The sequence below is a fragment of the Cajanus cajan genome, chromosome 10 (assembly GCF_000230855.2).
Source record: "Cajanus cajan strain Asha chromosome 10, NIPB_CcT2T_4, whole genome shotgun sequence".
Classification (NCBI taxonomy): domain Eukaryota; kingdom Viridiplantae; phylum Streptophyta; class Magnoliopsida; order Fabales; family Fabaceae; genus Cajanus; species Cajanus cajan.
Window position 1 is genome coordinate 31361553 of NC_138526.1, and position 72089 is coordinate 31433641.

Below are 72089 nucleotides of genomic sequence, written 5' to 3' on the forward strand. Positions count from 1 at the left end.
GAGTACATCCTTAAAGAACGAAGTTCACAATTGCTTATATTTTTATATTTTTAAAAAATAAAACAGATGAGATGGCAATTAATTACATTTTTTAATCTAAAAAGTGACTATTTTAAAATACTTCGATCTATAAAGTTACTATAATCGTTTTCTTAAAAAAAAAAAAAACTCAAGTAAATTTTGTTTCTAAAATTAATAAATAAGTATCGCTCCATGCATTCTGCTTTTATTTTCTTTTTCTTTGCTCGACACTTTAAAATTAAAATGGCTCTAAGGTCACACACTTTAAATTATATAAATCATGTGTAGATATAACTTTAGCCACTCATTTAGACTTTAGAAATGGCTCACTTTAGATAAATTTTATGGCGAAGTGATAGTGTTATTAGAATTTTGTACTCCGCGTTGATAAAGTGAGTATATAATATATATTTTATATATAATAAAACAAAACCACATTCATTAATTATCTCCATTGTCAACTTTTGAGATTAAACTATGAGAAAATCTTGACCTAAAACAAGAAAGCATGAAGATTAAGTTAAACTTTAACAGACTGAGAGCTGATCTAGGAATTCTAAATATGGGGTTTAGAAAAATTGATAGCTTTGTGCTCTTGTACAGAGATGGCTTAGTAATAGAATAATGTTATTTTCATATTAATTTATATTACACTACCCATAAAGTTTCGGTGTTTTAATTAACTTAGCAAAATAAAACGAACAGTAACAAATTGGAATAGTACTAAATAGCGTAAGACCCAGGAACAAGGGTCCAATTGCAAAAATAGATGAATGAAAATATCGACAGAAATTAGGGTTAGATAAGAGAAATAGAAATTAGGGTTAGATGAGAGATTATGTTAGCTTAATTATTGATTTTGAGCTAGGTAGAGGTATAAGTACGTAAATATGTTAAATGTTCAAATTAATGATTTTTTTTTTTTCTATTTGAAGAAGGAACTTTTTCAATAAATAAATAAATAAATCACATTCCATTGCAAGCTTTGTCTGTGTGTACGATAAACACTAGTCAGTAGTAGTGAGTTTCTCTTGTCCTTGTCCACCGAAAACCTTTTACACAGAAAACATAAAAGATCAAGTCACGTTAAAACTCTGCGCTGCTGCTTTCCAAAATTGTCGTTTCTGATGTGAGAAAAAGATATGCACTAAGCTTTGCCGTTCAACACAATTAAGAATGATCAACAAGAATATATAATGTAAATGACTTTAGTCCTTACATTTTGCTGCTACCTAACTATTAAGTTACTTAGCAATCTGTTGCATTTTTTTTTTCTCTCTCTCTCTAATAACATGTAGTCGACAGAGACACAAATAATGGTAGCTGGTTATCAATGCTAACCTTTGTTTTGTCTAGTAATCATGATGCAATTGAAATGTCCAACAAGAAGGCTCAACCACATAAATCAAATGAGAGGGAAAAGTTATTATGAGTTGGTACCCTTTCTAACATGGGTAATACATAGATATACAGCACCGCAGTGATTAAGACCATAGAATGAGGGTGCTTAAGTGTGTAGACAACATATTGCAAATTACTTGGGTATGGTTGTTATCTATCTATCCTTCTTTCTCTCTCTATATATATATTTTACATGTAGATAATTTATATAATATTTCACAATTAACTATCAATGATTATTATATTTACTTAACTATTTACTTCATCTATTATATTATAAGAAGAAAAAAATGATTTTACACGTATTGAGAAAATTAGTTGATGAAAAAAAATCAATTATTTACATTAAATTTTACTGATTTCATTAAAAGAAGTGATACAACTAAAATATTATGCATTAAAGAAAATGACATTTTAAGGATAGTATTACAACAAAAAATAAAAGTAGTTAAAAAAATTATACTTAAAAATATGTGTATTTATTCTTCTTATAATAAAGAATATAGAGAATATATGTTAATAACAAATTTGAAAATCAATTATATATTTTAATAATAATAAAATATTGACATTATCAAGCATACAAGCATTTAATTATAGTCAATTCATACTACTATATATAATATTTATCACGGTTATTTCTTTTAGTGAGTGTAGACTAGTTTTAGGGCATGAAAATGTTGAGGCGAACATTTGACTTGCATGAAAAATTGAAGGGTGGTGATGTTCTAGTTAATTTGATTTTAGATGTAGACTTTAATTAAATGTGTATAAGTTCATTGTTACTTTCTTATTTTTTGTGATCGATGAAAATATCTTAATATAAAAGATCTCCATGGTCCTTCTCTTGTCCGTATATTTCTTGTAATGACTTAATCAAATAGTTAGTATATTAACATCATAACTCTCTAATCATCAAAACTTAGTACAATGACTTAATCAAATAGTTAGTATATCAACATCATAGCTCTCTAATCATCAAAACTTAGTGTTGAACATTTATAAGCATTTTTAGTTTAACAAAAAAGACTAGGCCAATTTAGCTCAACCAGATGATATAAATAACAAGTCTATTTAACTTGATATTTTTTTTTATTTCTCTTTTTAAATTACATGTAAAATTATTAAAAAAAATAAAATGAATTAGAGAAAGTAAGATCGTGTAAAAGTTGGTCCAAGTAAGACTAACTCATTTCTCGTGCTTAGTCCAACTAGCTAGATTAGCCCATTTTAAAGCTTTGTGTAAAATTATAAAGGTGAAAGTTTTGGCTTCTAAGCAAATTTAATACAAAATTTGACCCCAAAAAAAGGTACAGTCATCATAAACTTGAGCCACAATTAAAAACAATGATCATTTTCCTTCATGCTACTAGCCTAACCTTCAAAAGAAAAGAACATTATTATATTTATGGAGTGATTAATAAAAATGAAGATGTCACAAAATATGACGTCTTCAACTTATATCCTTTTTTTAGTGTGTGTAAAAATATTCAAGAATTTAAGATATCGAACCATGTTAATCTTTAATACTTTTTTAACATTCCTGGGAGCAAGAAGGAGATGATCATTATTAAAGACTCTTTGTATTGAATGATAATGAAGTGATTAATCAAATTGAGTACTTTTGTGATTTTAGCTAAGGATCCCCAATATGTCAATAACTTTTTTACATAGTCATGAAGATGTAATATCATCTCTACTATTTTTTTATCAATAAAAATTATAAGATATAGTCTTACATATATAACTTATTGATCGCATGATTTATTTAATAAGACATAACGATGAAGCCTTTTGAAATTAATGATCCTTTCAAATAACTCAGGTGTAGAAAATTAATTAAATGCAAAAAAAATATATAAAAAAAATTAGATTCAATAGAGATGTGTAGTGCAAAATGTCAACAACAAAAAATATGGGGTACAGTATAATTAGTAAACTTCTAACATACATAAAATGTATTTGATGTGTATCAAGTCTTATATCTTATCCCAATCTGATTCATATAGTTTGTTATATCAACTTCAATGCATTATATCTTCGAAGTGAATAAAAAATCCAAAAATTTTCTAAGTCATTCTCTATAATTTTTAATATATATATATATATATATATATATATATATATATATATATATATATATATATATATATAGGTGATTCGCTGTATTTTGTTAGTTATTTTAAAAGTTTTAGTCTCATCATATTGCTTGATATCAAAATTCTTAAAGTCTATATAAACTAACGTTAATATATTTTTTTCATGTAATAAATAATATAAATTTTATAACATTAATGATGCATTAAAAAAAATAAGAAAAAAGTGGAGTTAACAAGAATATGAAAAACAAAGTGATTACATATATGAAAGACAAGTCTCAAAGATTTAAACATTACAAAAAGAAAATCTTGTCTTGCAGCTAATGCAATCCCACACGTCTCAAACTTATTTAATTCATAAATCGTAAAGAATTAATTATTAGTGTATATGTTTGACAACGAACTTTTGCTTGTACGGTTAAGGATGTTTTCAATCTAACTACAAATTTCGTTTATTTAAGATCTTCAAGTTATCAAATAACTCGTTGAATGAAAATAAAATCACTCTCACAAGAAGTGTCTAGGTTGTGTAATTATTTTATTTCAGTTAAAAACAATTTCAACTATTATATAAACCATTATTATGGTCTATTTAGAGATGAATTTGGAATAGTATGTATATGATCTTATATTTGAATTCTAGTGTAATTAATGTAATTCTAATGATAAAAAAATGCTCTTATATATTTTTTAAAAAATAATTATGTAATTAATTTAATAATATTTTTTAATGTTGGACTAAGATTCAAACTTGAAAAATAAATAAAGGTAAACAAGAGATAAAAAAAAAAAAAAAAAAAAAAAAAAACTTAAGGTTTCGAATTAATTATTGTGCCAAATTTCCATCAACCGTGATTAAAATTGTGCTAGTTTGTTGTTTAATTTTCTAATTAAAAATTTATTTATTTTAAATGAAAAGGCATGCTTTTGTTTTGTATTTTCATCGGAAAATTGAAAGAAAAAAAAAAGAAAAAGATATTGTTGTTTTAAATTATTGGATTTTTTTAAAAATCTTTTCTTGTAAGTTAAAATATGTTCCGAATCTAGTTTTGCAATATTGTAACATAGAAAACTTTAAAAATAAAAATAAAAATCCAATGTTACATTCGATTAAGTAAATAAAGCAATGTTGATTTAACCAAAGAGTTGGATACAATTGGTTAACGTGTTGAGTGTAGCGAATTTGGATTTAATACTTTATAAAAATAATTATTGATCAGATTTTACTTATTTCCTAATTAATCAAACTAGATTAGTCTAAAGTGAAATTTTAAGATACTGATATAAAATTAAAAAAAAAATAATGTTGATTTTAGTATGAGACTAAAAGTACTATTTTCAATGTCATATTATAATTATTATCAACAAAAGAAAAATTTATTTGATGGAATATTTAAGGTAGATTAAGAAAGAAAGAAAAAACCTTAATTTACGTGGCATTTGAATTCTTAATGTTGTGAAAAGAGAGCTAGCACGCATGCTTAGTTAGTGTGGTCAATTTTATTGTATTTGACACTTGTGAGTATGGGATAAGATAACGTAAATGTTAGAATTAATTAGAAAAGATAAAAGTAGTTAGCAAATGATAAAGCCAATTAAGCCTTATATTTTCTTAAGGGATACGTTACGTATTATTCTCAGCATTTGTCTGTTTCACTTCATAGACTTTGCCATGGAAGCCAAATTACGACTCAAAAAAAACAAAGGTGTTGTACGAAGAAAACATTATTAAATATGGCAGAAAATGCCTATTTATTTATATATATAGTTGAATCAATTTGCATTTCCATGTGCTAAGTGCGAGGATAATGGTTGAGCTGGTAAAAGATATGGTATTCTAACTAAATATCACATCAAACATTAATAAAAAATTTTGTATTCTTAAATTTACATGCTAAATATAACCGCAACATTAAATTTGTGAATCAAATACCTTATATTCTTGATTTAGATGGGTGAAATAATACATATACATAAATGCAAGCTGTAAAAAAGTCAGAAGAGAAATTACAACAAAATTTACGACTGAAAAGAAAAATTTGGGATGCAACAAAATAATGTGATAGAGAGATAAAAAAAATTTTATATAAAAATTATTATATTAATTAAAAATAATTGTAGAAATTTAATGGGTAAACGTTTTGGTTACTCATCTCACATATTGTTATTTAACAGAAAATTTCGTGTTCAATTTTTATTGTGTTTAAAAATTATTTGAATCAACGGCAGTTATAATATGACAAACAAAATTAATCTCTATTTCAATATGTTATAAGAAACCCATGACAGAAAAAATAAAATAGTAGAAGTTATTTTCTTTTTAAAACAAATCACACACACACACATATATATATATATATATATATATATTAAAAATAATCGTGTATTCAATATCTAATATAATTGCTTAGGTAGAGTTTGAGTTTGAGACCAGTTATTAAACTGAACGAATCAAGTATTAATTGATCCACGTATTTGGTATAAGAAGAAAGTATGTTATTTATATTCCAATTAAAATGCAAATGAATTTTCATTTAATTTGCTTTTCCTTTTTTAGGACAAATTTTCATTTGCTTTATGAATTAAAAATTCAAATATATAGCTTTATTTTATCAAATAAATTTCATAACAGTTTAAAGTAGAATAATAAGTTTTTGAATAAAAAAATTAGTATTTTTTTCCTCCATTAAAAGTAATTACTCTTCAATTACAAAGAAAAAAGTAACATGTTAAGGTCCCATATTTAAGTTTTTATTGGGCCGGGCCTCTTATATGAGTTTGGAAATTGGGTCTTGTCTTTATTCTTCTTGAGCCATTACATTACATATTGGGCAGGGCCAACTCTAATCTTTGTGATTTTTCCCAAATGGGCCAAAGCTTTTCATTACGACCGATGATATATACACCTCCATTTTTTTTTATACATTTACCTCTTTTTTAAAAAAAAAATATTAAATTTCTAAATTGTCCTTAATATTATTTGAAATAAAAAAAAATTATCTTGGAAAATTTTTTTCGGAGGTGTATTTGTACATAATTATGGAAAGTTCTTTCTGGAATACTAAAATTACTATTCCGGAAATAACTTTTCGTCGGAATAATTCTGGAAAGTACTTTCCGTAACACTAAAATTACTATTGCAGAAAGTTCTTTCCGGAATTATGGTAACAAATACACACACTGTTAATATTCCGGAAAGAATTTTTCGCAATAGTAATTCTAGTGTTACGGAAAATATTTTCCATAATTATTTTGATGGAAAGTTATTTCCGGAATAATAATTTTAGTATTTTGGAAAGTACTTTCCGTAATTATTCTGACGGAAAGTTCTTTTCGGAAGACTTATGATATATACACCTCCTTTTTTTTTATAAGTACACCTTTATTTTTTTAAAAAAAATTATAAAATATTATATATATTTTTAAATTTTATACCTTTAACCTTCAATTTTCAACTTTTTTTTTTCACACACTTTTTTTTTCTCTTTCAATTTTTACATGCTACCAAAATAGGTGGGGTGAAGGAAAGATAACGGGATGCATGTAAAAATTGAAAAAAGAAAAAAAGAAGAAAAAAGAAAGATCTGTAAAAAAAAGTACTAAATTAAATGTTGTGAATGTAAAATTAAAAAAAAAAAGCAAAAAATTAAGAATATTTTAAAATTTTAATTATTTTTTTGAAAAGGAGGTGTATTTATAAGAAAAAGAAGGTGTATATATCATCAACTTTTGAAAAACACTTTTCAGAATAATTTTTTTTTATTCCAAATAATATTAAGGATAATTTAGGAATTTAATATTTTTTTTTTTAAAAGGGGGTGTATGTATAAAAAAATGAAGGTGTTTATATCATCCACCTTTCATTACTGAAGCAATTCTAGGGCATATGCTGCATAACTTTTGGTTAAAACCATTTCGCATCTCCAATGGCAACCATAGGACTTAGTAGTGCTTATTATTGTTTTAAGAAAAAAGTTGAAGAAAGACAGTGGTGCTTTAATTTCACGGATAAACAAAAAATAAGTAAATAAGTAAATGCTCTTGTCATTGATTTTTAAAACCAATATATGTAAGAAGAACATATAAAATAAAAAATAAAAAAGGAATGACTTTTTTCACGTATACAAGAAATCAATATCATTCGAGTAAATAATCATCTGGTATCTGAATTAAAGTGGTGGTAGTTCAAGGATGACAAAAACAATGGTAACAGTAGTTGTAATTATGTGGTGGTTGTGAAAGTTACAATAACAATGATAATAATTGAGATAATTATGTTAATGTTAATATATGTTATAATTTTATTTGTAATATTTTAGTTTAAGAGTTGTTATTATATTCTTATGTTAACAAATATTCTTCCTTAAGTTATTTCATATAATATAATATAATAATAATAATAATAATAATAATACTTTTATTTTCTTTTAAGAATATTAAGTTGAATCAATTTCAACTAATTGTATTAAAAATATTTTATATCACATAAGAAGTAAAAAAAAATTAAATTTGTTGTTTAAGTTATTTTAATAATAAATACATTTATCAATAATTTTATATATCACTATCAATCTTTATCAAATTCACTTTATTTGAACAATCTCTTCATTAATCAAATTCACTTTTTTAATTAGAATTTTATCAAAAATAAACCTTTCAAATTAAACACATAATTTGTTTCCTAATGTTTTAATTTTCACTTTTCAACCTTAATAAACATTATCAAAACTTTCAGGATTTTCATTAAAGTTATCATCTTTTACATATATTAGTGCTTATGGGGAATTTCGTTTATGAGTTATTTTTATTTGAACTATCAAAGTTTTCAATTTAGGTATGTGACAATTAGGATTTTACATGTATGTATCTTAAAAAACACAAATGATGGATAATTACAATGAAACAAACCTATAAAATTAGCATGCACAGATTTCTAAATATTCGTCAACAGTTACCACGAAGTGGGCTTCATGCATGCAAACATTCAAATAGATCGAATGGACAACACATATATTGAGGAAAGAAATCATGACTCGTTCACTTCAAATAACTTTTACAACACGTAATGATCCTGAGAAACAAATGAACTATGAAAGACTAGACTATACCACTAATTAGAACTATTCTAAGAAAAGAAAAGATAAAAGATGGCCAAGAAGTTAAGGTTGGGTTGGCGAGCCTACAAAAATAATATTTTAAAAATTACATATTTATTTTGGGTACTTCTTTTGACATACTTTTTCTCAATATCTAAAGGACAAACAAAAATTAGAGAGAGAGAGAAAGAAAGAAAGAAAGAAAGAGAAAGAGGACCCCAAGGATCAACCAAAACCATGAAATTCCATGGTCATCAACATCAAACAATTCCCTTTATTAGGTTTCATCATCCCTGAATACATAAATATATACATAACCAAAACAAACACCCTATGAATGATCTACACATCGATACACAAGCCAAAGAGATCAACATCTCTGGCTCCCAACCTTCCACTAACGATCACCATATAGCTCTAATCCATCTCAACAAGTTAGCCTTGGTCTGTTAAGTCAAACGAAGAAATTCTCAGTAAGGTTTCGAATGAGACAAATATAATGCATATTGTTATCTCTAACAAATGTATTAGTGTTTCAGATAAAAACATAAGTACAGGCAAGCTAAAGAATATATGTGTATCACCGTCTATACCATAACCAAGAAATATGAGCTAAGCACCGAATAAAGGGTGACCAAAAGAAGGAAAAACATCATACAAAGACATCCACAAACATTGAAGCACAAGCAACCAAGATAAAAAGGAAAAGCTACAAGACATCAGATGAAGAGATCAAGAAAAATCAAGTTCAGAATAAGAAGGAAAATAATGAAGCCTCGGACGATACAAAAACAAGTCTGATCAGGAACAAAATGATGTTTAAAAGTCAAAGATCAAATATCAGACGCTGAATAAATATGAGACAAAGAAATGGTTCAGTAATGGAGACTCAAGTCTCAGACACAAATGAAGCATGATGAAAAGCGTCCAAAATCCACTAGTCACAACGAGGAAGATCACACATCATCTTCATTCATAAGAAAGGCGCATGGAATTATCAAAGAAATGAAAAGAAAGAAGAAAAACACAAGAGCGCAAGTTCATAAGTTAAAGTCGCGTGTGTCAGAGCAAGTACAACCACTCTTCAGAGAAAGACAACATTCACGCAGCCAAGAATGCCAGAAAAGGTATAGACACATCTAAGTCATGATTAAAAGTCAGACATAGAAATAAACATAAACTGGGAAAAGACCTCACGTAACCCAGAATCACCAAGCAAACATTTAATGCAAGATAAACTGCATTAAATGCAAAATCTACAAAGCCTAGACAAACTAAACAAATCAAAAAATGGCTGATCAAGCATCAAGACTAGGTCGGATCGAAAACAAAAGAACGGTCAATAAACACTAGATGAAACCCACTACAAAACGAAACCTTGGAGTATCAGAAGACAAGCCAGATGGTCAAGATTAATGAATAACCAATCCACTAAAGCATGAACAAGGCAAGGCACATCATGAAAATTAGACAACTGAAGCCAACAGAACAGACAAAGTATAGTAAGTGCACTAGACGACTATGGATCTAATATCAAACGAAGGTGTCTCAAAAGACAAACTCAAGCGCCATAAGAAGTCAGGCAAAGGGAGATCAAGAATGGAGTCAACAACACATAAAGGACAACACCAACGAAAAGATATCTAAGACAAAGAACAAAACCGACCATCAACAATATTTATCAGACCATAGAAGAAGTCAAAACATCAACAACACTTAGATTAAGAACAAGGTTGAGACGCATAGAACTACTAGACGCAGACGAAGACTGCCATACCAACACTTAAAGAATTAAGTCTCAAAGGACTACTCAGGCACCATCTACAATCACATAAGTACTCTCAACATGATATCGTGATTAAAAGAAGAAGAAAATGCACGCTAAAGTAAAAGTAGTCATGTGTCAGAAAAAGTGCATTACTTTTTCAGAAAATGACAATGCCTTATAGCTGCATGACCAGAAAAGGACAAAAAAAGTTCCTAGGTCTTTGCTAAATTCAAATATAGCTGCTAATAAGGCAAAGAAAAATGCACGCAATGTCAATAAACGAGAAGCAACATTAAATGAGAAGATCAAACTAGTCATGAACGAATATTTCTGCTTCAACGGACACTTGCAACAGACAGATTCTACTAGACTATATATATCACTACTGCAAACCTTAAGAGGTTGGCTTTTGCCTTGGGTTTTCGCATCTTGAATCCAAAGTGATATCCAGCCCATGAAGCAACAAAATCAGAGATAAAGCTTGTAGAGTCAAATGTATCATAGGATATTCATCTCTGTAGACTAAGGAATTCCAAACATGTGTATTCTAGGAACAGAACCTTAGTGAGTGTACCAATATCCACATCCTCTCCATGAGAGAAAACCAAACACTCAGTAGTTGCAAAGACTAAGGTTAAATACCTTAATGAGTGTAGAAACCTATGTATCCTCTCTATGAGAGGAACGCATACACTCCAACCAAACTTGCTTAGTCAACATTGTAAAGCCTAAAGAGGCTAGGAAAAGATTACTTGTAAAGCTTGGAGAGGTTTGTCAAAGAATACTCACTGCGAGCCAGAAGTGACTGAGTAAATAATACTAGCGTTGATGAGTAAAGTCAACGGGTCAAGAGTTGGTCGAGAATACTCATTGAGAGCCAGAAGTGGCTGAGCAAAAATAATAGCGTTTGTGAGTGGAGCGGAAGAACCAAGAGTGGTTGAGAATACTCGGGCAACCAGAAGTGGTTTAAGAATACTAGCATCTGTGAGTAAAGAAGACGAGCCAGAAGTGGTTGATAATACTTGAGACCAGGGGTGGTCGTGACCCAATAGTCCATAATACTCACTACTAGCCTAAAGAGGCTGATTAAATCATACTTGTTCGTAATTGTTTATCTAGTGGAACCCTTCATTTGAAGGAGACTGGACGTAGCTCAGTTTGAGCGAACCAGTATAATACTCGCACCATTTCTATATTTCAGACTCAGTCTTTATTTGATTGATTTAGAATACTAAAAACTTCGTCCAATGTTTATCGTCTATGAAAACTACTTTCAGATGGAAATCATACTTGTTTAATTGATTACATCAAAAGAATGGTTTTCTCTAAAGAAATATTTTCTCTGAGCAAATGATGGAACTCCCAGACGTAAAATGCTTTGTTAAACCAATCGTAGGTAGTTAATGTCTAATATTCACCAACATCATTTTACATGACAAAAGAAAGTCTTCTTGCGAAAAGATTTTAAAATGTCTTGTTCACACACATACACATATTCAATCCCCCCAATTAAATTCGAAAATATTTTTTCAAAAATCTAAACAAACATGAGAATATGACATTTTTAACTCAATATCTTTTAGAATCAATTTTCAATCCGTGAAACAAATACACTTAAAGAGATGATCAAATTATTTATTTATTTAGTTAAGAAACAATTATGAATGTTGTACATTCCTGTGAACTTGGAGAAGAACTTGAACTAACCTGCGGAGAGGAACTATCTCGTCCTCAATGTCACGAGTCCAAAGGGACCACTCTAATTGTAGAGCAGTGATGGGATGAACTGCATGTGCTCTTCTTATTGTATCTGGACTGGCTTTAGATAACCCTATATACCTCACCTTTCCCTCTTCCACCAGTTTTTTTAGTCCACCTACCTATATCATTACAAACTTATTAACAATATGCGATAAAAAGTAACAAATATATAATAACTTAATAATAAGCTTGAAGGCATTTAAAGGTGCATTAGAAGAAGTAATCCTCAACTGTTTCCTCAATGGGTACCCTGTGCTGATAATAAAGATCAATGTATTCAACATGAAGGCGTTTCAAACTAGCTTCACAACATGACCTCACGTATTCTGGTGTGCCTTAATTTGACTTGTATATTAGGAAAACTTAATCCTGAAAGCCCAAATTTCGTTGCTACCTGCACCTTTTCTCTAGGTAACTGCTTTAAAGCCTACTCAATAGAATCAAATAGTGAAACACTCTGCAATATAATTAAGTAACCCCACTGATCCATTAAAAAAGATAAAAGTGATACATATTTATAATGAGTTACAAGAAAATGATAAAAGTCGTGTACATTAATTACTTATAGCATTATATATAAGGGTGGAAAGTGTAGGTTACTTTTCCGAGCAAAAGTTCGTTAGTATTGGCCCCATAAACATCAGCAGTGTCAAAGAAAGTGATTCCTTGGTTGAATGCTTGCTTAATAACTGATATGCCTTCCTCTTCCGGAAGAGGGTCGTTATAGACTCCACTAATGCACCCAAACCCCAACTTTGAAACCTATTCAGATATGGAAATTTTCTCAAAATAATGCACTAGAATAAGATAAATTAGTTGAATGAGGAATAGGACTATAGATAGGGTTAATATGAATAGATTCAATACCTCGAGGCCTTGAGTTCCAAGTTTCACTCGAGGAATCTGCACTTCCGCCATTCTGCATAACTACATGCTACAGTCACCACTCATCCCATTATACCATTTTTGGTATTTGATGGTGATATGACTTGTAATCATTTATACATATTTTCCAATGAATGGTTTCAAAGTTTTAAAATATATATATATAGAAATAGTTAATCACTTATAATTTGTCATTGTAAAGATGTTTTATACTGACAACCAATTATATCTTTTAATTGTGTCATGTCACTGTTAAAAATAAATGTGTTTATAATGACATGACACAATAAAAAAATATAATTAGTTGTCAGTGTAAAAACTTACACTGACAATGTATAGGTAATTAACTCATAAAAATGTAAAAGAGAGAAATAGAAAACAGAAAAAGAAATTGAAAATAAAAGCATTTAATTTAGAAGAAATATAAAAAAGAAATAAAGAGAAAATATATCTATATCTATACACAAAATAGATTTTTTACTTTTGTATAAATAATATTTTTGACAGTTTTAACTTTTAAAATAAAAAATTGCATAACAATAATTGATAAAAATGATAAAAGTCTTTGAATCTTAAAAAAATTATTATTATATCTATACTAATATATAAAAAGAATATATTTTTAGTAACCACCTTATTCTTTATGTTTGATAGACTATTATATTATTTTATTATTAAAAACTAATATTTTTATTAAACTCAAGATTTGAATCCAAAATCTTAAAATTTATGAACAAATTATAATACAGTTAAACCAACATCTTTTTTATTATTAAACCTTATTTTTTATTTTTTTTAATAAAAATATGAAATATATCAACTTCATTAATAATAATAATTATTATACTTTATTTTAATAATATGTGTATTATTAAATAAGACACGAAATGTCTTTATTTCTACTAATAGAAAAAATAATGTTTTAAAATAAACACTATCATAACAATTAAACACACAATAGAAGGGTAAGTTTGAATATGTTTGATAACAAAGGAAATATCATACACAAAAGTGCACAAACATGAATATTAAAAAATTCATATAAGAAGAAGAATCAAGCTCCCACATCACAACACCATCTCATCACCAAGATCACATGCAAATCCAATAACATCATCATAAGTAAATGCATACACATCATCACATGTTCAAATGCACTATTAGTCATCATGCACACACTACTCAAAAATCTCCTACGAGTAATTGATGCAATCCTATCATATAAATAACAAACTTAATTGTCGAGGCATTGTCAATATAAATTGAATGGTCTTGCATCATCGTCAGATATAATGTAACTAGGATATGAACATAACATAACATTGGCATATAAAACCAAGTCCTCAATAGATTTAGCCCGCCGTATACCTCAAGATACATTGCACCCTTCCAACATTAGCTTAGTGTATACCGAGCTGACTACCCGTAACTTACATGCCAACTCAAGGTTCCAAACCTAGACACGACCATTCATGAAAAATATGAAGCAACTCACTTTATGCCATTGTCAAAAAAAAAAATCACATTTAAAGAATAACCATTTCTTTAGAAGGAACCATGTCCACAACTTGGACAATGAGGCTTAAAGCTTCCAAATATCCATTAAAGGCATCTCTTGATGAACAATATCAACAAAAAACTTCTATAAGAAGCCACAATATTCTACTTTAAATAACTGAAATCATTTACAAAGCACCATGGACAAAGGGTTGAGCATTCCTTAAATCCACCTCTTGACAACATGTCATGCACACAAACATTAACATATATAGCCACAACTAGGCCTACATCCCTAAATCAAAACACAAACAAACATTGTACGTCCCTAGCCTTTATAAGACTATTAGGAACACTAACTCATCCACCTCATCAAACACATAATACCTTTAAACACAAGACACGAGGAATAAGCCAAGCATCCTAGCCTCCAAGGCTATTTGAAACCCTTCCCCGACCCAACACACAAGATCAACATCTAGTAAAATATGAGTTTCACTAAGCGAGCCCTTCTTGATAAGCCCCACCATAGAGAGAGAATTTTGCTTAACGAATACTTCTCATTGAGTGACCCTCAACTTCCCAAAAGTTAGGGACTAAGGTTCCATTGAGCCACCACCTTTGGTTGAACAAACCTCCTCAACATGCTAACCATAATGGAATAAATTCATTGATTGAGACCACCCTCATTAAGTGTATTAAAATGGCTCACACACAAGGGCCAAAAATCATTGAGCAAACCATGTTTGTTAAGTGACTCACAACCTAGGTCCTTTCTAGAGGCCAAAGTTCATTGAGTAAATTGTTGTCGCTTAGCAATCCAAAGATGGTCTACCATAGAGACCAAAATTCACTAAGCAAATGAAAATTAATGACTCATAAAGGCTAAAACTCGCTTAGTTAAACATTTTTGCTAAGCAAAAATTTAAAGATCTTCAACAATACCCAACTACTTAGTTAAGCAAACCTTGGTTTGCTAAGCTAAAATTCACTATTTTCATCATTTTCATTAAGCAAGACTTATTTCATTGAGCAAATTAAAGCCTGACTATTGCACTTGGACCTTAAACATATTAAGGCCTACTAAACGATATCCTTCCAAATTTAGCAAGCAACTTGTACCCCTAGAACATGCAAGGTCATCCAAGTCCCAAAAAATACAATCTAAACAATAAAAACACTACTTACAACATCAATTCATCAAAACCCACATCAAACACACATGCAACCAAGGTTTGAGTACAAAATCATCCTCCCTCAGGCAGGATCCAAAACCTCAACATGTGAAAAAACATCAAGTCCTTAACAACAAGCCATTAACTCAACTTCAAAGTTCAAACAACATCACATTCATACAATATATATGAACAATAAGCAGGTTTCTATTACCTCTAATTTGCTTCCAAGAAGAAGAAATTAAAGTAGAAGAGAGCTACCTCAACGCCCTTCTTGAAAAACCTAGCTCACCAAATTTTGATATTCAAGATCTTTGCTCTAACAATCTCCTTTTAGCTATAAGAAGTTAATTTTAATCTTCAACTTGAAGAAGATCTCAAATTTTTGGGATGATCAAAAGTTGAAACAAAGTCTTAGAATTCAAGAACCCTTATCTATAGTTTATCTCTTTAGTTTTATTAAAATTGAAACATATGAAATTTTATTTTCAAATTTTCTATTTATACCTTAGTCCTCACAAGACTAACTTTATTATAGGGTTACTTATCTCTAACCTTCTTCCCACAACAAACAACAACCATTAAAACATGTATTAAAGGAAAAAATGGTGTTACAAATGATAAATGAAATAAAAATTACAAAATAATACCTTTATTTATTTATTAAACATGATAGTTTTATTTTTAAAAACTAAAACTCGTGTATATATATATATATATATATATATATATATATATATATATATATATATATATATATATAAATGAATGAATGTAAAATAAGCTATAAATTGATGCCCAAATTCAAATACTCCTTAATGACACCATTAAAATTCGTTATCCTCCCTTCGTTTCCAGGAGCAAATCACTGTTAAATTTGCCATCAATCTCGTGAAATCGCTTTAAGTCGATTATTAGAATTTAGAATTCATATGAAGCAAATCCTTCAACGTGGTAGAATTATCCAACGTTAATTAGGACCCATTCTAGCTATAAAGATTGAACGAAAAACACATAAAAATGGATAGAATAAAACTCATTTTGACACTTCATCAAGAATATATATACACCCAATGCGAGAAATAATATATAAAAAAAAGGAAAAAAAAAATAATTAACCTGAAGGGCAATATGGCATGAAAGAAAAAAAGAAACAGAAAAAGATTTGAGGCGAAATGTACGTAGAAGAAATAAATGACACTTATTTTCAGTTCGTTTGGAAACATCGTCGTTTGTATGAAAAATACTAATAATATATTCTTTATTTTTTAATAATTACGATATTTATATGAAATATCTATCATCAAAAATAATGATTAATCTCTCTTTGACACACTTTTTTAAATACTCTCTTTAAATAGTTAAATTTTATTAAAAAAAAAATATTAAATCTCATATCCTATTTAATAATTTTCTATTCTAATTTTATATATTTCAATAAATTCTAATCAATAAAAATGTGTATATTAAAATGAGAATGTTTATGGTGTATTGCTGGCACATCTTTTCTTGTAATAATAGTATTTACTTAATTTGAAAGCTTTTTAATGAGCTGACAAAAAGACAGAATTTCTTTTGATGGATATACTTGACAATCAACAAGACTTCGATCATTGATCTTCCAAATTCCGCTCAAGAAGAAAGCCATATTCTACATGCTAGTAAGTTTATTATTTATTCACACTTGATTTATTTTAAGTTCATTGAGAGTGTTTGTATTGAATTCATTCCTATCATCTAATAATTAATTAATTAGCTAAAAATGAAAAGTCGCCTCCAAATATAGATAGATATTCCGTATTCTCCGTTTAGTGCGTAAAATAATCAAATAAATCGCCCACTGCAGTGCCTTTCTTCATGCCTTTCTCCATTTTCTTAAGTCCTAATATAATTCCTGCTCTAATTTTTTTTAAGTTTATGCATAGACACAAGTCTAGAAAAATTATTTATAGATTCTCTATAAGGGTTATTTTTATATATAAAAAAAAAAACTATTTTTTTTTTAATTTGTATCTAAATAAGTTCTGAGTCTCATCACGATGATTTCGATATTTAATTAGTGTTACTATTAAAGATGCAAGATACTTATTATATATGTAATACATACTCTTGCCTAATGTTTTGCCTTTTGAAGCCGTGAATCTTGCCCAATTAACAGATCAACAAGTTTTTATTTATTCATTCAGATCATAGAAACACCTACCACACAGATCCACTATATAGGGACTAAACCTTTCCCACCGGATCATATCTATTTGCACAGTACCTTACAAGTAACCATTAGTTCATACCCAAACTTTACTTAGCCATGACATCAAGTTTCAACACTTCAAATTCCTTATATGACTTTATTGTCAGAGATGGCAATGGCGTGAAAGGGTTGGTAGACTCAGGTGTATTAGATGTTCCAGAGAGGTACATACAACCCCCAGAGGAAAGAATCAAGAAGGAAGATTCAAGGATATGTGATGCTCCACCCATTGACTTGTCAAAGCTGAATGGAGCTGAGCATGAGAAAGTGGTGGATGAGATTGTTAGAGCAGCTGAGACTCTTGGCTTCTTTCAGGTGGTGAATCATGGTGTTCCTTTGGAGTTGTTGGAATCACTCAAAGATGCTGCACACACATTCTTCAACTTGCCACCAGAGAAGAAAGTTGTTTACTGCACTGGGGTGAGTCCAAGCCCTAAGGTAAAATATGGGACTAGCTTTGTGCCAGAGAAAGAGAAGGCCTTGGAATGGAAAGACTATATCAGTATGGTATATAACAGTGATAAAGAAGCTATTCAATATTGGCCTAATCAGTGCAAGTATGACCTTCCTTGTACCCTACTCTCTCTACAAAATACCTCCTAAACAATTCAATGATTTACTGTCATACTTGAAATAATAAGAAAATGATTAAACAGTGTTAGAAATATATTGAAGTTTGTTAGTCTAAAATTTATTCACGCCATAGTTCACAATAGATATGACTTTTAAGGCAATTATTTGTAAAAATTAACAAATTTATCATACATTATAGTTGTGATCAAATGACACTAACATGGATTATTTGTAAGTGATTTGATATTTCAAGAAGAGAGAGATAAATATAGATGTCACTTGAGTGTTTGTAAATGTTAAGTGTTTAAATAATAAAATCCTTCTTTATATTTCAGGGAATTTGCACTTGAGTATTTGAAGTTGTCATCTAAGATGGTTAGAGACATTGTGGAAATCTTGATAGGTAAGCTTGGAGTTGTAATAGAAGATTCAAAAGTTGAGAGCCTTCTTGGTATGAAGATGGTAAACATGAACTACTACCCAGCATGTCCAAATCCAGAGCTCACAGTGGGTGTAGGGCGTCACTCTGACATGGGAGCTATCACAGTGCTACTCCAAGATGGCATTGGAGGCTTGTATGTCAAAGTGGAAGAAGAAAATGATGCTGGAAAAGGAGAGTGGTTGGAAATTCCACCAATCCCGGGAGCTCTTGTCATCAATATTGGTGATACTTTACAGGTTTGATATATGTCCTGAAATCTAAGACCCAAATTTAGAAATAATCAAAATCCATCAATATTGGTGATACTTTACAGGTTTGGTATATACCTCACTTTTGTTGTTTTCACTTTCTATAAGTCTCATTTGCTTGAAGCTGTGTCTTAGTCAGTATAAAAGTTTCCTTTTTCTTTCTTTCTTTACTTAACCAATTAAATTACTAAAAACACCCTTTTAAGTTAATTATTATATATATATATATATATGTGTGTGTGTTGATATGTGATTAAATGATAACATAAAGAGCCTATAAGTTGTAACTATAACTGCATATATACTAATTTTTCTTTTTGATAAACTTGTTTTATGGTGATGTAAGATACTGAGCAATGGGAAGTTCAAGAGTGCTGAACATCGAGTGAGGGCAACTAGCACCCAATCTAGGGTATCAGTTCCGGTGTTTACTGCGCCAATAGCTACAGAGAGGATAGGTCCACTGCCAGAAGTGGTGAAGAAAGATGGGTTGGCTCTTTATAGGGAAGTTGTGTTCCAAGATTACATGAACAACTTCTTTGGGAATGCTCATGCTGGAAAGAAGTCTCTTGATTTTGCAAGGATCAACTAGTTTGTATCAATAATATGATTGAGAACCGAGATTATAATGGTTGTATTTCTTTTCATTTCACAAATAAAACTTGAGTGTTAGAGTCATGCTTCTTAATTGCGGTTGCAGTTTGTGACGTACTACTGCAGTTTTAGCTGTGATTACCGTAGTTGTGATTATTGCAATTATTACAATGAGAATTATAGGTATTGAGACTTGAAATTATTATATATTTATATTAAACATAAATAAATATATCTATAATAATAAAAATTAATCAAACTTTTTTTTATTTTAATTTTTCACTCCAAGTCCCTTTCTATCTTTCCTAAAATACATAATGCACTTCCAACATTTCAACCAATCATTATTATAGTTGCCTTTTATTCTTTCTTAACATTTCATATGATCAAACTTATTAGATTATAAGATTAAAACTTGAATCTATGTGTGTTTTTCAAAAAAAAAAAAAAAAAAGAATAAAATGGTGTTACAAATCTATCACAATTGTGTTTCAGTTACATTGTGAAATTTTTGTTGATTTAAAAACACACCACAATTGTGAGTCTTTGCGATTGTGGGGAGTACCACAATAGCAATATTGCATCTACAATACATGTTAATTTAGAACCATGGCTAGGGCTATATATCACCAAAGATAAAGATTGTTTGATAACAAGATTTATGATATCTTTAAACCTATTTTGATATAAATTTAAAAGTATTTTGGAGGGCTTTATTGAAAAATACTTTTTATTTCCAGTAGAAAAATTATCAAAAGTAATTTTAACTTACCCTTAAAGATAGGACAAAGATAGAAAGAAAAATAAAGCAATAAATGTGAGAATGGATTGTTATGATTGTAGAAAAAAATCTAAAAACTTGTAAATTGAGTGTAAAATTGAGGAGTGATTTTTTATTTTATTTTATCATTTATATTACTTATTGGTGTTGTTTTCCTCTTTTTGCTAATCTCTTAAATTTAAATTTTGATCTACCTTTTGGAGTAAAGAATAAAAAATATTGCAAATCTAACACAACTGTCTGTCGAAGAATGTTATATCTTTCGAAAAATCTTTAAAATTATCTTCCGAATCAGCCAATAACTTATATGTGTCAATAATTTCAAATAAAATATTTTTTTAATCTTAATATTTTGAAATTTTAAACTTTCAGAAGATTTTTCGAATGTTAAGGTTCGAAGAATCATTTCTCCTGTCTAAAATTTAAGATCAACACTATATATCTAAAACAAACACCAAATCGAATGGCTTCGAGCAAAATACCACGATAGGGTTATATCTTGACATACTAAATTAATTAGTGAATTTAATTAAAACTAGATATTAGCTCCCTGTGATGCGTGAGTTTATGAATAAATAAATATCATATAATTTTGAAGAAAATAGAATTAATTTTAAAATATATTTTATTAAAATTATACACTAAATTTTTTTGTAAAATATTTGTGAATTCAATAAGTTGTCAAAATTTAGGGTTTAAGATTATTAAGATCATTAAGAAAATTCACTAGAGAAAGGAGAAGTGCAATACCATATAAATATGTTGTATTTCTCCAAGAACATAAGGTTGGAATTGGATTGATGGAAGATGATTAGGGATGACAATGGCCCCATGGGGGCGGGTAATATAGTAAACCTATCCCCGCCCCGTTGGATGAAAATTGGTCCTATACCTATCTCATATCTGTGCAGGTATTCATTAAATAGGTATCCATGAATTTCTTAAATACCCACGGATATTTATAAATTTTTTAAGAAATTAAAAAAAATTATATTTCAAATAATTTTAAGTTTATATTTAATGTCATTGAAATATTAAAAATAAAAATTTAATTTTAATTTTAAATTTTATTTAACGTTAATTTTGTTGAAATAATAATAAAAATGCAAGATAATCAATAACTTATAAAGTAAATCAATCTCATACAAGTAAGTGAAAGTCTCATATCACAAAGCTACAATAATTCAATCTCATAATTCCAAACGAAAGTAAACAACTTAAAATACATAATCTTATTGGTCCAACCAAATCTAGAAAATTAATCAAATTACATCCAACATAATTCTATGGAAAGAAAATAAGATGAGAAAGTGTAGTTTTAGGGTTATGTGGTACAAGGATAATTAGGATATTTAAGAAATATTATGAAACAGGTACTCGCGAGTATGGATATCATCATACCCGCCTCCGCCCCGTTTATAAACGGGTAAAAAATTATCCGTCCCCATTATCCCCGGGTACCCAATTAGCCTATCCATTTATTATCCCTAGCAAATTTTACCCATAGATACCTGCGGGTGGGTATTTTTGCCATCCCTAAAGATGATCCAATTAAATTTCGTCAAGCCATGAAAAGTTCTAATTCTCAAAAGTCAATTGATGCCATGAATGAAAAGATTAATTAAGTCCATGAAGGACAATGACATTTGGGGTCTTGTTCCATTGTCAGATGGTGCAAAACCCATTGATTCCAAATGGATATTTAAGACTAAGAGGGATTCAAAAGGTGATGTGGAGTGGTTTAAGGCTCGTTTTGTCGTAAAGGGATTTACATAAAAAGACGGCATATTGAATATAAAGAGATTTTTTCTCTAGTTTCTTCTAGTGCAGCTCTTTTAGGATTATAAAGACATTAGTGCTCAATCTTAAGTTACATCAAATGGATGTAAAGATAATGTTTCTCAATGGTAAATTGATGAGAAAATTTATATGATGTAATTGAAAAACTTTGTTTTAGAGGATTCAACGAATTTATTAGTTTGCAAACTTAAGAAATCCATCTACAAGCTCAAACATGAATATCGATAATAGTATTTCAAGTTATTTCATCATGTGATCACCTTGTGTGATTTTGAGGTGAATTTAGTTGATACTACAAAAAAATGGCATTTAGCGACCACCAAAATTGGTCGATATTTACCTTAGCGACTGAATTTAAGTAGTCGCAAAAACCCTGGTCGCAAAGTTATATAGCGACCAAAAAAATTTTGGTTGCTATTTAGCGACCGAAAATTTCGGTCGCAAAATGGTTGCAATGATTTTGGTCGCTGATGTGTATGGGGACCAAATTAATGACCGAATAAATCGGTCGCTAAAGATTTATTTTTTATTTTATTAAATTTTATAGGCGTCGCAAATTCGGTCGCTACGAAACACTCATATTTGGCCTCTCAAGGATTCTATTTCACAATACTTCACTTTTCAGCATGTTTTGTCTTTAATTACATAGTTTTTGGGAAACTTCCCAAAAGGTCACCCATCCCTATATTACTCCAAGTCAAGCACGCTTAACTGTGAAGTTTTGATGAGATAAGCTACAGAAAAGCAGATGGATGTTGTTAGTATAGGTAGCACAAATTAATTCATTTAAGTCATCCTCAACTATACAATCTCAACTTATACTATCTTTAGATCCTTCTCATTTTGATATGTCCGGACCGTTATAATATATAATAATATATATAATAATTATATTATATTTAATTATTTATTTATATATATACTTATTTTTATAATTAACAATCTACTTATATCTATTTAAAATTAATATTATGATATAACCTAAATTATTTATTATAAATTTAAAAGTTTAAATAATAAATTTTTATATTTTAAAATGAGAAGAATTATAGTAACACTGGTATAACTTTTACTAAGTATTACACTGCTCAATAACTTTATATTAAATGTGAATTTTGTAAATCTAACCGTTAGATTGAAAGTCCATATCACTTTATATGTTTATATCAAGTTTTGTTAAAATTGAACAACAACTTGAAGGTAATTAAAGTGCTCATATTTTAGTATATTTTGAAATGTATATATTACGTCAATTTTATTTTACAAGAATGAAGTATTGTAACACCCCAATTTCCTTAAAAGGATATTTTTATTAGTAATGGCATTTTCGTAATTATTGATGGCATTTTCGTAATTTTATAAAGGTATTAGGGGCATTTGAGTAACTCGGAACGGGCTGTTCCGAAAGTGGAACGGGCCGTTCTGAGCATTTAAAATAAGCTAAAATTTTAGGTTGGGAACGGGCCCAGAACGGGCCGTTCCAACAAGGAGCACGGGCCGATCCGGAGGGAGAACGGGCCGTTCTGCTGAGTTTGAGAACGGGCCGTTCCGGTTTCAGAACGGGCCGTTCTAGTTTTTGAGAACGGCCGTTCCGATTTTGGAACGGGCCGTTCCAGTTGAGAAATTTGCCCACGTTTGAAGGATCCGGAACGGGCCGTTCCGAAATCAGTATGGCCGTTCCGGTTGCGCCAGGAGGCCTATAAATAGGGGCAGGGGGGTGAAAATTTGGTACAGAGGAGAAGAAGTGAAAATTTTAGAGAGAGAAAGAAAAGAGAAAGAGAGAGAGAGAGAAGAGAGAGAGAGAGAAAGAAAGAAAGAGAGAGAGAGGGAAAGAAAAAAAGGGGATCCAGAGGAGGAGGCCCTGCCCAAGTTCCAACTCCGCCTATCCAGGTAAGGGGGGGAGTCAGAACCTCGCTCAAGGGTGTGGGGATAATTGTTGGATAGTTGTTTGTCGGATTGGCCCCCAATCCTTTGTCGTTATTCTGTTTAATTTCCATTTACTCTACTTTTTGTTGAAGGTGCCGTTGTTCTGTCTAAATTTCTATTTACTTTACTTTGCTTTTTGTTGAAGGTGCCGTTGTTCTGTCCGACTTTCTATTTATTCTACTTTGTTTTTGTTGAAAGTGCCGTTGTTCTGTTTGATTTTCTATTTACTCTACCTTTGTCTTTGTTGAAAGTAATAAATGAATATGAAATTAATGTTAATAATAAATGGATTTTAATATGAAAAAGAATGCTCTCTGGATCTCTGTGAATTCCTATGCGAACCTTATGAGGAGTATTTATGACACGACCTTGTGAAATATGGACAAATGACATGAGACATATGAATGGACTATTGAGACATGTGATTATGAGACTATGACAAATGAGGACATGATGTACTAAATGAAATTATGTAACAAGTTAAATATTGAGTCAATGAGATTATGATGGTATGGCATGCATCATACGCATATATTATTCCAGGTGTGCCGCTGAGGCCGCATACCAGTGATGTAACATGCTAACGAGGTGTACCTTGGGGTCACCAGTGATGTAACATGCTAACAAGGTGTACCTTAGGGTCACCAGTGATGTAACATGCTAACAAGGTGTACCTTAGGGTCACCAGTGATGTAACTTGTAACCAGGTGTACCTTAGGGTCACCAGTGATGTAACCAGGTGTACCTTAGGGTCACCAGTGATGTAACCAGGTGTACCTTTGGGTCACCAGTGATGATATGTGAAACTTCCGTATGGCGCCACATGCATGCATTTATAAGATGAGTCCATGACATCATTGCATGATAAATGAATGTATTTGTAATATTGATGATGTATGTGTATTGTTTACATGCGACTTATATTTGTTGTGTGTGTGTGGGTGTTATCTAACCTTTATTCTTCACCTGAAACTGAGTGAGATGTTTCTCACTCCCTTGTTGTTTTTGTATATGTTTTAAATTATGTTGCAGATAATCAGCATCATGGGGATGTTGGTGATGAGGCTTAAGGCTTCAGTGGGGCATGCTTTGATAGGATGTGACGTCGGGCATAGCTAGGTTAATTTTGGATGTTATTATATTAAAAAGCTTTAATTTTCTCTTCTTATGTAATTTTGAACGTTCCTGAGAAAAGACCAAAATGTACATCTTTATTATACTATTTTATTATATGATTTCAAAGTTATAAATTAATTCCTAACTAGGAGGCTCTGCCACCTTTGCTGGAATTAATCTATATTTTCCTTTATATGATTTCTTGAATCTTAATACTTATATGTTGACTTTTTATGATTGATGAGTTACGAATGTGAATCTTCTACCTTATAATATTTGAAACAATTGTTTTATACATGAAAGATGTTATTAAACTATGAAAGATTTTATTTACCCAAAAAGAAAAAAAAAGAGAAATTTTTCTTATTACTTAATTGTGAAATGATGATGGGGTAGAGGGTGTCACAAGTATCAAATCATTTTGAATTCATATAAAATTTTGTATATATGATGTAAAAGTAAAAAAACTTTCAATTTAACAGTTGAATTTATAAAATTCACATTTAATATAAAGTTATTGAGCGATGTAATACTTAGTAAAAGTTACACCGGTGTTATTATAACCCTTCTCTTTTAAAATATTATTTTTATAAATTAAATTTTAACATTTTAAATAAATTATTAATTAACTTAATATATTTATTCATCTTAAATCTAAGATATAAAATTCAAAAAATGTATTTATCCTTATTTTATTTTCTAATTATCAACCATTAGTAAAATACTAATTTAAAATCTTATTGAGTTATATCATAATATTTTCATATCAAGTTTAAAACCAGATATTAATTAGTTATAAAATATGTTAGTTTGTGTTGAAATTTTATTTCAATACAAAACTTTAAAATAAATGTGCGAATAAAAAAACTCTATTAAAACGGTCACGTATTCTATTTGATAGAGAAAAAAGCAAGGAAACGCATTGTGATGTATTAAAAAATGATCAGAAAGAACAAGCGGATGGTTTGCCCAATTAGTTAAGTAATTGATCTCATGTGTTATTGGTGTATATATTTATATATATAATTTATTTTATAATTTTTATTTATTAAACTAATGGAACATTAATTATATTTTATCAATTTTAGATTTGTTTGATAAATTTTTATTAATCTTTATATAAGCCAATTATTTTTAATTTGATGGAACTAATGTGTTTATATGAATTGAACTATATGTTTAAGTCAATTTTGAAAATAATAATTAAAATAAAATAAAATTTATGAAAACAAGTTTATTTACCTTAACAAAATTGGAAAGCACAATAAATTATGTATTTTCATATTATCTAATAATATAATAAAATATTAAGCATGATAAAACAGAAATAAATTTCTCAAGAAAAAAATAAATAATTTTTCTAGATAAATTAATATTTAAATTAGTCTAATTTTTTTAAAAAAAGATTCAATTAAAAAGATTATTATTTAATTTTCTTTTATAGCATTATGTTTCTCATTATTTAATACATCATGGTATATTAATTATCTATTTAAATTATATAATTTGTATTATTTTAAAAAATAAATTAATTTTATTGGGAGGGTTATGATTTTTATTTCTTATCATTAACATTTTTATCATTATAAAAATAATATTATATATTTTTATATTTTCTTTCATTTAAAAGAAATATATTTTTAAATTTTTTAAAAAATTTACATTTAGCTACCGATTTTAATTTGGTCGCTAAAATTATTATAAATAATAATATTTTTTATTTTATTAGCGACCAATTTTAATTTGGTCGTTAAAACTATTATAAATAATAATATTTTTATTTTTTTAGCGACCGATTTTAATTTGATCACTAAAATTATTATAAAATAATAATATTTTTTATTTTTTAGCGACCAATTTTAATTTGATCGTTAAAATTGTTATAAATAATAATATTTTTTATTTTTTTACGACCAATTTTAATTTGGTCACTAAAACTATTATAAATAATAATATTTTTTTTTATATTTTAGCACTCGATTTTAATTTGGTCGCTAAAATTATTATAAATAATATTTTATTTTTTTAGCGACCGATTTTAATTTAGTTGCTAAAATTATTATAAATAATAATATTTATTTTAGCGACCAATTTTAATTTGGTCACTAAAGTTATTATAAATAATAATATTTTATTTTTTTAGCGACCGATTTTAATTTGGTCGCTAATATTATTATAAATAATAATATTTTAATTTTTTTAGCGACCGATTTTAATTTGGTCGTTAAAGTTATTATAAATAATAATACTTTTTATTTTTTTAGAGATCAAAATCGTTCCGTCGCTATTTTAACCAACAATTATTATTTTAGCGACCGATTTAGCGACTGATTATTGGCCACTAAAAATTCAGTCGTTAATTCGATCGCTAAATAAAATTTGTAACCAAATCAGATTCAATCGCTAATTATGTTGCTATTAGCAATGGAAAAAATTGGTTGTTAATTTTGGTGGCTAAATTGACTTTTTTTTTGTAGTGATATACCACAAGTTTTGTGGGAGCAAGTATAATTTTTGGTTTTTATGCTGATGATATTTTGCTTGCCAACAACAATATAGATTTATTGCATGAAATCAAGAGATTTCTAGCTAAGAACTTTGAGATGAAAGATCTTGGTAATGCATCTTTTGTATTGGGCATAAAAATACATTAAGATTGTTCTCGAGGTACTCTTAAGTTGCCTCAAAAAGGTTATATCAAAAAGGTTTTCAAAAGATATGAAATGCAAGATTGTAAATTAGGCAATACATCTATGGCTAAGAGAGATAAGTTTAGTTTCAATATGCTCTAATAATGACTTTGAAAAAAAAGATGTAAAAGATTCCTATTGCATCAGTGGTAGGAAGTCTAATGTATGTTTAGATTTGTACATATCTAGATATTTATTACATACGTTATAGGGATGTTAGGTAGATATTTGAATTGGGTCATTAAAAAATAGTTAAATGAGTCATGAAGTACTTACAAGGAACAAAAGATTATCTGTTTATATATCAAAAGTTGAATCAACTTGAGATCATTGGATATACTGCATGACTCCGATTTTGTTGGATGCCAAAATAATATAAAATCTACATCAGGCTACATATACATGTTAGCTAAAGGTGTTATTTCGTGAAAGAATGCTAAAAATTTCTTATAGGCTCTTCTATAGAAGTTGAGTTCATAGCATGTTATGAAACATCTGATCATGAAATTTGGTTGCAAAATTTTGTCACAAAGACTGTGCATATAGTAAATGGTACAGAATGACAACTTAAATCATTTTGTTACAACAATACTCCATGACACATAATTCTCCCGACCTCACTTTTTCTCTCACACGCCCTTCACACTTCCTCACTTAGACACACTTCACTCACAATTCACAAAATAACACACAAACTCACAGACTCAAATCTCACAACACAGTCCACTAACTCACATGACACTTGTATACACACCTGTCACACTAACACCTTCACAACACAACACACATGCACATCTTTTGTTTTGTTTTGTTTTTTTTTTCCTTTTTCTTTTTCACTCACTATTAAATATCATAGCACTCACATTCACTCAATATGCTGCACAAACAACACCCTGAATGCACTCAAAATTACACAAACTCATGTCATTACACTCTCACAAACAAAAACACAATCACGGCAAGTCACATTTTCATAGTACAACTTGAATTTCTTTCACACACCAACACATTTTTATTTCTTTTCTCTCACAAAGCTCTTCACGGTCTAGTAGCCTACACGGATCAAGCTTCGAATCGTTTGGCAAAGTACTCTCTTCAAAAGGGTAAGGGGAATTCCTTAAGTGGACTCAAAGATTCAACCATCGTATTATTGTATGCTTGCCTCCATTGGTCTGAATTAATTTTCACTTTGCTTGTTGAATTGGATGGGTGAAAACTCTTGTTTTAGAAGTCATTGACTGAGTTTTGAGTGTATGTGTCTTTTTATTAATCTATTTGACTCTTTAGATTTTTGAGAATGTTCAAAATAGAAAGGCGACTCTGCCCAATTTTTATCAAAAAATTTTATGCAAGATTTTATTATTAGACTTGAGACCAAACTAAGGAAAGTAGCAGCTGGGATTTTCATTTTCCAGTAACCAATCCCACTAATTCCAAGTTTTCTCCAAATCTAACCATTGGATATTGCGACACTACTAAGAAAAAACAACTATATTGTGTGTATGTGTGTATAAGGAAGGGTCTATTTATTCCAGGAGTAAGTCTACATAGATTTACTCTATTCAATAACTCATGTTCTATATCAAATTTTAACGATCTAACGGTTACATTTAAAGTTCTTAATGCATAGATCAAATCTACAAATTTTTGAAAATGATTTTATCATTATCCGTCAATTTGAATTAATTCAAATGGATGTATAAAATGATTTTATGATTATATCAGTGTATAAAATCATTTAATACTTAATTTCATTAATTTAAATCAATGTATACATTAATTTTATTATTATCCGTTAATTTGAATTAATGAAATGAAGTATATTAAATGATTTTCAAATTTTTTAAAAATTTGCAGATTTGATCTGTGTTAAAAACTTTAAATTCAACGATTAGATCATTAAAATTTGATGTAAAACATGAGTTATTAAACGTAATAAGTATAGGTAGCCTTGCTCTTAGAGTAAACGAATCCCTCCTCTACTTAAACTTATTTAAGAAGTAAGTATACTTAGACTTGTTCTGTTCTACATTAAATTTTTACGATCCAACTGTTAACTTAAAAGTTTTTAATAAAATTTGAATGATATTTAATATTTCGTTTTATTAATTCAAATTGACGAATAACAATAAAAATATTTTATACATCCTATTCAATTAATAAAATGAAGAATTAAATAATTTTTAATTTTTTAAAAATTTACAAACTTAATCTATGTATTAAAAAATTTAAATTTAACTATTAAATCGTTAAAATTGAATGTAAAACATAAATTATTAAATAAAGTAAATTTAAATAAATTTATCTCGAAGAAACGGATCTCTCATCTCTCTTATTCCTTTCGGTCACTTTGTTTTTTTTTTTTTTTTTTTTTTTTTTTTTTATAAAAAAAACATGCTTCTAAGTGAGACGAAACTGCGTTTAGCTTTCAAAAAATTTAAAACAATGTTTTTTATTTACCACATGGTATCAACGTGAGACATTAAATGGTAATTTTATTTAAAAACAAAAATAGTAAAATGGAAGTAACACATTTACTCAATTAAATAAGTTTAAATATTGATTATTTGTAAATCGGTTACAGCTTCTGGAGTCCAAAACCATTCCTTAATTCTAGACCAACACATACGGGACTCCGCATGTTAGCCCACTTGTTGAAAGTGGGTCGAAAATCTTTTCTCTCCTTACTTAGGTTTTGTTTGGATTTGAAGATAGAAAAGAGGTAGTGGAAAAGGAAAGATTTGAAGGGAAAGTGAATGGAAAGTGAGATTGTTTGGATTAAGGGAAAGTGAGTGAAAAGTGTAGAGAAAGTTTGTGAAAGTTTGTGAGTGAATTGATTGATGTGATAGATAAAAATAAATTTTTTAATTGATAATTGTGTAAGATTACTATTTTACCCTTAAGTTAAAAAAATTTATAATTATTATAATTAAAAAATAAATATATAAATTTTAATTAAAAAAATTATAAAATATTAAAAATAATTTAATTTAAATATTTGCTTTAAATTTAATGATAGATAAAAATTAAAAATTTAATAAATAAATATATAATATATACTTTTACCCTTAAATTAAAAATGAGTATAATATTATTTATTATAAATAATAATAATTACAATAAAATTATATTAATAAGTATAATTTTTTAAAAAATAATAAATAATGATAAGAATAAAAATAAATATTAAAAAAATAATAAAAATCATAATAAATAATAATGATACTAATTATAATAAATAATATTAATATTAATAAAAATAAAAAATATTATTATTTTAATTTTATAAACAGGTATTATTTTTTTTATATTTTCACTTTTTGATATTAATATTTAAATAATAGGATTTTTTTAATATAAAAAAATTGTATAATATAAATAAACAAACTTTAATATATATAAAAGTGAAAAAATAAAAATATTAATATTTAATTTATATATATAAATTAAATATTAAATATTAAATATATATATATATATATATTAAATATTTAAAATATATATATAAATTAAATATTAAATATTAAATATATATATATATTAAATATTTAAAATATATATATAAATTAAATATTAATATTAAATAATTATATTAATTTAAAATATTATATATTAAATATTAATATTTTATATATATATATATATACGATTATGTTATATGTATAACATATAACATAATCGATTATGCTGTATATATACACAACATAATCGATTATGCTATATGTATAACATATAACATATATATGTATAACATATATATGTATAACATATAGCATAATCGATTATGTTATATGTTATACATATAGCATAATCGATTATGCTGTGTATATATACAGCATAATCGATTATGCTGTATATATATACAGCATAATCGATTATGCTGTGTATATATATACAGCATAATCGATTATGCTTCGTTCTTCTACTGCATGGCACATGCATGGGAGGGGTATTTTTAGATTTTCACAAATCTTACGTGTCTTTCACCTCGTTTCTTCTCTTTTGTGCGAGGAGAGCAACAGTGCTTTCCCTCTCCTTTCTTCGCCTTTCTTTCGTTCCAAATCAGGAAAAACAAACGGATACTTTTCACACCTTTCTTTGCTCGTATACAGTACTTTCCTGGAAACAAACACTACCTTAAGGACGATCTGGTCCAGGGATTGAAAAATATTTTATTGTACTTGAGATAAAAAAATGTTACTTTATTTATAATAATATTTTAAAACAAAATATTGTCAAATAATTTATTTATTTGTTCAATCTATACTAACATTTTAATAAATGTAAGTAGATAAATATTATTAAAGAAGAAAAATGAAATAGTAATTGAATTGTTTAAAATGTTTTGCATCCCCTACTTTTAGCTTCTTAAATTTGTCACTAAGGATGAGAATAGGTCATGTCTTAAATACGGGTATATGATTGCCTCTTTAAAACTAGGTCTAGCTTGATCCTGTTAAATAGAAATGTCAAGTTTAGACTTTTAAAAAAGTTTATTTATATAAAAAGTTTAGACTTAAGCTTATAAAAAAGTCTATTAAACCTAATATAGGTCAACCTGTTTATTTATATAATATAATAAAAATTAATATATATATTATTAAAAATATAAATAAACAAATAAAATTATAAAATAAAATAAAATTATCAATATTTAAAATATAATTTTTATACAATTTATTTTTTCATCATAGGGTTTATAAGTTTACAATCTCTACGTATGAATTGATCCTTCAATAAAAAAAATGATTCAATTTTACTCTTATATTTTTTTTAAAATTTAAATTTTAATAATATTAAATAAATTTAAAGAGACTAATAGGCTAAGCCAGACTTCGAAAATGATAGGCCAAACTTATAAAAGAAGCTCATAATAAATAATAGGTCTAACTTTAACTTTAATTTTGTAGAACAAACTCAACCTATATATTTAAAGTATGATCTTAACCTATTCTCATCTTTATTTACCACTTATTCTTCCACGCTCAAGGTACATGGGAATCATAGAAATCCTTTAAATTTTAGAACTCGTAAGTCAATCAACTTAAGTCAACAATTAAAATTCATATGAGGCATATTTCCTTCCACGTAACCATATTATCCAAAACTAGGGACCAATTCTATCTCTATGCTAACACTACAAAAAAAAAAAAACTAGAATTTAACGAGGGTTATTTAACTGAGATTATCATAATTTCTAAAAATGTATGAAATTATCAAAGGTTTATTAACCTTAGTTAAGTTTCATCAATTTATACTAAAATTCCCGGTAACATTTAGATATTTTTTATTTAATTTAATTTATTCATTAAAAATTATGATTCCTACCTTTTTGTTTTTAATTATTTTTCACTTTCTCCACTTTCGTTCTCTCCTCTCCTCCTTCCCCACGGCCCTCTCGCCCTCCTCGGCTTGGTCGTTGGCACCGCCGCCCGCCTCCTCCTCGATCTCCACCCCGCCGCCGTCCTCCAGGTCGGCCGCGAGTATTTGAACCTCGCCAGGCTGGAGCGGGACCATAAGGAGCGTCTCTTCATCTACGTCGGGAACGCGCTCGACGCCACTGTCCTTCAATAGGTCCTTTTATCAGGCTGCACGACGCTCTACTGTTCACGACAACTGCTTGCACAATCTTTCGCTGTTCGAACAACGTTCTACTATTTGTGTAAGATCCTCTCATTTTTTTTATTCTTATAAGATTTTTATATATAGCAATTATCATCATGTATATTCCATCTTAGGGACATTTTATTTGGTCCTGCAACTGACAGATTTGTGCGGAAGGGGAAATAGGGGGTTTTGTGGGGTTAGGTAATGATTCCCCTGTTCTTTGTTTGAACACTGAATTCTTGCTTTGTTACTGGATCATGAAAGATTCACTCTTCAAAGAAGTAATTTCCTTTACTTATACGAGTTATAATGGAGTAATGTCAAAGTTAATTATATATGCTTTAATAAAGAAATGGAGAGGATTGCATATAAATTAAATAGAAGCATACTAGATAGGTTTGCTTGTCTAATCGTGGGTGGGAACTGAATCTGATTTATTCATGAATTAATCAATCATAACCCAACCAGCAAACACTGTGATTGGGCACATCCTAAACTAACTTGGCTGTCTTTTGCATTGCTCATATGTTTCCACGGCTCCACACATTTTTCATCAATAATGGGTAACAGAGTTACGTTACATTACATATTTCACATGTCTTGCATATATAATATAGCCCTATAACTTGTAATTAACCTAAACTAGGGAAATGATCCTCTAGATCAGTTAACAACCTCTGGGCACTTTATGTCAGGAGAAAAATTTGTTAGAGTCAACAAGTAAGATATATAGACTGCTATATATGTATGAACGGGTAAGGTTTTCCTTCCGATATGATATCCTAGATTTGAGCTTGAAAGCACTAATAAAGTTCGGTCTTTCACATGCCAAATGTCAATGCCTGAATCTTGTTTATGTTTTTTTTCAAGATATAGAAATGTGTATTAATTTTATTTCTGGTGTTGTGTCTTAAGAGTCTAAGATTAAGAATGGGCTTTTGTTATAGCCCAAGCTTGTGATAGCATGAGTTATGGGATGATTAATAGTGTTGGCATTATGATGAGCATGGAGATCTCTATCGCTATCATGTTTGTGGTCGCCGCGGTAGGTGGCAGGGCACAACAGCCAAACGTTGATGCCGACTACTAAAAATGATAGTTACCAATTGGGAAAAACGATAATGAAAGCACTTTTCTACCCCCAACTAAAAAAACTTGTGATATAAACTTTAAAGATGTGGTGGTGTCTTGTCATCCTTTATTTTCATGGACTCTACTCTGTTTTGAATCCAACATTTTTTAAACAAGTTTCTATGATATCCAATATTTTATTATGCTTTTGCAGTAAAACAATGTCTATTTCAATTTGGGTTAATGCTTCTCATCTCGTAGCCACAAATTTAAAGATAACTGCCACTTGTAACTATGAAATAATTAGACCGTTATAAGCAAGATCACACATTATATTGTATCTGATCCTGAATGATCAAAATATCAACTCGTCAATCATTGAGGTGAATATATATAATCTAGAAAATGCTTCTCAATAAGCTGATTCTTATAACAGTAGCAATTCAATTTGAAAGATTTTTGTGTCCACATGCTAACACTAGTATATCTTTTATCAGCTAGACTTTGATCGGCATGATAACTGAGTTTCAAATTTAGAACTTCGAAAAAGCCCTTCTGCATGCTAGTAAGTTTATTGAATCATACTTTTATTTATTGAGCGAGTATTATATAATCTCATTGCTATCATATACTAACTAGCAATAAAAAAAACAGTCCATATAAAATATTAAAATTTTCTTAGTGTGTAGAATATATCACCTACTGCAGTCTCTCAATTGGTTGAGTCCTAGTTCCTATAATGCTAATTAATATCAACCCTTTACGTTGATTTCCAAATCTAACGTGTTAATACATGCAAGATGTGTATTATATGATTCATACTCTATGTTCAATATGTTTCCTTTTTATTAGGTTTACTTATTGGAACCCTGAATCATGTGTTTTTCTTTTAGTCAAAGTGATGAACAAGGCCTAATCAGTAATCAGCAATTTGCAGTGTTATCATACACCGACACAAGACCATAAACAAACTTTACTTAACCATGGCTCCAAGTTTGAACTCTTCAAAATCATTGCATGACTTTGTGGTCAGAGATGGCAATGGAGTGAAAGGCTTGGTAGACTTGGGATTATCAGAGGTGCCAGAGATGTACATACAACCCCCAGAGGAAAGAATCAAGAAGGAAGAATCAAAGTCATGGGATGTGCCACCCATTGACTTGTCAAAGCTGAATGGAGCTGAGCATGAGAAAGTGGTGGATGAGATTGTTAGAGCAGCTGAGACTCTTGGCTTCTTTCAGGTGGTGAACCATGGTGTGCCTTTGGAGTTGTGGGAATCACTTAAAGATGCTGCTAACACATTTTTCAGCTTGCCAAGAGAGAACAAAGCTGTTTATCTCACAGGGGTGAGTAGAAGTGCAAAGGTGAAATATGGGACTAGCTTTACACCTCATAAAGAGAAGATCTTGGAATGGAGAGACTACATCAGTTTGACATATAGTAGTGATGAAGATGCTCTTCAATGTTGGCCTAATCAGCTCAAGTATGACATTCAACTTGTTTGAATATAAGTTACAAAAGGTTTTTAGATTCTCTATTGAAAATAAAAAGTATTTTTAGTATATTTTTTTTTAAAAAATATTTTTAAATTTGTACTCAAATAGACTCATTTTATTTTTATTCTCTCTACTACATTATTCCCAAAATATTAAACAAATGAATGATTTACTTTATTTTTTTTTCATAGTTTTCTCATGTAAAAATACTTCTAGAAAAAGTTTATCCAATAGACTATTTACATTTAATTAAAAGTTTGTGCAATAAGATTAAGGGTCTAAATGGTTTCATTTGGTATTTTCAGGGAAGTTGCACTTGAGTATTTGAAATTGTCATCCAAGATTGTTAGAGACATCATGGAAATTTTGATTACGAAGCTTGGAGTCGAACTTGATGACTCAAAAATTGAAGGCCTTATTGGTATCAAGAAGGTTAATATGGTATACTACCCACCATGCCCAAATCCAGAGCTTACAGTGGGAATAGGGCGCCATTCAGACATTGGAATCATCACAGTGCTACTCCAAGATGACATTGGCGGTTTATATGTCAAAGTGGAATCAGAAAATGATGCTGAAAAGGGAGAGTGGCTGGAAATTCCCCCAACCCCAGGAGTTCTAGTGATCAATATTGGTAACACTTTAGAGGTTTGGCTCCTTCAAATATGAGATTTAAGTAGAATAACTCAAATTCTAGAATTTGAAAATACAATTAATTAAAACCCAGTTTTTGATTGCCACACAATAACTCACATTTCAATTGTTTTTACTTAATATATGGTTATGTTTGGATAACTTTCTCCAAAATTTCTTATAGGAAAAAAAAAGAAAAAAATTGAAACATTATTTTACAAGTTAAAACTAGTTTATGTATAAGTTAAGAATAAGATTTTGAAGAAGATAATAGGAGAGAAATTTTACAAATTATCTTATTATAAGGTATTTTAACTTATGAAGAAACTCCTAAAAATATTTTTGAAGAAAATTATTCAAACAGACTCTTTATAAGTTGCATCCAAAGCTCCCATAATGTGCTCCCTTAATACAATAGTATTATTTTATTTAAATATAGAACAAAATGAACATATATACTATAGTAACTGTTTTTGATACACCTGTGTATGTTAAATGGTAGATACTAAGCAATGGAAAGTATAAGAGTGCTGAACACCGAGCAAGGCCAAGTAGCACCCAAACCAGGGTATCAGCTGCAGTGTTTACTATGCCTACAGCTACAGAGACCATTGGCCCATTTCTTGAGGTGGTGAAGAATGATGGGTTGGCCCGATACAAGGATCTAGTTTTCAAGGATTACATGGACCATGTCTTTGGAAATGTCCATGATGGAAGGAACTCTCTTGATTTTGCAAGGATCAACTCGCCTAACTAGTATGAAGAATTTGAACTAAGAAGTTTGTACTTAATTTATCATTCTGGAAATTTTAACTAAGTTTGTTCTTCCTTTATCATTTCATGTTCATGAATAAAATCGATTTTAAATTGTATCATTGTCGATAAAATCCCAAAAGTTAGCCATGCATCCTAATAGAATTTCTCTTTACTTAATATATGGTTATGTTTGGATAACTTTCTCCAAAATTTCTTACATTCTCTTATGTAAATTCATAATATATCAAAAAATACTAATTTAATTATAAAATAAATAACCCAAATTATGTTTATAAAATGAAAATTAAGATAAAATTATAGAGATTAAAATTATAAGATTCCAATAATGCTATAAAACATTAAAAAAGAAAATGAATTAATAAATAATAGAAATAAGAAATTATTAAAATTACAATATAAAAATTCAAAAATTTAAGGCAAAAAGACAAAAATATATTTTAAAAATTATTAAAATTAAACTATTTAAATATATAATAATAGTATTACAAAGAAAATTAAAACATAAAATAAAAATAAAATGACCAAATACTTTAAAAAAAATAAGAGATTAAAATATCATAAATATTATATAAATAAATCCTAAAGCCTAAACAATAAAAAAGAAAATAATTAATAAATAATAGAAATAAAAATTATTAAAATTACAATATAAAAATTCAAAAATTTAAAGTGAAAAGACAAAATATACTTAAAAAATTATTAAAATTAAACTATTTAAATATATAATATTATTATTACAAATAAAATTAGAACATATAAAATAAAAATAAAAAACTAAATAATTTAAAAAATGAAAGAATAAAATATTATAAATATTATTTAGATAAATTATTAAAAATATAAAATATAAAATAAAATTATAATTACAATTGTACCTGTACCTTCTCAAATAGTATGGGTATCATAGAATTTCTCTTAAAAGAATTTCTTTCAAATTAGGAACCAATAAGACAGTTTTAGTGAATCTTGCTTGCAATAAAACTAATATTTGACAAATTGATAATTAGTCAAAATAATTTATTCGATTTCCATATCGATATTTATTAAATGTGAGCTTTGGACCTATTGTTGGATAATTTCTAAGTGTGATTGATTCTCGGTGTCTATCTTCATATTTTTTTTTGTTCTAGAACTTGTTTTTGCCACCCTTTCAAGGATAATTAACTTTTTGTATGCTTGCTTCAATATGATTAAGGGCAAATTAGGTTTTCTTTCTTATTTTAAACTTTGCTACATTACTTTTTCATGTTTGAGCCTTCACTAGTATAAAATTATTGGACTACATCATCATTTTACATCGGTTATTCTAGAATTGACCTAGCAAAGGATGTAGTGGGATATTTGCAATTTTGGCATCTTTTTCTACGTCGATCGTAAAATAATTGATGTAGAATACCCAATTTTACATTGATCTTATAACTAACTAACATAAATCAAATGTTATGTTGATTTTTGATTATAAAACTAGTTTATCGACGTAGAACTCCTTTAATTTCATTAGCAATTGTCATCACCCATGTTGCATAGACTATGTTCTCATTGCTCATGTGTTCATTATTTGTCCTCACTTTGCACTGACCCAACTTTTACATTGACCTCTTAGCATAATTAAAATTATTAACCATTAGGTTTTCTTTCAGCATCATCTCCCTCACAAGTTGGATCATTCGATTAAAATACTCTTTAGAGATGTTATAATCGAATTTCAAGCTTAGAGCTACTAAAGAATCTAATTATTCAATACGATTCTTGCATCCTTTCCACAATGGTGCTTGCATAGTTTCAAGCATGTCAAAGAATTTTTCAGCTTTGGGATTAGGACATTACTTCATGCATTCAAATCAAATTATGTCATCTTGTTTTTGTTGGTCCCAGTGTACGTACTAGAATTTAGAAGGGGGAGGTTGAATAGATTATATCCTAAGATAACTCTCTTTTCCACGATTCTTGAAAAAAAACCTCTCAAGAAATCTAAAATACAACATTTATGCAATTTTGAGTAACAAACAACAGTAGATTACAAGGTTTATTACTGACGTAACAAAATATCAAAGTATGTGCAACGAATCAATCACTTGTAATCCAGGTTAATTTCATATTACCTTCCTTTTAATCAAGTTCAATTACAAGAATAGAGATCAGAGTTGGTACTGTAATTGAAATATTACATAAATTTCAAAACCAATTAAGTTTTTAGAATCAAAAAACTAATAATTAATTTTTTTGAATCATAAAAAACTTTTCAAGAAGGGATAAACAAGCTTATGAATAGAAGAAGTTAAAACATTTACATAATGTTTAGTTAGAGAAAAAGGAAAGACTTTTCATAAACTTCTTTTACTAACAAGCAAAATTTCTTTTAAACAATGAAACCAAAATATGTTAAAATATATTGACATAAAACTAGAACAAATTATCTTGTGGGGACTAATGAAGTTTTCAACGGTAAAAGAAGCTAATACAACAACAAAGAACTTTTTTTTTTTTTTGAATAATTTGAATTTGTCAAGTTAAATACCAGCTAACTTAATATGGGTTTAATGATAAATTTGACTTAAAGGGTTGACTAGTATCGGGATTCATTTCTAGCATACATGTCAATTGTGTGACACCCTTACTACCCCAACACATACATCGTAATAATGTAATTAAATTAAGAAAATAAACTTTGAAAGTTGGTAAAAGAGTTCACATAAAACTTCATAACTGTTCTTTCTTCAATGTCCAAAATAACTGGAAATAAAACTTGAAAGGTAAAATTTAAGAGTTTACAAATTGTTTTCAAAAGACAAGGTTCAACTCCATATACAAATACAATTCATGTCCTAGAAATCCTCTGCCTCGATGTCACAATATCAGAGCATACCCATAAATCAACTGTTGACATTCTAGATGTCACTCATAGCCGGATCTTCCTCACCTAAAACATCCACAAGTTGTACGGTGAGAAAAGAAAACATCTATATAGAAAGCACACAAGGGAAAACACAACATAATCTCATCATAACTCCTTATTTAATGAAATATTTACAAGCATTTATATATATCATAATTTATCAATCATTCATCATCTTCACATCTCAATTACATCAATCCATCACAATCCACACAAATCTTACAATTAACACTATGCCAAGGCCACACCACATCTGAGATAATTGATACAGGTTAATTGCCTCACTCATCCCACACCATGTCAAGGTCACGCCCTCCCTGTAGCATCATTTACCCAGGGGCCGTGCCATCCCTGGTCATTGATGTGTGGAACCACAATCACATCACAATCCACACAAATCTTGTAATTAACCTTATGTCAGGGTTTCCATATTCGACATAAGTGATACATGTTAATTGTCTAACTCATCCCACACCATGCTAGGGTCACGCCCTCCCTGTAGCATCACTTACCCAGGGGCCGTGCCATCCCTGGTCATTGATGTGAGGAACCACAATCATAATCATATTCACATTCATCACATCTCATCTTATAGCTCAATAACTTATCACATACACACAACAGATAAGTCCAACAAAATAAGGATTTACACACCCCTCAAGCAATTCACATCTAGATCATCAATTCTTATCAAGTAATATAACAATAACATTCATAAATTAATATAATAATCAATGGAATTACACATTTAATATAATCTTAACATAAATAGTGTTCTTACCGGGGATCCGAGGTAGGGATGATCCGCTGGGTAAGATTGGTGAGCCTCCTTCGCTAGTACGTTGATGCTCCAAGATGGGGGTGGTACCTGCAAAAGAGACTCCGATGCTAAAGTTAGGGTTTGTGGGAGTATGAGTCTCGTATAAGTAATGCACGTACCTTGGTGTGAATTAGGGTTTCGTTGGGCCTTGGGCCTGAGATCAGTTATGACCTAATTAGATAGCGGACCTCGTCTTGGCCGAGGTCTCCTAGCGCATGTCTGAGGTCGTCCTGCGCTGTGATTCCGAGCTTGGAGCTCGGCTTCGTGGTACGGATAGTTCACTAGCCCCTCGAGCTCTGAAGACCGTGGGTCGAGGAGTTAAGACCAAGCTCGTCAAGGGGCAGTGACCTTTCGCGTACGCCTGCCTGTCAAGATGCCATGTGTCGCAACTGTCGCCTCGTTCTCAGAAACGTGCAGGCGGCGTGTTAATGGGAGTGACGGTTATGCAATGATGACTTGTACTTGTTATAATGGGTTTTATTTAATGTGTCGTCAGTTGTGTTCCCTGACCGACACGTGTCATGGCCGTTTTGAATTTTGGAGGTTTCTTTTCTCTCTCTTTCTCGCGCCCCTTCCCATTCACTTTACTCTTTTCACCTTTTCTTCCTTCCTGACTTCTCGTGCACGCTGCTTCCTATGCCTCTGTTCATTTTCCATCTTCATTTTCTCTGTCTCTGTCGCCGCTTCCGGTAACCCAGTTGTTGTTAGGGTTGTTTTCTGAGGAAGAGTACCAGGTACTTCCTTTCTGTAGTCTTCTTTCTCCTTCTTCTCAAATCTTCTTTCATTCTTGATGGCTGGTAACAGTGGTGCCACTTCCTCCGTGCCTGCCAAGGGCAAGGGTAAGGCGCGCGGCAAGGCGGTGGCTACCGGGACGGCCGCTGCCGAAAAGAAAAAGGCAGAGAACCCGCCCAAGGATCTCGTCCCCAGCATTCCTGGCTACGATTGGGTCAGGCGTGACGTGGGGGAGTGTTAGAGTGTGTTCAGGTCCTTCTTGAAGGTCAATGCGATACGGAGATCGCACAGGGTCTATGGTTCTTCCGTCTTTGCGTTCGTCCAGGTCGAGCCCTGTCGGCCCGACGAGCGTGTCTATATGGGGGGTCCTTTTGACCCTCCTTTCTTTTATGTGTACTAGTGTCTTTTCAGGGATTTAGGTGTCTGTCTTCCTTTCACTTAATTTGAGTGTGACTTTTTGAATTTCATCAACTCGGCTCCTTGCTAGTTGCACCCCAATAGCTGGGGTTTTTCGAGGGCTTTCCAGGTCTTATGTTCGGCCTTGGGGATAGAGGTGTCTCTGCCCATTTTTCTTCATTTTTAACAGTTAAAAATGGGTGTTCCTCCTTATGGCTTAATGTCTCTAAGTGGGAGTAAGGATGGGGGTCTGTTTTCCCTTTACTCCCAGTCATATAAAAATTTCAAACAAGAATTTTTCCGGGTGGCTCTTGTGAATGTCAACCCGTTGGAGGATCGGGCGTTCTACTTCGGCAGGTTGCCGAAGTTTCCCTTCTACTGGCGGCCAGCTCCGACTAGATTTCACGGGGTGGGAAAATTGCAATTGACGGCTTCAGAGTCGGCCGCCATTAAAAACCTTGAAGCGCTTCCTCGCCCGCTGGATTGCAAGCTCGTCCTGTGGCTTGCGAACTCGGCATACAAGGAGCGGGGCTTAGAGAGTGAGTATCCCGTCTTTCTTAGATTGTTAGGGTTTGTGAAAGCTTATTTTGCTGATGTGTCTGTTCTTTGTGTTCGCAGGCATAATGGTTAGGATTAAATGGCGTGAGTTGAAGCACCGCTACAACATCGTCGAGATCGAGGTTCCATAGCCTCAAGAGGAGGAGGTTTCCCCCCTGAAGACGAACAGGAAAAGGAAGAGGGGGGGGAAGGAGGTCGGGGGGACCTCCGCCCCTCAGGATGCTGAGGAGGTAACCTCCAAAGCTGCTGATGTTGACGCGGTGAACCTCACCGGGAGTCCGCCGGCCGAGGAGGCTCCGCGAGCGGCCACCGAGGAGATGGCTCAGGCCGCTGAGCAGGTTGCTTAGGCTGTCGAGGTGGTGACCCAGGCTGTTGAGCAGGTCGCCTAGGCCGCCGTGGTGAGTACCTTGCTTTTTTTTTCCTTCTATCTTCTATGTTGTTCTTTTGTCCTCTGATATAGGGCCATTTTCTGCAGGCAAGGAACGTTGCCGAGATCCCAGCGGCTCTGAGCTCAGAGGTGCCCGAGGCAGGTGCTCCTGTTGCTGAGCAGGGGATGCCTGCTGCCGCTTCTATCGCTGCCAAGGCTCGCGGTAAGGGGCCGAGGTCCGAGGTGCCAACAGCTACGCCTGTAGTTTCGGTGCCGTCATCTGGTCCATCGCAGGGGGCCTCCCGGAGCCGATACATTGCCCACCTGATAGACCATGGGCCATGGGTCTAGTCACTAGAGCTATGGCTAGAAGAATCCAAGAAGAGTTGGACCTTGTGAAGACTAGTGGACTTGTCAAGCCCAAGGTATTCTTCACTTGGAATGCTCTATCATGAAGAGAAGGCCTAGTTCTACTTGTATATATTGTATAGTTTTTACATAGTTTCTTGTATAGGTTATTTTTGCCTTTGTATTTGTGAGGCACTTTACTTGCTTTTTCCTAGTATTTGTATATTGTTTTTAAGGTAGGCTACTTGGAGAGTTTAGCTCCATTTAACTTCCTTAGTTGATACATTCATTTTGTATTTTTTCAGTAGGGAAAAAGGGGTGGCATTTAACAATGCTTGAGGGTGTGACTAGTAATTGGGCCAGAACTGGGCCTAGGAAAAATTTTGCATATTGGATTCATTTTGCTCCTAATTTTTCATAGATTTGATTTAGCTAGGTCTCATCATCATATGATGAACCTAACTAAACCAAATCAAAGATTTTTGAATTAATTCATGGAGCAAATTGGACCCAAGGCCGCCTAGCCTTCTTCCTTTGTTCATGGCCAAAATTCACTTGTCTCCTCTTCAAGGTTTGAAGCTTGCCTTGCAAGCTTCTAAACCTTAGTAGGTTAAGCTTACCTTACCATGGTTCTTAAGTGAACCATGGTCAAGGTTAGCTTCTCCTACAAGCTTGCTAAACCGTGGGAAGTTAAGCTTACCTTACCATGGTTCCTAGTGAATCATGGTTAAGGTTAGCTTCTCCTAGAAGCCACCTCTACCCTATATATTTGTAATTACCTCTCTTGTACTCACTTTTGAAAAATTAGAGAAATAAACTTCAGATTTCTCTCTCAAGAGTCCTCTCAAAACCGAAGAGAAAACCTTCTCTTTAAGGTTTCACCAAAGGTTTTTCAACCTTTACTTGGTTCCTCAAGCTTCTACACAAAGTTAGGAGTAACCGAATCACCTTGAAGGCTTCTCCTCCATGGAAGACTTCTTCGTGGAGTTTCAAAGCTTCTTCTAAGGTCAACCTCAAGAGTTCACGGTCCTAAGCATGGAATTGTTGAAGAACTTCAATCCTCTTCAACCTAGTTCCATCACCACCGCTTCGGGAAGGACCGCTCTAAGGTGCGATTGGACCATGTGAGTGCCTCAGCTGACATGGATTCGCTGTGGAGTGCGGGGGTGACCGTTGATAAGTTCTTCCCCAAGGGTCTGCTGAGCTCGGAGGATCAGGGGATGATCGAAGAGGTCGGGCCCGTGGAAGGCCTTAACGCTGCCCAGGTCTTTCTGTAGAGGACTATGGCCATTGTGGACCACTGGAAGCATAAGTGGTCCAAGCAGCAGGAGGACCTGGTGATAGACTATGGCCAAGGCCAAGGAATCCAAGAGGTGATATCTTAAAAGAACCAAGAGGAATGGGATGATCTTCAAGACCTTTTCATATATTTGTACATAGTTTCTTTGTATAGGTTCACTTTTTGCCTTTGTATTTGTGAGGCACTTTACTTACTTTTAACTAGTGTTTGTATATTGATTTTAAGGTGGGTTACTTGGAGAGTTTAACTCCATTTAACCTCCCTAGTTGATACATTCATTTTGTATTTTTTTAGTAGGGAAAAGGGGGTGACATTTAGCAATGCTTGAGGGTGTGCTTAGAAATTGGGCCTGAGTTGGGCCTAGGCAAAATTTTGCATATTGGACTCATTTTGCTCCTAATTTTTCATAGATTTGATTTAGCTAGGTCTCATCATCATATGATGAACTTAACTAAACCAAATCAAGGATTTTCAAATTAAATCATGGAGCATTTTTGGTTCAAGGCCGCCTAGCTCTATTCTTCTCCTTTGGCCGAAATTTCTAAGTAATCCTTCTTGAGTTTTGAAGCTTGTCTTGCAAGCTTCTAAACTCAAGTAAGGTAAGCTTACCTTACCATGGTTCTTAAGTGAACCATGGTCAAGGTTAGCTTCTCCTAGAAGCTAGCTAAACCGTGGGAGTTAAGTCTACCTTACCATGGTTCCTAGTGAACCATGGTTAAGGTTAGCTTCTCCTAGAAGCTACCTCTATCCTATATATTTGATTTTCCTACACTTGTACTCACTTTTGACAAATTTGAGAAATAAACTTCAGAATTTCTCTCTTCAAGAGTCTCCAAAAATCGTAGAGAATTTCTCTTCTAGGTTCCTATCCAAGGTTTTCAACCTTCTCTTTGGTTCCTCAAGCTTCTACACAAAGCTAGGAGTAACCGAATCACCTTGAAGACTTCTCCTCCATGGAAGGTTTCTTCGTGGAGCTTCAAAGTCTCTAAGAACACCTCAAGAACATTCGGTCCAAGCATGGAGAGCTTGAAGAATCAACATTCTTCTCCAAGTATCTCCATCACCTGGTCAGGCTGAGGGGCCGAGTTCAGCCCTTGAAGGAAGAAGCCAAGGCCTTGAGGGAGGAGAACAAAGCCTTAAAGGATGAGAACCGGGCCTTGGCGAGCGCTCTCGGGGATGCCAAGCTGCAGAACGAGGCTGAGCTTCAGGCTACTCAGAGGGAGGTGGAGAGGATCCAGAAGTCTTTGGAGATCGCTCTGAGATCTAATGAGACTTATGCTGCTCAGGTTCGTGATTTGCAGGAACTCTCCAACTCTTCCCGGGCTCGGGTGCGCTCCTTGGAGGATGAGGTCACCGCACAGAAGGTCGAGTTGGTAGCGGCGGCCGAGAAGCGTCTTTGTGACGAGGTGCTTCTCGACGGCCAAGCAGAGGAGAATGCTGCTTTGAAGGTGGACCTGGCGAAGTTGGAGGAGGCGAAGGCGGGGCTGGAGAGGAAGATCGAGGAGACTGAGCGAGCCGTCGTGTTTGAGCACAAGAGGGGATTCCTCAAGGCAGCTCTCCAGGCTAGGCTTCTCGCACCGAGGTTCGACTTCTCCACCATGCACATGGAGAAAGAGGTCCACTTTGGGAAGCTGGTGAAGGAGGACGACCTCGAGGATAGCTCCAGTGAAAACGCCTCCGCTTAGGCCGCCTCTGTAATAGATTAGTTTATTTTTCTCTGCTTTATTTTTCTCTTTGAATTCATGTGTTGAACTCTGAGCTCGTCAACTAAGTCGAGGTCAGCTACTAACTCTTGAGCGTTCTGCTCGCTGTTGAAGACTTGGCGTCGGTGAGATGTCTCTCCGGTTTCCACTGGAATCATTGTGTCAGCTTCGTAAGTTAGCCTGTAAGGCATTTCCTGTGTTATTGATTGGGGGGGTGCAATGATACGCCCAGAGGATGCTGGGAAGCTCGTCGGCCCACTGTCCCTTAGCGTTCCCTAGCCGCTTCTTAAGTTCTCGGAGGACGACCTTGTTGGCGGCTTCGGCTTGGCCATTGGTCTAGGGGTGTTCCACCGAGGTTGGGAGATGCTTGATACCAAGCTCACGGAGGAAGTCCTTGAAGGCTTGTGCGATGAACTGCCTGCCGTTGTCGGTAACGAGGGTGTGAGGGATTCCGAATCTGCAAACAATATTCCTCCAGGTGAATCTTTGTACATTTTCGGTGGTGATTTTGGCGAGTGGGCATACCTCGATCCACTTGGTGAAGTAGTCGATTGCCACTAGGAGGAACTTGAGTTGACCTTTCGCGGGGGGAATGGCCCGAGGATGTCCATTCCCCACTGGGAAAAAGGCCATGACGATATCATCTAGTGAAGAGTTTCAGGTGGTTGCCGATGTGTGTTGCCGAACTGCTAGCATTCTTTGCACTTTTGTACGTAGTCCTGGCAATCCGATTTCAAAGTGGGCCAGTAGTATCCTGCTCAGAGTACTCTGGTCGCCATTGAGCGTGCCCCAGAATGCATGCCACATATGCCTCGGTGGATCTCCTCGATGACATAGGCTACTTGAGGTGCAGTTAAGCACTTGAGCAATGGGGTGGAGATGCCACGCTTGAACAGTTCGTCGCCGACAATCACGAACTTAGCCGACCTCAACCTCATCTTCCGAGCTTCGTCCCTATCTTCGGGCAAAACTCCTGCCTTCAAGTAGCTCCAAATGCCTGTCATCCATCCCTGGTCTTCGCTGTTGCTGGTGTTGACGACCTTGTCGTCTAGGCTGGGTGAGTGCAAGGTCTCCTGGATGATGGTCCGATGTTGTCCAGGGCGTTTGGTGCTGGCGAGCTTTGATAGGAGGTCAGCTCTGGTGTTTTGTTCTCGCGGTACATGTTGTATAGTGAACTCGTCGAAGGACGACATCTGTTGTGATGCCATGTGGAAATAGTGCTGTAGGAGGACGTCCTTGGCCTGGTATGTTCTGCTGAGCTGCTCTACCATGAGTTTCTAGTCACTGTTGCAACTCACTCTCCGAGCCCCGAGGTCATGAGCCAACCTTAGCCCTGCGAGAAGTGCCTCATACTCTGCCTAGTTGTTGGTCACTTTGAAGCTGAACTTGAGGGATTGCTCCAAAGTGACTTGGTTCGGTCCTTCCAAGATGATACCTGCACCACCACCCTTAGAGTTGGAGGACCCATCAACGTGTAAAGTCCATACCTGTGGTTCTTCGACTGAGGTAGGTGTGAGCTCGGCTACGAATTTGGCCAGGCATTGAGCTTTCAGGGCGCCGCGACTTTCGTACTGGATGCCGAACTCGGACAATTCTACCGACCAGGCTATCATCCATCTGGCGAGCTCTGACTTTCTCAGGATCTGCTTGATTGGGTAGTCGGTCTTGACGACTACTTGGTGACTTTGGAAGTAAGGCCGGAGATGCCTGGCTGCCGTGACAAGTGCCAGTTCAAGCTTTTCGATGGTTTGATACCTTTTCTCCGTGTCTTGGAGGACTCATCTGATGAAATAGATCGGCGTCTATGTTTTTTGGTGCTCTTGCACTATTATCGCGCTGATTGCGCTTTCTGCCATTGCCAGGTAGAGGAGGAGGTTGGCTTTGTGATCCAGCCTCTAAAAGATTGGCAGAGTAGTGAGGAAGGTTTTGAAGCTTTTGAAACCCTCCTCGCATTGGTCCATCCATTCGAAGTTCTTTGGCTTCCGCAATAGGGTGAAGATGGGCTCTGCCTTGTCCGCCAACCTGGGGATAAAACGGGAAAGGGAGACCAACCTTCCTGCCAGACGCTGGACATCTTTCACGGTCTGGGGACTCTGCATCTGAATGATGGCTTTGCACTTTTCCGGGTTGGCCTTGATTCCCCTGCTAGTGATCATGAAACCCAGGAACTTACCTCCCTGGACACCGAAGACGCACTTTTCTGGATTGAGACGCATGTTGTGTCTCCTGATCTGGCTGAACACCTCGGTGAGGTTGATAGCATGGTCTGAGGCCGAGGTGGTTTTGACCACCATGTCGTCAACATAGACTTCCATGTTCCGCCCAATTTGCTGGTGGAAAACCTTGTCCATTAGTCGTTGGTAAGTGGCCCCTGCGTTCTTGAGACCGAAGGGCATCACTCGGTAGCAGTAATTGGCATGATCGGTGATGAAGGATGTATGCACCTCGTCTGGTGGGTACATCATGATTTGGTTGTACCCAGAGTAAGCGTCAAGAAAACTGAGAAGGGCGTGCCCGGATGCTCCGTCAACCAGCCTGTCGATGCTCGGCAAAGGATACGAGTCCTTGCGGGATGCTTTGTTTAGGTCGGTGTAGTCGACGCACATGTGCCACTTCCCCGAGCTCTTCTTTACCAGAACCACATTTGCCAGCCATGTGGTGTATCTTACCTCACGGATGAAGTCGGCGTTCAGTAACTTCTGCGTCTCGGTGATGATGGCTTCTCGCCTTTCTCCACCGACCTTCCTCTTCCTCTAGGCCACTGGCCTTGCCTCCTTGTGGATTGCCAACCTGTGACAGATGAAGTTAGCATCTATACCTGGCATTTCGGCACTAGACCACGCAAAGAGGTCGGCATTCTTGGAAATTTCGGCTTCAATTTGTTGCCGTAACTCCGGGCTCAACTGCCTGCTGATCTTCGTGCATTGCCCTGGGAGTTTTCCGATCTGGAGGTCATCGAGCTCGTTGATGGGACTCGGTCATTCGTCATGGGAATCAGACCTCGGGTCGAGGTCAGTGATCTCCACGTGGGTGATGTGAGCCACCGTAGGGGGATCACTCTTGCATCGCTCGCCGGACGAGGAGATTTTTAGACTCTCGGTGTAGGATTGCCGAGCTGTCTTTTGGTTTGCCCTGACAGAAATAATCTTCCCATGACTCCCTTGGAATTTCATGGTGAGGTGTGGGGTAGACACCACTTCTCCGAGTTGATTCAAGGTCGGCCTCCCAATGATTATGTTGTAGGAGGTGTTGGCTTCCACGAGGAGGTATCGGACCATAATTCGCCTTGTGTTCGGAGAGGTCCTGAAAGTTGTCAACAAGTCCACGTATCCTCGAGTGTGTACTCGCTCTCTTGCAAAATCAACTAGGGGCTCTGTGTGAGGTTGGATGAGAGAGTGAGGGATATCTAACCTGAGGAACATCGGCCAATACAGGACGTCAGCCGAGCTCCCTCGGTCAATTAGTGTCTTGTGGACCTCCCAATTAGCTACCTCCATAGCGATGACCATGGGGTCATCCTGGTTGGGGCTGACGCCAGCATTGTTGTCGTTGGTGAAGGTGATTGATGGATTCCTCCTTCCATGATTGATGTAGCGTGTGAAGGGGGGAGACCTTGCCCTTGATCTAGGCTCACAAAAGGGTAGACAAAAGGTGACTTATGATGGGAAAAGGAAGATGGGCGTGAAGTAGGTTTAGGGTGGCGGAAGTGTTTAGGTGAATGGTGTTTGGTTGCTCAAGGTTGGCTCACTCCAAGTATAGGTGGAGGCCACTCTAGGGTTTCACTCTCCAAGGGTGGAGAATGAAGGAGGCTAGCCGAAGTTAACCTAGTGACTAAGGAAGAGATGTTGAGGCATAAAAGCTCACTCAATATCATATAATCCAAAGTATTTACAAGTGATGGGGTGTTGGGTATTTATAGGAGGGGAGGCATCTAGGGTTTCATTTGGGACATGCATGGCCGAAATTCATAAGGCAAATGCACTCCAAATGACATGCCAAATGAACCCTAGATGCTACTTGGTGACCAAGTTTGGAATCTATGGGTCTAGATTGGCTACATCAAGGTGCATGATATGATCGTGCAACCTTTACCCTCCACTTGGGCCTAAGCCTTTCTATCACCAAAAATAGATCCAAAACTCACCAAAAATGCGTCACCCTCTAATGAAATACCCTAGCCCAAATTAAAAATCTAATCATCTAAAGCACCCCATAATACAAGGGTAAAATGGGAAATACAAAGAAAATAAATCCTATGACTAAAATACCCCAAAATACAAGGGTAAAATTGGAATAAAGCAATAAATTCTATACTACTCAAATTGGCCATAGCCATGAACCATGTGGTGGGTCTCACATGAAGTGAAGTACCAAGGATGGTCCTCCATCAGTGATCGACAATGAGCTTTGGTGCGAGGCCGAGGTAGTGGAGTGGACGGTGTTGATATTGCGCAGGTGTCTCTTCCGGGCCGAGCTGCTGGCACCTCCCCCTGCGAAACCACCTGCAATTGTGTTGATTACTCCCCGTAGGGGAGCTGACCCTGTTTCCTGGCTTACCTTGGCTTACACTGCTCCACTGGCATTTTGCTGAGAGCCAGAGGGTTGGTCCGTGCGAGCTCCCGAACCATGACCTCTGCCTCCTCCTCCTCCACCGTAGCCTCCTCGGTGACCCTGCTGTCGTTGGACATATTGGCCGAGGTGGCCTGCCTGAATGAGTTCCTCAACGCGGTCTCAGAGTGTGTGACACTCTTCGGTGGTGTGACCGTGGTTTCTGTGATACCGGTAGTGCTTGGACTTGTCTGCACTGTTGGGAGTGTGACCTGGCGGTGGCAGGGTGAGCAGGTTACTGTTACTGGCCTCCTCCAGGATGTGAACTCTGGGCGTGTTCAGGGGAGTGTAGAAGTCGTATCTCCCCCCTTGCTTGTCCTAGCAGTTTTCTTGAAATGACTGTCATTGGTGACCTTCATCTTGTCTTTGTGGCCATTGTCGGGCTTCGCTTGTGATTTCCCGCGAACCTGGTCACGGAAGGCGGAGTGTTCTTCCATTTGGATGTACCCTGCAGCACGGGCGCGGAGCTCGTCCATGTCGCGAGGAGCCTCATGACATAGGCTGTCGACAAACGGTCCGAGCTTGAGTGCGATGAGCATGGCATGTAGGGCGACTTCAGGGTTTAGATTCTGGATTTTAACCGAGATGTTGGCGAAACGCTCCATGAATGCTCTCAGTGACTCATCATCGCCCTGGCGGAGGCTAGCCAAGGCGGCCGATGTGACATGGTGGGGTCGACTAGTGGCATACTAGGCCGTGAATTGCCTCACCAGAGTGTGGAAGTTGTCGATGGACTCAGCTGGCAATTGGGTGTACCAATTGAGTGCGGCCCCTTTGAGCGAGGTCGGAAAAACCCTACACATAATAGCATCGTTATTAGTGTAGAGGTTTACTTGTGTGGTATACAGGTCGATGTGCTCGTCTGGGTCCGTCGTGCCGTCGTAGCGGTCGAGGTGGAGAGTCTTCCATCCGAGAGGGAGTGACATCTCCATGATGCCATCCACAAAGGGATGACGGCAGAAGGTCGCTTGATTCCCCACGACATGAGTGGGAGCATTGCTGACTTCATGGGCCGACCTGTTCGTCGGTGCGTGAGACCGATGTGTGGCAGGTCGTGGGGTCGGTGCCCTAGGCACAATTTGGGGTTGAGAGACCGAGTGTCCCTCTTCCTCGTGCAGTTTGCTCGCCTAAGGAGGATGATCAGAAGGGCGTCGAGGGAGTTGGGCGCGAATTCGCTCGTTCTCAGCGTGTAGCGCCGCTAGGTCAGCCTTATTAGCGGTCCGCATCGCTGCTAGGTCAGTTTCGTGCTTAGCACGCATGTTTTGCAAATCGGCGTCGTGTTGTTGCCGCATCTGTTCGACCTGGTCGATCAGTCTCCTCAATGCTGCTTCGCTATCCATGGTAGTTGTATGATCTAGGTCATTTGTTGCTCGTCTGCTATGGCTTCAGGTGAAAACCATAAGCGTGACCGATAAGAGTTGTCTTGATCGGCCCCACGGTGGGCGCCAAATGTTGTTACCCGGGGATCCGAGGTAAGGATGATCCGCTGGGTAAGATCGGTGAGCCTCCTTCGCTGGTACGTTGATGCTCCAAGATGGGGGTGGTACCTGCAAAAGAGACTCCGATGCTAAAGTTAGGGTTTGTGGGAGTATGAGTCTCGTATAAGTAATGCACGTACCTTGGTGTGAATTAGGGTTTCGTTAGGCCTTGGGCCTGAGATCAGTTATGACCTAATTAGATAGCGAACCTCGTCTTGGCCGAGGTCTCCCAGCGCATGTCCGAGGTCGTCCTGCGCTGTGATGCCGAGCTTGGAGCTCGGCTTCGTGGTACAGATAGTACAAATAGTAAAACCCCTAATTGTTCCAAAACCTAACTCACAAACACTTTTCTACAATTTTGATCTCTCTCCAAGATCATCATTCTTACAAATTAAATATATATTTCTAATCCTCAACACATACAGAATCTAATGGGATCATCAATTTCTCAAACAGAAATAATCCAATTTTTCCAAAACCTAACTAACAGACACTTTTCTATAATTTCGTTCTCTCTCCCAAAGCATTATTTTTACAAATTAATCATATATTCATAGTCCTAAATACATACAGAATCACATAAGACCAATAATTCTCCAAACAGAATCATTATAAAATTACTCATAATCCTAAGGGACTCTTTCTCTACCCAATTCCCTCATGTAACTCTACATATAAATAATCTCCTTTTCCCCCGTACCTGGATAAACAGTAGTTGAAACTAAAACAGAGATCTCCTTGGTCTCCTCCTCTGAGTGCCTCTCAGTCTTTAGAGAGTGTAGAAGGAAAATAAGAGAGCAAAGGAGAAAAGAAGAGAGAAGTGAAAAGTTTGTTTTTGGGAGTGCCAAAGTGCTCTATTTATAGGATCAAATGTCTTTGGAACAGCTCGTTCTGGACCCTTAAATCACGAGTAAAAATCACATTTAGAAAGGCCCGTTCTCAAACCAGAATGACCCGTTCTGGGGTGCATTTAATACTTACAACGGTCATATTTTGGAACGGCTCGTTCTCAACTCTGGAACGGCCCGTTCTCAATTAAGAATCATAGGCAAATTTAATGGTTTGGAATGACCCGTTCCAAATCTGGAACGGCCCGTTCCTGGCTACCAAAAGTAGGTCTGTTTAGTAATTTGGAACGGCCCGTTTCGGGCTACTAAACCACCTTAATTGGGCTCTTGGCCCAATGAAAATTGGGCTGTTACAATTCTCCCCTCCTTTATGAAATTTCGTCCCCGAAATTTTTGTAATGGTAGACTCCTCGCATCTTGCTTTCTAATTCCTATGCAACCTCACTACCTTATAGATATACAACTCTATGAATTTAACCAAGGAATATCTATTATCAACAAGGGTAAGACAAGTAAACTTGGCGAGTCTATCCACTATAACCCAAAGAGAATCAATCTCTTAAGCGTCTCAGACAAACCTACAACTAAGGTCTATCCACTCACCACCTCACTTCCAAAATGGGACGTCTAAGTGCTACAAAAATTCCTAAAGACTTCTAGCATACTAAACACGAGTATACGAATTCCTCTACTCCTCTCTTTATCTTAGGCCACCATGCTTCGGCTGCACCACTCTGATACATCCTCCTAAGGTCCCAATACATCTCAGTAGCTCCTAAATGAATGTTAAGAGTACTCTTATGTCCTTCCTCTAAAATCATCTTTCTTAATTCAAGGTTACTAAGCACCCAAATTTGTTCTTGCACCTCAAAACAACATTGATTTCTACTCAAAAAAGGTTATCTATACTCCTACCAATCTTTTCCACTTGGTTCACTAAGAAAGGCTCTAACTCCTAGGCTTCTCTAATCTCATCCATTAATTCACTAGTCATTTTCAACATAATCAATTCAATGCTCCTAAGGATAATCTCATACACCAACCATAAGTCTCTAAATTCTTCAATCAAATCCAACCCATAAATCATCAAAAATGATATATCAGAGGTCATCATAATCAAGGCATCTGCCACAATATTGGTTTTACTTCTATGATCATCTCTAAAGATCAAGCACCTAAGCATAAGTTCACTAGGTATACATATCAGATCTCTAATTTCACCGCTCCATCTACACCCAAGTCAAACTCTTATCCATCACCTTATCCTATAGCCTCATATCTTGTCACCAAAATGAATCAACTAATTATGCTTCTCCAATTTCCTTCACCAATCCATTCGTTACTCAAGTCATACTTAGTCTCACACTACTAAGGGTAACCTTATAAGCCAAACTTAAATCTCTAATTTGAGCCAAAGAGATTCATCTCTCTAATCATAAGGGAGGATAAATGTAGAGGTTTCCTACTCAAAATATTGGTCACCATAATGGCTTTACTCAGATAACAACTAAGTTTGAAATATTAGTCCTCCAGAAATTTAAACTATCTCTTTTGTCTCATAATTTAACTCCTTCAGTCAACAAATAATTAAGGCTTTAATGATCAATAAATACCTCAAGCTTAGAATCATATAGGCAGTGTCTCTAAATATTACAACCGCTGACTTAAAATCATAAGTAAGGTAATTCCTCTAATAAGTTTTCAATTGCCTAGAATCACAAGCTACTACCTTTCCTTCTTGCATCAACACTCCACCTAAACCTATCTTAGAAACATCAACCTATACCACAAAAGGCTTACTAAGATTGGCCAATGCTCACACTGGTGCACTAGTCGATCTTTCCTTAAGAACTTGGGAACTACTCACACACTTACTATCTCACATAAAAACAACACTCTTCTTACTCAATTTGTTCAAAGGTAATGCTATCTTAGAAAGTTACTCAATAAATATCCAACAACAATGAGCTAATCCAAGAAACTCATAACCTCACTAATAGACTCAAGTATCTCTCACTTAAGCACAACTTCTATCTTAGATAGATCTACGTTATACCTCCGCTAGAAATTACAGGGCCTAGAAAACTCAATTCATACAATCAAAAATCACACTTAGATATCAACTTAAAACTATCTTGGATACATCTTCATCGTCATCTCTAATATGATGATATCACACCCTAAGGTCAATCTTACTAAACACCTAAACACTCGCTAATTGATCCATAAGATCATCTATCCTCATATCAACATACATGCTTATCAAATCATATTAGAATACCTACTTTAAACCTTCATATATACCATCCCTAAGCATGTACGAATCAATCATCATTTACACCATATAGCATGTACATGAACCAACCTTACCAGATAGCATCATATCATCTTAAACAACCTCTCAATGACAAAACCTCAAAACATCATATCCAAATCTATTTTTATCCTTGCTATGCCTAACAACTCAAAAACATCATGACAACATATACCTACCTTCAACAACTGTCAAAGAAAATGACACAAAGAGAGTTATACTCATCCAAATGATCTCAAACCTATCTCAAAAGAAAGTTAAGAGAATAAGCTATAACTCTTATGAAGACGTAAGATTCTAAAGAGACCATCTTCTTAACTAAAAATTAAAAAACACAACAGATATATTCAGCGCTTATAGCTAGATCTCTGATCACTAAAGCAATTATAACTAAAGTTCTAGACCTCCATTTTATCTGATTCCAATTTCATTGGAAAGCTAACATCCAAGGCTTCAACTTTCCTGAAGACTACAAAATCTAATTTTGTCATTACGGTACCCATACCGACACAACAAAACTGCAGCGAAAACATCCTCTACACTAGACAACAACATTATATCAACATCTAAAACCAAAAAAATACCTCAATCCTTTCTAACTCACTCCTTTCCGCCTCAAACTCGTATTCAAGCTTCCCACTACAATCCTAAACCAAATCAACTCACATATTCCACACAAAAGACTTATATCTGAAATAAAATCCTCATGCAACCTATCCCTTAACTAGGTTAATATGCAAGCATCAAAACTGAAGGAAATCACCAAAACTTTGACCTTTCATCAAGAACGCTCAAAGCTCTAATGCTCAACACATAACCTCTTGGATTCAATCACTACAACTATAGCTTTCGAAAACTCCACCAATCGAAAACTCTTAATACACTCGACAAATGAATGTCTTACCCACATCCAAAAGGTTCTAACAGTCCTAGTTGGCTAGCACAAGGCTTCGTCAACTACTATTGGCACATATGCTCGCAACACGAGCGATACCACTCAACTACTACTTCTTACGTAAGCAAGAAGTATCAAAACAAATAAGCAATCATGAATAGCATCAACTAAGCTATATCATGTCTTTTAGCCAAACTATGAGAAAACAATATAAGTGTAAGCACAACACTAACAACGCAAGGGAAACATCATCATTATCATTATCTTCATCATAAAGCAAAATATTGTCAGAGTACACAATTAAATAAACAACAAACATAGTCGTTCATCATTAGCATATCAATAAGTTCCACAATTCATTTCATCATTCATCTACCAAACAAGCATAGTAGACTCATAACTCACGGCCGATTGGATCGACCTGCTCTGATACCATTAAATGTGACACCCTTACTACCCTAACACATACATCGTAATAATGTAATTAAATTAAGAAAATAAACTTTCAAAGTTGGTAAAAGGGTTCACATAAAACTTCATAATTGTTCTTTCTTCAATGTCCAAAATAACTGGAAATAAAACTTGGAAGGTAAAATTTAAGAGTTTACAAATTGTTTTCAAAAGACAAGGTTCAACTCCATATACAAATACAATTCATGTCCTAGGAATCCTCTGCCCCGATGTCACAATATCATAGCATACCCATAAATCAATTGTTGACATTCTAGATGTCATTCATAGCCGGATCTTCCTCACCTAAAACATCCACAAGTTGTACGGTGAGAAAAGAAAACATTTATATAGAAAGCACACAAGGGAAAATACAGCATAATCTCATCATAACTCCTTATTTAATGAAATATTCACAAGCATTTATATATATCATAATTTATCAATCATTCATCATCTTCACATCTCAATTACATATCAATCCATCACAATCCACACAAATCTTACAATTAACACTATGCCAAGACCACGCCACATCTGACATAAGTGATACAGGTTAATTACCTCACTCATCCCATACCATGTCAGGGTCACGCCCTCCCTATAGCATCACTTACCCAGGGGTCGTGCCATCCCTAGTCATTGATGTGAGGAACCACAATCACATCACAATCCACACAAATCTTGCAATTAACCCTATGTCAAGGCTTCCATATTCGACATAAGTGATACGTGTTAATTGTCTCACTCATCCCACACCATGCCAGGGTCACGCCCTCCCTGTAGCATCACTTACCCAAGGGTCGTGTCATCCCTGGTCATTGATGTGAGGAACCACAATCATAATCATATTCACATTCATCACATCTCATCTTATAGCTCAATAACATATCACATACACACAACGGATAAGTCCAACAAAATAAGGGTTTACACACCCCTCAAGCAATTCACATCTAGATCATCAATTCTTATCAAGTAATATAACAATAACATTCATAAATTAATATAATAATCAATGGAATTACACATTTAATATAATCTTAACATAAATAGTAAAACCCCCAATTGTTCCAAAATCTAACTCACAAGAACTTTTCTACAATTTCGTTCTTTCTCCAAGATCATCATTCTTACAAATTAAATATATATTTCTAATCCTCAACACATACAAAATCTAATGGGATCATCAATTTCTCAAACAGAAATAATCCAAATTTTCCAAAACCTAACTAACAGGCACTTTTCTATAATTTCATTCTCTCTCCTAGAGCATCATTTTTACAAATTAATCATATATCCATAGTCCTAAATACATACAGAATCACATAAGACCAATAATTCTCCAAACAGAATAATTATAAAATTACTCATAATCCTAAGAGACTCTTCCTCTACTCAATTCCCTCATGTAACTCTATATATAAATAATCTCCTTTTCCCCTGTACCTGGATAAACAGTAGCTGAAACTAAAACAGGGTCTCCTCCTCTGAGTGCCTCTTAGTCTTGAGAGAGTGTAGAAAGAAAAGAAGAGAGCAAAGAAGAAAAGAAGAGATAAGTGAAAAGTGTGTTTTTGGGAGTGCCAGAGTGCTCTATTTATAGGATCAGATGTCTCCGAAACGACCCGTTCCAAATCCGGAATGGCCCGTTCTGGACCCTTAAATCACGATTAAAAATCATATTTAGAACGGCCCATTCTCAAACCAGAACGGCCCGTTCTGGAGTGCATTTAATAATTACAACGGTCATATTTTGGAGCGGCCCGTTCTCAACTCTGGAACGGTCCGTTCTCAATTAAGAATCATAGGCAAATTTAATGGTTTGGAACGGCCCGTTCCAAATCTGGAATGACCCATTCCTGGCTAGCAAAAGTAGGTATATTTAGTAATTTGAAACGGCCCATTCCAATTTTGGAACGGCCCGTTCCGGGCTACTAAACCACCTTAATTGGGCTCTTGGCCCAATAAAAATTGGGCTATTACAAATTGTACACCTCAAAAGCACCAATGAATGTCTATTGGAGTTTATTTGTCTTTAACTATAGGGAACAATAATAGATATCACACAGGCATGGTTGGTTTGTACTTAGCAATCAATCTACATAGATACAAATTGTGTTAAAATAAACAAATAATTAATAATATTTTAGCATGACATCAAATATAACTGAGTAGTGAGTGCCAATAACTTAAATTCAATGTGAAACTAAATTAATGAGAGAAACAATATAACAAATGTAAATTTCCATCAATAATCCCTAAAATGAGGAGATAAAATGAGACATTGTAGCTCTTCTCGATGAAGTTATTAGAATTAGATATAATTAGTTATTTTTCTTTCACATTCTTTCCTGTAATCTTTTTAAGAAGTCTTTTCATCTCCTTTAAACTTCTTTTCCCGTACGTTTTTTGCTGTAGTTTTTTCTTTGTTCCTCTTTCACAACTGATATGGATGAATCCAATCCTTTATTCATTCATTCTTTTGATAATCCCATATTAGTGCTTGTTTCTCATTCCTTATGTGGAGAAAATTATAGCTCATGGAAGAAAGTGATCAAAATGGCACTCATCGACAAGAATAAATATGGCTTTATAGATGGTTTTATTTCAAAACCCGCTGTTGGTTTCACTACACATGCTCTTTGGCTTAGCAAAGACAACATCGTTGTTTCATCACTCTTAAATTCACTTTCAAAGGAAATGTAGGTAAGTGTTCTGCATTGTTCTTCAGCCAACCAAATTTGGAGTGATCTCCAAGAGTGTTTCGAACAACGAAATGTACCCTTGATTTTTCAACGACGATCTTGTTTTGCTTCAGTAAGGATTCGTGTTAGTTTCATCCTATTATGTGAAATTAAGGTCCATTTGGGAATCTTTGATTGAACTGAATCCTGCTCATATACCTATACCTGCAATAGTATCAAGTCATGCATGGTGTAACTATGATCAAATGGAGTATACCATGCAAAGTAAAACAAACAATAATAGAGGCCTTAACCTTGGTAGTTGCTCAAACCTATATGTTTCACAAAAAAGGAATTTCATATTCCAACTTTTTCCCTTTCCTTTCCTCCCTGTTAGTTTATGAATTATCAAATAGTAAAAACTTATTTGATTGGTAGAAAGAATGGGGAGGCAAATTTATAATGATGGGCTTAGTTGAGAGGAAAACTAGTTTAGAGGAATAGTTGGAATAGATTTGAGTAGTGGAAATGACTTACTAGTTGTTTGGTATACAAATGTTGGGTACATGGCCTATTTATAGGCCTCAACACCACATTCATGTTTTATGTAGAAAATTCTAGAGATATCTATTTCTAGAGTTTTCTATCTATATGTCAGCAACTTGCTCTTCGGTCTTACAATACTCCATCTTGATTTCTTTAGTTGTTTCTGCTTCTCTGATGAAGTGATATTTAATTGCAATGTGTTTTGTCCTGCTATGATGTACTAGATTTTTCTATCATTGCTATTGCTGATTTATTGTCGTAGTAGATTGTAGTAGGCACATCTTGTTGTTCTCCCATTTCTGCAAGTATTCTTCGTAGCCAAATTGCTTGACTTGTAGTTTCAGCCGCTGCAACATATTCTACCTCTGCGGTTGATTGTGCAACTATTGCTTGCTTTTTTGATGCCCAAGAAAATATTCCTGATCCGAGTGAGAAAGCATAACCAGAGGTGCTCTTCATGTCATCTACCGATCCTGCCCAATCACTGTCGGTGTATCCGAGCAAACTTAAGTTGGTCATTGTTTTGCACCAAATACCAAACTCCTTCGTGCCTTGTAGGTATCTTAGAATTCTTTTAGCTGCTCCAAAGTGAATTTGGCTTAGTTTTTGCATAAACCTTGATAAAAGGCTTACAGCATACATTATGTCTGGTCGTGTGGCTGTTAAATATAGTAAGCTTCCAATCAAAATTCTGTAGCGAGATGCATCATGATGGAAGAAGTAGGAGAAGTGATGAATGATCCTCTCCTTAGTTCCTCCTAGGCACGGATCTTCTTCAAAGGAGATAAAACCAAAGTGACGAACACTTTAGATGGTGAAGAACTTGCGAATTGGAAGGCCTAAGCCTTAGAAGGAAGTATCCAAGCTCAAGCAATCAAGAGATTGCTCACTTCAAAGAGAAGGAACTAGGGTTTCCTAAGGTGTTTGAAGGCACTCTCTCTTGCTCTCTCTTAGAACTCGGTGACTCTTGAAGAATTGCTGAAAATTCAATTAGAAATTCAATATCATCAAAAGTGTTTGTACAAGGTGGGAAAGATACATTTATAGGTGAAAAACTAGGTCAAATTGGCGCCAATCCGTGTTAGCATAGTTGGCGCCAAGTTTGAATTTCAAATTTGAATTTGAAATTCAAACTTTGGCTAACCAAGTGACTAATCCGGATGGTACCTTCATCCTAATGTCATTTGGAAGTGATTTGATGTGAATTTAGAGCTCACATGGCCGGAACCTCACCATGCAATCCATGTGACTCAAATTCAAATCAAATTACTTCTAAATGACATAAAAATGAATCCTAATGCACCTATTAATGTATACTTCATATAAACCTAATCTAATGACCTAAATACATTGGTCAAAGGAATACAATGAATAGGAAAAATTACAAGAAGAAGAATGAGCCTAATATTGGGTATCAAAAGCCCAAAGCCTAAGAAACCCAAATACAATCCCAAAAGCATAAACCCTAGTCTATGGTCAAAATACAAGACCAAAAATCAAAGTAACTTCCTATGCTAAGAAATGCAATAAAACATGGTGTTTATTCAAGTAAGGTCCAAGTGAGAAGCACCCTAGGCCCACCAAGCCCATTGGGCCCACTAAGCTCTGAAGTAGACAAGTCTTCAAGTAATCTCCTGGCCATAGCTCTAGTGGTTGGGCCTTTAGCCCATGCTCTTCCATCACATTAGCATCTGGTGCTCCATCATCTTTCTGTAGCTTCTCCTTTGTCACAAGCGGAGTAGTGACAGTCTTGCAACCACTTCAAGAGAGCTTCAGTTTATTTCTTTTGACAAATGAATACCCCTTTCTTCTTTTGACTTACCTCAATACCAAGGAAGTAGTTCATCAAGCCAAGGTCCGTCATTTCAAATGTCTTCATCATGTCTTCTTTGAATTCTGTCATCATCTTCATATTGTTCCCTGCGTAGATAAGATCATCTACATATAAGGAGACAATTAGAGTGTCATACTGACCTTGGGTCTTGATGTATAGTGTTGGCTCACTCTTACTCCTCCTGAATCCATGATCGGGGAAGTATTGATCTTTTCTGCTATACCATGCTCGAGGAGCTTGCTTCAAACCATATAAAGCTTTTCTGAACCTTAGTACTTTGTCTTCATTGCCCTTGCTTATGAAACCTTGTGGTTGCTCTACATAGATATCTTCTTGTAGTACTCCATTGAGAAAAGCAGACTTGACATCTAACTGGAAGATATTCCATCCTTTTTTTGCCTCAAGAGCTATTAGAGCTCTAATTGTATCTAGGCGTGCTACTGGGGCAAATGTCTCGTTGTAGTCAACTCCAGGTTGTTGTGAATAGCCCTTAGCTACCAACCTTGCCTTGTGCTTTTGTATGTTGCCGTCTAGATTGAGCTTTGTCTTGTAAACCCATTTTACCCCGATGATATCTTTGTCTTTTGGATAGTCTACTAGATCCCATGTGTTATTTTTCTCAATCATTTTTATCTCTTCTTCCATAGCCTTGACCCATACTTGTTGCTTTTATGCTGCTTCAAAGCTTTCAGGTTCAAGTATGGCCAAGTTGCAGGTTTCATATATATCCTCCAAGGATCTAACTCGTCTTGGAGTAGACTTTGGTGATGGAGTTTGTTATTGTGGAGGAGAATGAGGCTCACCTGGGACTTTTGTAGTTCCTTCTTCTAGTTGTTGCATTGAAATAGAAATGTTTCTCTCTACTTTCTCGTCATTCCATTCCAAGCTGAATTTTCATCAACTTTAATGTCTCGGCTAATAATTAGCTTCTTGGTTTGCAAGTTGTAGACTCGGTAGCCTTTTGACTGTGTGCTATATCCAAGGAAGATACCTCGTACTGTCTTGTCTTCTAGCTTGTGCCTTTTCTTTTCTGGAATGTGTATGTAGAAAATAGATCCAAATACCCTTAGGTGCTTTGTTGATGGTTTTATTCCGCTCCAAGCTTCAATCGGAGTCTTATCTTGGACTACCTTAGTTGGGCATCTATTAAGTATGTAGACAGCAGTATAAACTGCTTCAGCCCAAAATGTGTTTGGTAATCCTTTCTCCTTGAGCATTGATCTGGCCATCTCCATTACTGTGCGGTTTTTCCTTTCAAATACTCCATTTTGTTGTGGAGAATATGCAACTGTAAGTTGTCGCTCAATGCTTTCATCTTCAAAAAATTTATTAAACTCATGGGAAGTGTATTCTTTGCCACGATCACTTCCAAGTACTTTTATTTGTTTGCCACTTTGCTTTTCGACAAGGGTCTTAAACTTCTTGAAAATACCAAAGACTTCTAATTTTGCTTTTATGAAGTAGACCTAAGTCATTCTAGAAAAATCATCTATGAAGAGAATGAAATACCTGTTGTTATGGAGTGACGACGTCCGCATTGGTCCACATATATATGTATGGATCAGCTCCAATAAGTCCTTTGCTCTCCATGCTTTGCCTGTTGAAAACGGCAGTCGGTGTTGCTTGCCAAGGAAACATCCTTCACAAGCTTCACTATTCTCCTTTTGACATCCTTCACAAGCTTCACTATTCTCCAAAGCCATGAGTCGTCTACTTCTGCTTTCATGGCAATGTTAGGGCCCTGTCTCAGGCTTATAGGAAAACTTCTATTCCTCTACTCCATTTTTACTCAGCCAATCTCTAGTTTTTTATTGTCATATATTTTACACGTGTCTCCTTCGAAATGGAGAGTATAACCTTTCTCCATCATTTGGTCAATGCTCAAGAGATTTTCTTTAAGATTGGGAACTAGTAGAACATCAGTAATAAGTCTCGTACCTTTCTTCGTCTCCACCATAATTGTGCCTTTGCCTTTTGATTCAACAACAGTGTCGTTCCCCATTCGAACTTTCACCTTGACGGATTCGTCAATATCCTTGAAGATGCTTGCATCTTTGGCCATATGATTGCTGCAGCCGCTATCCAAGTACCAACTTCTACTTGTTTCACTATTGGAATCTTGGCTAGCATAGAAAAGATGTTGCTCACCATCTTTCTCTTCAGCAAAGTTTGCTTGATGCTTATTTTTGTTGCGACAATACTTCTCCATATGTTCAATTTTTTTGCAGTGGTGGCATTGTGGCTTTCCATGATATCGACAGTCTTTCTCGGCATGATTTGTCCTCTTGCAAATGCCGCATGGAGGATATTCATTCTGATAATTTCTAGAGAAATTTCTAGAATTCTCTTTATTTCTAGAAGTTTCTCCATTATTCCTTTTATCTTTATTTTGAGACCGTAATTTGAGCTTTGATTGAAAGGCATTTTCAGTTGAGTCTTCATCATGCCTATTCAACCTTTGCTCATAAGCTTCAAGTGACCCCATCAACTCTGTTACTGATAAGGTAGATAGATCTTTTGTTTGCTCAATTGTTGTCACGATTGGATCATATTACACTAATTAAAATTTTCTCCACAATTTTCTTGTCAAGAATATTTTCCCAGTACGCTCTCATTTGGTTAACCATTTCTTTTATCTTAGAATAGTAGTCCTTTACGGTCTCAGATTCCTTCATATTTAACAATTCAAAGTTACGCCGTAGAGTTTGTAATTTTACGGCACGTACCTTTTCACTTCCTTCGAACTCCTCCTGCAGCGTAGTCCATGCTTCTTTGGCTGTTGTTGCACCCATTATTCTCGAAAAAATTGTATCGGTCACAGCTTGTTGCAAAATAAATAATGCCTTTGAATTCTTTTGTTTGTTCTCTTTCAACTCCTTTTTTTGAGCCACAGTAAGAGATGATGTGTCTTCTAGAGTAGAAAATCCTTCTTCTATCGTGTCCCATAAATCTTGGAAGGTGAAATATGTTTTCATTTTTGTACTCCAAAAATCATAATTTTCACCATTAAAAATGGGAATAGGGATAGATGATGGTTGAGTGGTGTTAGCCATGGATTAGAATTTGTTTTTTTTTTGAAAGTGGGTAGAATATTGGGAAATATTTTTTTGGAAGTAGTGGGGTAATATTTCTACGCCCAGTAGATGACCGAACGTAGCTCTGGTACCACTGTTAGTTTATGAATTATCAAATAGTAAAAACTTATTTGATTGGTAGAAAGAATGGGGAGGCAAATTTATAATGATAGACTTAGTTGAGAGGAAAACTAGTTTAGAGGAATAGTTGGAATATATTTGAGTAATGAAAATGACTTACTAGTTGCTTGGTATATATAGGCCTCAACACCACATTCATGTTTTATGTAGAAAATTCTAGAGATATCTATTTCTAGAATTTTCTATCTATGTGTAATTTTCTACATAATTCTAGGATTTGTATCTAGTAGTTACTAGCATACCTATGTATTTTTCTATAAAAATCTAGATTATTCTAGAAGTTTGTATCATATTTTAACATTCCCTTCCGTTCAAATTTCTCGCCACTTTTTGCAATTGGTAACTTTCTCACTCAAAGAGTGCTTTTGAATGTTTCCACACTTTCTAAACTCGACCTTTTTTCATTCAAGAGAATTTTCGAAGAACATTGTTTTTTTTTTTAATTCTATTCAAACAATATTCATGTTATTCATTTCTCACTAGTCTAGATACCTATAAACTCGACAGACACCCCTCTCACTTGCAAATTGAAAAAATTGCTCCTTCCAACACTTAACCAAGTGAAACAAACACACAAAATTGAGGTTTTTAATTCACAAAAAAACTGCTTTAAAATTCGATTTCAAATCGTTCTCTAGTCTTGGAAAAACAAGTGACATGACCAAAGGCACAATTTTGTTCTAGGTAATAATAATTCAAGCTTTTGTAATTAAACATTAGGAAGATCACATCGATCAACATTAAATTAATTGTTGTTAAATAAGCTTAAGCTATATAGAAGGAAATTAAGAATCCAACAATCGATTAAGCTAATAGCTACACTCCCTAGTTATAAAAGCAAAATGATGAACAAAATTAAATTACATTTCTAATTAACGTCTCAAAATTAACCAAAACTATAAATGACCCAAGTCATCATTAACCATGAACCATTCAAATTGGATGCATCAATACCCCCAAAAATACATGTTGGGCATTACTTCACTCTATTGCAGTTCAAACTCTTCACTCTACCACTACTAGCTACAACAACATCAATCTCATGTTCCAAAGAAACATCATTATCAATAATGCTATAGAAAGGTGCGAAAAAATGGGTAAACAAGAAAATGAGAGAAATAGCAAATTAAAGTAAATCCAATTAAAAGAGAATCATTTAATAATAGCAATAGAAAGAGTGCGAAAAAAAATTACCTGCAAGCACAATAACCAAGCAAGAAAGTGCAAATGAATTTATGTGAATGACTTGTAGAAAGTCTCGACTAAAGAAAGGTTCCAACGAGAGAGATTGGTGAGTTCAAAGAGGATGGGTGGGGTTTGATTTAGATTTAAGGATTTTGATGAAAAGTGGATTGTTTTGACCTTTTGGGATGAGTAGTCTCCCCTTTTGGATTTTCTTTTTATTATTTTAGAATTAGAAAATAAAGTGTTGGTTAAGTCAACACTATCTATCACTAATTAAATATTACTAAAAAATATTTAGTTAGTGTCGACTTGATTGACATAATTAATTTAGTAAATTAAATTATGTTTATATAATATTATATTCTAATATTTAAATACAATATAAAATTAAATTATAAAGTGTCAGTTAGGTTGATGTAAATGATTTTTTTTATAAAAAAAATAATGATATTGTTAAGTGTTAAGAATGGCTTGGACCACACGTTTTTTTATGCAAACTTTAGAATAATGTTGTCTTTAGAGACTATTCAACCAACACCAACTATTGAAAGCAATTTTTTTTATAAAAAATGAAAAATTATTTTTAATAATATTTTATAAAAGAAAAATCGATAATGATGATGTGGAGATGATGTGGAGCAGTGTGCTTTTGGAGATGTGACATACGAGCTTGTGAAGTAGTGGGAAACCTAAGAGACGAGCGTGCATGAACTTTCTTTCTCTACTTACTAAAACTAATTTAAGTTACAATTTTGTTTTAATTAATAACTTATTGTTAATAATTATTAACAACTGTTTTAGGTGCAGCACCTGCCACGTTTAGTGTCTAAACATTTCAAGTAATTTAGATTATTAAATACTAAGATTTTAAATTAATATTATAATTATATTAATATAAAATATTTATAATATATTTAAATCTAGTGTGTCTAATGACGAACATACCAAGTTATATATAATATAAAATAATTTTTTATTTTAAAAAAAATTATATTTCTCTTTATATTCTTTTATTGTTAATAAAAGAAACATACTATTTTATTTTAATAATTTTATCATTTAATGATCCAATCAAATTTGGCTGCTATAATTATTATCATTAATATAAAAAAAATTAATTTTTTTTTTATTTTTTGTGATTTGTGACTGATTTTATAATTGATCATTATCTTAGCCACTGAAATCTAATCCGTCACCAACTTATATACAAATCAGCCGCTACTAATTGCTAAAGGATGAATAAATTATAATTTAAAATAAAGTTGAATAGTGATGAATTTAGCGACCGAATCTTATATGAGTATAGTCATTAAATTAGTAACTAATTTACAATAGTAATCAAATCATTATGTTATTTTGACTTTTTCTTGAAGTGTGAAAGAAGAATAATGTAATATTTGTATCTTTTCAAAGAGAAAAAAACAATTTACTTTAATGAGATTAAGTTAAATAGACTAGATTAAATATTTTAACATAAAAAGGAAGAACAATATAATATTTTTATTTTTTTATGAAAAAATAACGTAATTTACTCTTAATTTATTAATGGATAAATGCATCTTACTTGATATAGCATTATTTTAACATATCATTAATCAAGGTGATATCTTGGACTATTACATTGATTCTTTTAAAAGTTTGGCAAACATGAGAATTTCATTAATACATTAGGCTATTCACTTAATTCAACCTTTAGATCATTTAAAAAAAATCATTCTACACATGTAGGATAGTAAAAACGCGTCATCCAACCCTTTTAGTTCGGTCCACCTCAATTCATTTTCATAGTGAGTTGGTTTGGCTTGATCCACCAATTTGAATGTTCAAAAAATTTTAGTGTGACTCAGCCAATCAAGGATTAGTGAACTAAATAGGTTGATCCACTAACCTACTTAATTTTTTTTATAAAAAAAAATTAAAATAAATTCCAATTTAAAATTATCTCCAACCTAAAACAACATCTAATCTAAAATAAAAATTGTCAAACTAAGTATTATGTATAAAATATTAAACTTAATTAAAAAAGTGTACAATTTCAAACAGTCAAAACAAAAAAAATAAAAAAATTATTGTCATCAGAGAGTAATTATTCATTAATATTAAACTTCATTGGAAACTCAGGTAGATAAATCTATAGTAATTTTATGTTGTTTAACATCAATTGTATCTTTCTCTACAAAAAAAAAAGATACCTTATTAAATAATATATATAATAATAAATAATTAAGTGAATCATTAGTGGATTGAATTGATAACAGGTGTATTAGTTAAGTAAATAGTCTAATCCACCACAACTTAATCAAAATGGATCGAGTCAAAAGTGGATTGGATTAAATTTTTGGATCAATTAAAAAAAATTTGATTTTTTTGTCCGACCTAACTTGTACTTGTTTTTACAGTAAACCAGGCTAACCCACACACTTTAACAACCATACCAGATTCTTGTACTTTGAATTAGGGTCCATTATATTTAGCCTTTTATTTATTTATTAAAGTTGAAGTTCATTTTGAAAGACTTTTATGTGCCGTACATGTTATTTATTTTCTTTTGTTTCGTAATATACAAATTTAAAATAAGGAAATGGAACTCCAATCTCAAGCTGCGAAAATCTTCGGACTTATCATTCATAATACAATCTGCTTTAAATTTTAATTTAATACATTTGCCCTGACAAATAATTTGTAATATATGGTTGTTTCTTAGTACGATATATATCTTATACAACACTAATGCGCCTTAAATTTTAATTTAATGCATTCAATGCTCTGCTAGGTAATCTATAATATCTTGTTGCCTTCTTTACACGATATTCTTAATTAGATGCTACATTGAAATCAGACTTTAAAGAATTGTAGAAGAATTTTTTATTATAAAATATTTTGTGATATTAAATTAAGATTTTTTAATATAAAAACCTATGTAATTTTTAATTAAAATAACTAATTGTTTTTAAGAATATATAAAAAAATTGATAGTATTTAATTAAGATAATTAAGATTTTTTTTAAAAAAATACGTCAAAATATGATGATATTTAATTAAAACTTTTTACTTAAAAAATTTATCAGTATTAAAAATATAGAGATTTTAATAGATTGATTTGTAGAATTGATTTTGTATGTATTTATCTATATATTATTAAAGGTATAATAGCTTTTTTTTGAAAATTTTGATTCACATATTTTTTAAAACTTTTTTTTTTCTTTTTAGAATTCAAATATTTTCTATTAATCTTTAATAAATTTAGGGAAATCAATTATGAATGTCACCTTTTTAATGACAATTATGTGTTTTCAATGTTTTTTATTTCAGTTTTTTTATAGATTTTATGATATTATTTTTAATTCATAAGAAATTTCTATTTTTCTTTAAAAATTTTACGACTCAAAACTTGAAAAATTTTAGATAACTAAAATTTTTAATTTAATACATTCAATTCCCTAAACTGGTGGACATTTTATAAAGACAGTACTTTTGTTGAACTGTTCTTTTTAAAGTGATTTTTTGATGTGTATGTTGAACTGTTTTTTTAAAATATATTTTTATTATTATTATTTTTTATCTATTTCTTAAAAATTATTTTTTAATAATCATTTAGATTAATTATTTTTTAAATTTCGAACTAACTGATCCAATTGCTTATATTTACTCAAGCAGAAGCCACAAACTCACTAATTCACTTAGCCATGGCTCTAGATTTCAACTCATCAAACTCCTTGTATGACTTTGTGATCAGAGATGGCAATGGCGTGAAAGGTTTGGAAGACTTAGGTTTAGCAAAGGTGCCAGATAAGTACATACAACCCCCAGAGAAACGAATCAACAAGGAAGATTCAAGGCCAAGTGATGCTCCACCCATTGACTTGTCAAAGCTCAATGGACCTGAACATGAGAAAGTGGCAAATGAGATTGTTAGAGCAACTCAGACTCTTGGCTTCTTTCAGGTAGTGAATCATGGTGTGCCTTTGGAGTTATTGGAATCACTTAAAGATGCTGCTCACACATTTTTCAGCTTGCCACCAGAGAAGAAAGCTTTGTACAGTGTTGGAGTTAGCCCTAGCCCATTGGTAAAGTATGGAACTAGCTTTATGCCTGCCAAAGAGAGGGTTTGGGAATGGAAGGACAGTATGAGTATGAAATATAGCAGTGATGAAGAAGCTCTTCAATATTGGCCTAATGAGTGCAAGTATAAACTTCTTGTCTTTTGATATATAATGAGTTTGTTTGAATATAAATTTAAAAATATTTTTAAGAATTTTTTTTATTAAAAAATGTTCTTTATTTTTTATAGAAAAGTTCTTTAAAAGTTCTTAACATATATCTAAATAGATATATACTTTTGATATATAAATTAAACACTTGAAAACTTTATTTTTATACTTGATAATTGTGATAAAGATCTTGTTTGTTTAATTAACCTTACGTTATATTTGGATGGGATATTCTAGAAATTTGAAATATTTGTAATTTAAATTACTTGAATTCTATTTTTCATCATTTATTAATGGTGTATTTGGATGAGAAATTTTAAAAATTTTTAAAATTTAAAATTTTTAAAATTTGAATTACTTTGATTTTAATTTTTATTTTTTTAAATATTTTGTTTGGATGAGTCAATTCAAAAATCTTAAATTTTAGATTCTTAGTTTTGACATGGCAATTTGATTTCCACCATAGTGTAATTGATTATATATATATATATATATATATATATATATATATATATAGAGAGAGAGAGAGAGAGAGAGAGAGAGAGAGAGAGAGAGAGAGAGAGAGAGAGAGAGAGAGAGAGAGAGAGAGAGAGAGAGAGAGAGAGGAGAGAGAGAGAGAGAGAGAGAGAGAGAGAGAGAGAGAGGGGGGGGTAAATTTTAAGATTAAATTTTATAAAAACAAATATTAGCTATTTTTTAAATATTTATTTGTTTTAAAATTGATATTAGATAATATTTAAAAAATAAAAAATATTTTGTATATTAAATAATTTAAAAACTGATTATTTTTATATAGGTTAGATAAGAAAGAAAAAAGTAAGAAGAGTTTTAAATTTTTTTCTTTTAAGAGAATTTAAAATTTTACTATTTTACAGAATTTGACAAATACTTAAATTTTAAATTTATTTAAATTCTCTATTCCAAACAAAATATTTCATTCCAAAACATTTAAGATTCTTTAAAAAAAATTACTCTATTCAAACTTTTTATTCA

General features: G+C 33.3%; 5 protein-coding genes and 1 pseudogene across 9 annotated transcripts in view; 3 read left to right on the plus strand and 3 right to left on the minus strand.

Annotated features, from left to right (window-relative positions):
- Positions 1-11542: 11542 nt before the first annotated feature.
- On the minus strand, positions 11543-13153 carry LOC109790575 (putative aldo-keto reductase 1; annotated as a pseudogene).
- Positions 13154-17917: 4764 nt separating this feature from the next.
- LOC109790576 (scopoletin 8-hydroxylase) lies at positions 17918-19905 on the plus strand. The gene is made up of 3 exons (XM_020349759.3): positions 17918-18511; positions 18863-19205; positions 19564-19905. Exons 1-3 carry the CDS (start codon positions 18012-18014, stop codon positions 19807-19809), a joined length of 1089 nt encoding a protein of 362 aa, XP_020205348.1. The 5' UTR covers positions 17918-18011; the 3' UTR covers positions 19810-19905.
- A 13552-nt stretch (positions 19906-33457) lies between these two features.
- On the plus strand, positions 33458-37806 carry LOC109790573 (scopoletin 8-hydroxylase). 5 transcript variants are annotated; one of them, XM_020349752.3, is made up of 5 exons: positions 33458-33786; positions 35300-35367; positions 35696-36285; positions 36604-36946; positions 37434-37806. In XM_020349752.3, the coding sequence occupies exons 3-5, from the start codon at positions 35786-35788 to the stop codon at positions 37686-37688; spliced, it is 1098 nt and encodes a 365-aa protein (XP_020205341.1). In that variant the 5' UTR covers positions 33458-33786; positions 35300-35367; positions 35696-35785; the 3' UTR covers positions 37689-37806. The 5 variants fall into 5 exon arrangements, with proteins under 5 accessions (XP_020205341.1, XP_020205344.1, XP_020205340.1 ...); XM_020349755.3 differs by having other exon boundaries at positions 35740-36285; XM_020349751.3 differs by lacking the exon at positions 35300-35367 and having other exon boundaries at positions 33459-33786.
- A 9679-nt stretch (positions 37807-47485) lies between these two features.
- LOC145952427 (uncharacterized) lies at positions 47486-48099 on the minus strand. The gene is made up of 2 exons (XM_083064790.1): positions 47640-48099; positions 47486-47547 (listed from the first exon to the last, which is right to left on the minus strand). Exons 1-2 carry the CDS (start codon positions 48097-48099, stop codon positions 47486-47488), a joined length of 522 nt encoding a protein of 173 aa, XP_082920916.1.
- Positions 48100-65031: 16932 nt separating this feature from the next.
- LOC145952428 (uncharacterized) lies at positions 65032-65538 on the minus strand. The gene has a single exon (XM_083064791.1). It carries the CDS (start codon positions 65536-65538, stop codon positions 65032-65034), a length of 507 nt encoding a protein of 168 aa, XP_082920917.1.
- A 4990-nt stretch (positions 65539-70528) lies between these two features.
- LOC109790572 (scopoletin 8-hydroxylase) overlaps positions 70529-72089 on the plus strand; it is a 6663-nt gene continuing 5102 nt past the window's right edge. The window contains exon 1 of the mRNA XM_020349750.3: positions 70529-71071. Coding sequence (XP_020205339.1) covers positions 70572-71071 — 500 coding nt within the window. The 5' untranslated portion in view covers positions 70529-70571. The remainder of the gene's footprint in view (positions 71072-72089) is intronic.

Excerpts from the sequence above, each read along its gene's own strand:
- LOC145952428 (XM_083064791.1), bottom strand. The coding sequence starts at position 65,538 with ATGGCTAACACCACTCAACCATCATCTATCCCTATTCCCATTTTTAAT.
- LOC109790573 (XM_020349752.3), top strand. The coding sequence starts at position 35,786 with ATGGCTCCAAGTTTGAACTCTTCAAAATCATTGCATGACTTTGTGGTC. Across the intron at positions 36,286-36,603 it reads TGTTGGCCTAATCAGCTCAA|GGAAGTTGCACTTGAGTATT; the intron begins GTATGACATTCA and ends TGGTATTTTCAG. Across the intron at positions 36,947-37,433 it reads ATATTGGTAACACTTTAGAG|ATACTAAGCAATGGAAAGTA; the intron begins GTTTGGCTCCTT and ends GTTAAATGGTAG.
- LOC109790576 (XM_020349759.3), top strand. The coding sequence starts at position 18,012 with ATGACATCAAGTTTCAACACTTCAAATTCCTTATATGACTTTATTGTC. Across the intron at positions 18,512-18,862 it reads TATTGGCCTAATCAGTGCAA|GGAATTTGCACTTGAGTATT; the intron begins GTATGACCTTCC and ends TTTATATTTCAG. Across the intron at positions 19,206-19,563 it reads ATATTGGTGATACTTTACAG|ATACTGAGCAATGGGAAGTT; the intron begins GTTTGATATATG and ends TGGTGATGTAAG.
- LOC145952427 (XM_083064790.1), bottom strand. The coding sequence starts at position 48,099 with ATGGTAGAGCAGCTCAGCAGAACATACCAGGCCAAGGACGTCCTCCTA. Across the intron at positions 47,548-47,639 it reads CATCGAGGAGATCCACCGAG|GACTACGTACAAAAGTGCAA; the intron begins GCATATGTGGCA and ends TCGGATTGCCAG.